Genomic DNA, 60,948 nt, shown 5'->3' with positions numbered 1-60,948 from the left:
TCTCTAGGGCCTCATGAGGTGAGGGCCTGAGGAGAGTGGGGCCCGGGCTCTTTTCAAGCCTCTGCCTGGGTCAGGCCCGGGGACATTGTGTGTGAATGAGTGCGTGGTGGTGGTGGGGGGGGGGGTGGATGGGAGCTAGGGGAACAGGGGGTTTCTCTCCCTCAGGAGGGAGAAGGAATATCTGGGGCATGATCCCAAACTAACAGATGAGGGGAAACAGATGACCCTGGCGTGGTCCGTAAGGAAGGACAAGGTTTGGGAGGGAGGAGTCAGGAAGGCCTCTTCTAAGGCGTAGCAGAGCACCGGCCAGGGGCTCGCGGTAGAGGCGTGGCCAACGCTCCCGCGCGCCGGGGGCGGGGGTCCGCTCCGGGAAAGCCGCGCCGCGGGGGCTGGGGCGGGGCTTAGGCGGCCCCGCCCCTTGCGCAGGTAGCCAATGGGCGCGGCGGTGCCGGGTGACGGAGGGAGCCGAAGTGCGAGTGCCGCGGCGGCAGCGGCGGCGGGCGGCCCTGCCCGAGCGTGAGGGTCTCGCCGGGGGGCGGGGGGCGCGAGGGCGCAGAGCCAGGGACCCTGGGACCCGGGAGGCGGTGCGGCCCGGGCCGCGGGAGGAGCGCGGGCGGCCCGGCGGCGGCGCGATGCCGCTCGCCCAGCTCAAGGAGCCCTGGCCGCTCATGGAGCTGGTGCCGCTGGACCCGGAGGTGAGTGAGCGGGGCGGAGGATGGGCGCCGGCGGGCGGCCGGCGAGCCTGGGTCCCCACAGGGGCGGGGCGGCTTGCGGAGCCGCTGCAGCCTGGCGGGCGCCCGCGAGGGCGCGAGTGCACTCCGATCACTTGCCTTCTCTTCGGCTCCACCCGCCCCCTCCATATCGCGCGCGTGTCTGCGTGTGTGTGTGTGTGTGTGTGTGTGTGTGTGTGTGTGTGTGTGTATGTGTGTGTGTGCGCGAGGGACAGTTCCTCCAAGCGCCCAAGACCCCTTTAGCCTGGAGAGAAGATCCCGCGGGGCCGTGAGATCTGCCCACCTCACCCCACACACCTAGGACCCGTACCGGGAACTGTCGGAGCTTCCACTATCAGAGCAGTTGGGCAGGGCTGAGGTGCCAGATGTCTGGGATTCTCCAAGAGAAGAGGGTCATGGGAACCCCACTTCTCCTTGACGTCTCCCAGTGCCCTACCCCAATAGCTCCCGCGTCTCCGCTGCTGACGCTAGCAGGATTACCCCTCTTGACCCTTGGCAGTTGTGGAATGTGGGGTGACACCACCCGTCCAGGGCTGAAACTTGGTTTTCTTTGCCCCGAGGCTAGGGCCAGAGGACACCTGTATCCCCTACCCCAGGCTGTGAAGAGAGTGGGGAAAAGCCCTTAGACCTTGTGAAGATTATTCCTGGAGTCAGGGAGGACCTCGGTGCCTGCCTCCTTTCTTGGGAGCCCTCGCTTAGGAAGGGCTGGGCCCCTGGGGCATTTGGCCTCTGTCACCTAACCTCTACCAGAAGCAGCTCCTGCCCTCCTCTGAGGATTCTGTGGTGCCAGGCCCTGGGATGCAGAAGGCCAGTGCTTCCTGTGCCCATTGACCCTCAGGGTCAAGGTCAAGACCCTGAACCAGCAGATTGAGAAAACTTTCCCCTCAGCCTCATGCTGGGAAGGAGGCAGGCGACACTCCTTTTCCAGAGGGGATGTGGGGGGGTATACTGAGAGGGTGTGAAGACCTCAGTGAGCCCAGGAGCCAAGGTGATTTTCTCCTGGCTTTGGTCCCTAGCCCCTGCCTAGCTCCACTCCTCTGCCTTCTCTTACCTGGGGCAACCACCAAGTACCCTGCCTCTCAGGGCCACAGGTTGTGATCAGACTGAGGACCCCAGGTCCCCAGCACCCCAGGTGTGCTACCCCTTTAAAGGGACGGTCATGGCTGACACTGGCTATTGGAGGGTGGGCGCGGCAGGATTAGGTAACCAACCTGAAGGTGCAATTTGGAGTAAATTGCTCTGGGATCCCTGCCATGGGGTTTTTACAGGCCCTGCACGACTCTCGGAGGTTCTCTCGCTGACTCACCCTCTGAGGTGAGGAACACTGCCCTCTGCAGTACCCCCCCCCCTGCAGCCCTGGGGTATAAGGGCCAGGTTGGGGGGGGGTCCTCCGAGGTGGATTCCTTTGCCCTGGCATGCCCCTGAGACTTAGGCCTCCCTAGAGGAAGGTAGGCCGGGAAGGACTTAACCCAAGGACTTACCTTGGGTTATACTAGTAGGAAGGCAGACACCCAGGAGCTTGATTCCCAGCGCAGGGCACTACTTCCTGCTTCCCTTTGGGGAATCCTGGGGCAGGGGCCAGCTTAACCAGGATTAAACAGGAAACTCAACTCAGTTTTGAGTACTACTGCACCTGAGCTCTGTGAGAGGCGAAGCCTGGTTTGCTTCCTAGGATTGGGGGGGGGGGGGGTCATGATTTCTCAGAGTTTCACCTTGGGAAGACTGTGTGACCCTCAGTCGGTCCTTAGCTTCTCTGCACCTCTGTTCCTCCAGTGGCCAGGGCTGGGTTCTAGCTTCATGCTTCCTGGGCCTGAGAGGTGCAGAGCCCTGGGCGCTGCTGCCTCTTCTCCCCCTCCCCCACTCCATGGAAGTGCCAGGCGACTGGGTGTTATTGTTTGGGTAATAGGAGCCATGGGGCAGCCAGGGCACTGGTTGGACTGTTCTCACTGGAGAACAGGGCCTCGCTGTTCTTAGCCAGGTGACATGTAAGCGATATAGTAGCCTGACCTACAGGTACAGACGCTGCCACCAGCTCCCGGCCAGGAATGAGGCAGGCAAGGGGCCGGTGGGGGCATTTGGCAGAGGCTTGGGATCTAGACTGCCCTGTCCTCCCCATGACGCTGCCGAAAATGGGCTGCTGGGAGGCAGGGCCTGGCCCAGGTGGAAGTGTGGGTGAGGATTCTGCCTGGGCCTTCCCTGGCCCTGCTGAAAGCAGTAACCTTGTGTTTAGGCCCAGCCCTGCTGTGCACAGAGCTTCCGTGTGTGCCACCTACCCTGCTTCACTTATGTCACCTCATTAAAATAAAATAATTCTTGAAACAACTTCTCAAAGTAGGGATTATTGCCGGGCCTGGCTGGCTCAGTCAGTAGAGCATGTGACTCTTGATCTCAGGGTTGTGAGTTCAAGCCTCGTGTTAGGTGAAGAGCCTCTTAAAAAAAAAAAAAAAAAAAGGGATTATTACCCCCGTTTTCATATGGAACAGCTGAACTCGGAGAAGAACTTGCCTGTGAATTAATGCAGAGACAGATTGGGAACCCAGATCTCTCACTGTCTTCCACCAAGTTTTTTTGGGTGGGGGTGGGGGTGGGGGTGGCAAAGTTGGGGGAGGGCTGGGATCACACTGGCCCAGGTGGAAGGTACTCCAGGAGAGGCTCCGGATGTTGGCAGACTCTCCATGTCCCGCAGGGCCTCTGTCCAGCCTTTTCGGAGGGCTGGTGGTGCCAGCCAGCCCTGGCACCTGGCCCCCAGCCTCCAGCAGCGTGCAAGGCTGCCAGTGCTGGGCTCTGAACCCAGCTCCTGGGGCTGCTTCCTGCCTGTGGGGCACGTGCTGTCTTTGTCCATCTGCTGCCCGGCCTCTCCAGACGCTGCCCTGGGCCCCTCTTCTCAAGGCAGAGCTGCTTGCGTGGGAAGGAAGGATGCCTTTTGGAATCCATCTCTGAGTTCTGGGGAGGGGGCACAGTGGTCTGGGGGCCTTAGAGCACTCCTATGAGCAGTGCTCTCTGAGGAAGAGCAGGGAGAGTGGGAGAGGTCAGAGAACCCTTCCTATACCAGATGTTTTAGACAAGGTCTTTCATTAGTATTCTGCAAGGTCAAGATCATTGTCCCCTTTCATTCATTTACTCATTCATTCAGCAAATATTTATTGAGTACTGTCACGTGACAAGTTCTATGCTAAGCAACAGTGCGGCTGTGAACAAGACAGACCTGGCTTCGTAATACAGATGAGAAAACTGAGGGTCAGAGAAGTGATATGACAGACCCAAGGTCAGAGTGTGTGGCTGGCAGAGCTGGGATTAGCAGTATGTCTTCGTTGCTGCAGAACTGTGTTCTCTCCACTGTCTGTGCAGTAGTAAGGCCAGAGAGACACTTGGACCCTGCCTTCTCAGGACCCTGGCTCTGGGGGGGATACTCACCTGTGGTCTCTTTGCACTCCCGGTCCTTTCTCCAGGGCTGCCTATCCCCTTCTAGAAGACTTGTGCATCAGCTGTTACAGACATGGGGTTCCATAAGGATGACACCCAGGCCAGAGACCCTGGGGGCTGGAGGCAGCCAAACAGGGCCTGTGGGGTTCCTTGAATCATGTAGGATACTGCTCAGTAAGCCCACACTTCTGGGTACATCCATGACCTCATCACACCCCTCATTGGGGATTTAGGCTTGCAGCCATGTGACTTTGGGTTATGGCCCCATGTCTGTCACATGCTAGCCAAGGGACCTCATGTAAGTCCCTTAACTCTCTGAGCTTCATCTGAAAAATAGGAGTAATAGACCCTGCTCTGGCCTTCTTGCTCTCTTTACTGAGGCGAGCTTTCATTTGACAAACCGTGCTCTGGACCCTGAGCTGGGTGCTAGGGAGGTAATGATGGATAAGCTATGCTTCTTCCTGAGTTAACCTATGGCTTGCTCGGTGCTGTGGGGCCCAGAGGAGGGAGGAAAGGACTTGAGGCTTTGTGAACAGAGAAGAGGACATTGGAAGTGAGTCCTGAAAGAAGACCAGGAATTTGCCAAAGGGACAAAGCAGGAAAGGTTTTCTTGATATTAGGAGCCACCATGAAGATGGCTTGGGGCTATGAAACAAGCTGGTCTTCTCAAGGTCCCAGGTCATTCAGTTAAGCTCAAGAAGAGGGCCCAGTAATAATAATGGCTATTGTTTGTGAACCAGTTATGTGTCAGGTGTAGATATTTACAGGCATTATTTTGTTTGCTTCTTATAGCCACCCAGTGAGATACATTACTTTTATCCCCATTCCACAGATGAAGAAACTGAAGCCCTGAGAAATGAAATAACCTCAGGGTCGTGCAGCAGTAGAAGCCAGAATTTGAACTCAGAAGGTCAGGTTCTAGAACCCACATACTAATCACCTGTGTTGGGCAGTTGGGATGATGGCCTTGGATGTCATGCCAAGAAGCTGGGTCTTTATTCTATAGACAGTGAGAAGTCATGGAAGGGTCTGGGGCCTGGTACAGAGAAGGTTCTCAATAAGGAGTGAATCACCAAGAGAGTTGATTGCTCAAGTGCAAGGGTCACAGTTGAGTTTTAGGAAGGATAGGGGTTTGGAATGGGGAAGGCAGGGGGCTGGTGTGCATGTAGGCTGTTGTGACCATCTGTGGATTCCACATTTCCATAACTGTGGAATTATGTCAAGAGTCTAGAATGCTGGGTGAAATGGAACTCAATATATAAATGCACCGTGCACCCCACCCCTCCTCCCTGGCCCTGATCAACCCAGCCCTCTCCCCAGGTCGCTGAGAGAGGACAGCATGTATATGTATGTGTGTGTGGAGGGGCCTGCAGAACAGTGGTCCCTGGGGAGGACTGGGGGCATTAAAGAGGCTCACGGGGGCAGGATGTCCTGGGAGCGGCAGGGAGGAGCTGCTCCAGGAGCAGGGAGATTATGTAATGGGCAGAGCACAGCTGTGCCTGCTTCTGCCAAGCAAAGCCACAGCTGCCCTGTGGACCCAGCCCCTGGCTCCAAAGTCCTGACCTGCCCTAGGCTGGGTCTTGCTACCGGTAGGAGCCTCTGTCTGCCTCACCACACTTTTGCTTGCCAAGAGGGGTGGGGACAGCTCCTTTCTGCTTCCCAAGGCCTGGTTACTCACCTCATATCACACAGGAAAGGGATGGGCTGGGTTTGGTGTACCCCTGAGGGCGAAGTCTAGGGGATGGAAAAAGCAGGACTACCTAGAAAGTGGCCCATTGCCTGCCTCTCTACAGGTAGTTCCCCCTCTGGGGTGTGGGCTCCTTTTCAGCAGACCTTTTTTTTTTTTTGAGCACCTCCTGGGTGTCAGAGACCAGATTTTGAATCCCCACTTACCAGTTATGTGACCTTAGGTGCCATCATACGCCCCTCTGAACCTCAGTTTCTTCTTCTGCCAAATGGGGCCGGGGCCTACCTCCCAGGTCATGAGGATTTAACGGTACCACAGGTGTGAGGCAGCGAGCCCAGGGCCTGGCATGTGGCAGGGGCTTAGAAGAGAGCAGCTGTTAGCACCAAGTCCTAATCTCTGTCCTCCCAGGACTCCCCGTTTATTAGAAAGGGCGAGCCTATGTGTAAATAGTCCCTGCAGCGTGGCACATGGTACAGTGAAGGAATGCAGGGGCACAGTGGGGCAGCAGCAATTCTGCCTGGCAAGGACAGGGAAGGGGTCCCAGAGTGGGGCAAGGACAGGGTAGCCACCATCTCCAGGCTGGACTTTCCCAGACTTTGTCCCCTTACATCCCTGCAGCAATTCTGGGAGGTGGGTGTGACTATCCCCATGTTACAGGTCAGGGGACTGAGGCCTCTTGCTGTTGATTATTTGGTACAGAATCACGCAGTTTGTCTCCGGCAGAGCTGGGAGCCACACACGTCCTTTCCTTCTCACTGGGGGGAGGTGACATTTAAGCTCAGTCTTCAGAGATGAGGGGTTTGCTAGGCAGAGAGCACAAGGGAGGGAGGATTGGGAAATGCTGGTGAGGGACTGTCCCAGGAGGGCACTTGATACCTGTGCCCTTACAGTGAAAATGGAGGTAGAGGGCCCCTGCCTACATGGCCTCCCTAGGTACTGGGGGCAGCCATGAGCATGGGTTCTGGCAGGGTCTGTTTTCGTTCTGTCCCACACTGGTAAGTCCTGGTAATGTTTCCCTGTCTGCCTTTTCTTTTCCAGAATGGACAGGCCTCGGGGGAAGAAGCTGGACTGCAGCCGTCCAAGGTGAGGACCAAGGCAGGCACCCTGAGCAAGGGACCATTTGCATGGCTTTGGAGGAGGAGGGAGGCCTGCCCAGCTCAGCCTTCCTCTCTGGTCCCACGGAAAACTCAAGGTGACCCTGTGCACAGAGATCACTTGTTCCAACCTTCCTATTTCTGTCTTTCTTTTTTTTAAAGACTTTATTTTTTTAAGTAATCTCATACCCACCGTGGGGCTTGAACTTACAATTTCAAGATTAAGAGTCACATGCTCTACCGACTGAGCCAGCCAGGTGCCCCTCAACCTTCCTATTTCTTAGGTGAGGGGACTGCGGCCCAGACAGGGTCAGGAGCAGAACCCAGGCTAGAACTCTGGCTTCTCATTACTCAGGCCACTTCCTTGGTTTATTCACTCACAGAAGTAAGGAAAGGGCTGAAGGGGTGATGGGAGAGGCTCAGATCAGCTGGGCTTTCATGAAGGCCTGGAATCATCTGGGTATATGGTGCTGGTACATGAAGGAAGGGAATCTGGTGGCCTCTCATGTCTAACCAGGGCCCAGTGCCTGGCCTGTGGCCCATTGGCCATTTCTCTGGGTTCCCATCTCCCAGCCCTAGGCTGGTTCCCTCACCCCTACTATCTTTGCTTCCCTGGGCACCTCCCTTTAGCCCTTCAACCCCTGTTCCTGGTTTTGTGTGTTGACAAAAGCACCAGGGGCTGGGTGACAGTTGTGTGACCTTGGGTGGGTCCTTTGTGCTTTCTGGACTGGGCTTTCTCATCTCTGTGCCCAGTTTTCAGGAGCTGTGAGGTTCCAGAACTACTGGCTGGGGTAGGGGTGCTTTGGAAGTTGCTTGGGCAGGACAGAGGATGGGTTCTGGCAGTAGAGCAGACCGTTCAAGTCCTGGTTCCACCCTCACCATTTGGCCAGAGGTCTTCTCCCTTCTGAGTCTCTGTTTCCTCATCTGTAAATTGGGGATAATGGTATCTACCTCACAAGAGTGATGGGAAGGACAGATGAGGTAGTAACTGCCTGGCACACTGATTTCAGCACCAGCAGTGTGAGCACTCAGCTTCAGTTCCCTCCAGTGGCCACACCCTCTCCATCTGGGTTGGCCTGGGCACTACACCTGCCGTAAGCTTGACCTTTGAAATAGACTCAGGGCTGGTCCTGATGTTTGTCTTATCTCATCCTCCTAAGATAAGGGAGCTGAGCTTCCCAGGATAGGGCAAGGTAAGATCAGTAGGCTCCTTCCCCCTCCTCTGATGGTTACTGTGGCCACCTTGGCCACCAGAAGTCAGACCAAGTGGTAGGGGACTGGGTCCCTTGGTTTGCCTTGGCCCCACGTCTGGAGAATCTCCTCCCACAAAGTAGCGCTTGCTAGTTGCTTAGTAACAAAGAAGAACCAGGATGTTCAGATCTTGGGGCTTAAGTTCTGGGGGTTGCAGAAGAGCTTGCAGCTTTGGGGGAGCAGGGGGTAAGTATAGCTTCTCACCTCAGGAGCTAGAGGGACTTGTTGGGAAAGAGTGGGAGCTTACCCTGCCAGGTAACCTACATTTGATCCCAAGCCTATGACCCTTGCTCTCTGGCAGAAGACCCCGGGATGGGAAGAGAGACAAGGCTGGAGATGGATAGGCAAGGAGAGCTTTGAATGCCACTTTAAGGGATAGAAAGAGCTTAACCCATACCAGGAGCTTTGCGTTTAGTTTTCACAACACCCCTGATACAGAAATTGTTACCGTCCCCATTTTACAGATGAGCAAATTGAGGCCCAAGGTCACATAGCTGGTGAGCAATGGAGTCAGGTCTTGCTTGACCACAGAGCTCACACTTCTCCCAGCTCAGAGAACGCTGAGTGCTGAAGAGGGGGCATATTGGATCCCTGTGATCTCAGGTTCCACCATTTCCAGGCATCTGCTTCATCTATCTTTTCTGTTGCCCCTAGAACCTCACAGTATCCCCATTGCCCACTTCTGGGCTCCACACACCAGGGGGCGCTCAGCCCGTGGTCAGGACCTCATCGCTTTGTGCAGTGGAATGAAGGGGCAGCAGGCCAGTTTATCCTTTGCTTCATCAGACTTTTGGTGCACCTTGCAGCGGCACTAGGGGACCCTAAAATGAGGTTAATACCCCCAGCCCCAGGGAGCTTGCAGACTTAGGGAGAGGATGGAGACAGGAAAGCTGTATGGTGGGCACTGTGATGGGGAAGAACATGATCGTAGGCACAGAGAATCTCCATTCTGTGCCAGGCCCCATTTTGGGCACTTTCCAGGTACCCACATTTCTCCCGGTGACATGGTAAGATGAGCACGTCCTGGGGAGCCCAGCCAGGGGCATCTGCGCTCAGGGCTGAGCATGGACCACATGGATGGTCACTGCTGTGTGTGGCAGAGGAAGGAGAGTTGTGGTGGGCTGTAGGGCACCAGGCCACCGTCCCTGCAGAACTGGCACTTGGCTGGGCCTCGAAAAGCAGGATTCGGCAGCGCCAGAGAGAATCGGGCCTTTCAGGCAGAGAGGAGACGAGAAGAGGCACTTGGGAGTCAGGTGTTCTGAAGTCAGAATCCTGCCCCTCTTTCTTGTTTGCTTCAGAACTTGGGCAAGTGATTTGCCCTTCTGAGGGTCAGGTGCTTTTCCTGTAAAAGAAGAATAGGGTCCACCCCTCAGGGCCACCTGGAGGAGGGAATGTGACATGGCATAAATTAATCCCACAAAGTTTGGTGTGATTGTTTTTTTCCTTAAAGATTTTATTTTTAAGTAATCTCTACACCCAATGTGGGGCTCTCACTCACAACCCCGAGATCAAGAGTTGCCCGCTGCACCAACTGAGCCAGCCAGGCCCCCCAAGTTTGGTGTAATGCGTGTTTATTTTATTTATTTTAGGCAGAAAGGGGGATTGGGGTTTTAGCAGCCATAGTATAGACAGCAGTCTAGGGCAAGAGCCCCCGGATCCCTTCCGCGCCCTTGCGCACCTGGTGCCCTCAGGCACACTGGGGCTCCACTCACCCTCCCTCCCTCCATGACAGTGGACCAGGCATCCCAGGCCCCCTCCCCCGGCTATCTCCGGAGCTGGACCCCTTTGAAGCGCCTGCAGGTCTATTTTGAGAGCTGAGCATTTCCCCCCTCCCCTCCTCTCTTCCTGTTTATGAAACCCTGATCCATCCCGGATCCCTCATGCTACCCTGGCCGGAGCACAAGCAGGATGTGACTGTGGACTTCGGGGAGCCTTGGAAGCCTCAGGTGTTGGGGGGGAACTTCCCTTGGACTGGCCAGGGTAGGCTAGCCCACCCTCCCAGGTCCTGGAACCACGTGGCCGGGCTGTGTCCCTTCGGACTGCCCAAGGGAACTCTGCAGCAGGAAGACTGCCCATCTTATCAAGGGAGAAGTCCTGTTTACAACATCCCTTTGTCTCTGTGGCCCGCTTTATTTGCAACAGCCTTCCGAGGGTTGAACATTTAGTTTTAACCTCTGCTTTACAGAGGGGGAGACTGAGGCTCAGACAGGGAAGTGAATTTGCCTGGTAGCACTCAGCTAATGAGTGGACAGTTCTTAACTTCCTACCCTGTGCTCCTGGCCTCAGCCTCTTCATGCTGGTCCCTCTCTACATGGAGTGTCTTTTTTTCCTCTTTTCTGCCTGGCCAACTCCTATTCATTCTCAGGGTTTAGCTGGACCGCCCTCTCTGTGGAAGGTACTTTGGGACCTCACCCTAGGCAGATAGTTACTGCCTCTGGGCACCTACAGCACCTCCACTGCAGCCTGAGAGTTGTGTTTTGTTATATATTTTCAGGAGCTGCCTGAGAACAAGGCTTGAGTCTGTGCCCCTCCTCTGATTGGCTTCCTGGCTTGGGGACCGAGCAGGAGCCCAGTATCTGTGAGCGATGCCCAAAGGGGAAATAGGCTCGCAGGGAGGGTGATAATGAAACGCTTGAGTGTAGGCTTCAGTCCCCCTTTCTAGCTATGTGGCCTTGGGCAAGTCACTTTCTGAGTCCAGTTTTCGCGTCTCTGGAATGGGGTGACAGTATCTCCCTCGGAGCTAAGGCACAGGGCCTGGCAGAACCCATACCGGTAGAGGCTGAAGGAAAGGATGACCCTGGTGCAGTATTTGCTCAGTTTGTAAGGAGCACAGTTCTCGTCGTCACTCATGCCAGGCCTGGCCCAGTGCAGCAAGGCCACCTGGGAACTGTGGCCCCCTCCTCACCTCCCCAGAGGCCTGCTAGGAGACATAGCCAGAGCTATCTGTCCTCTCAGAGGGGGCGGGCCTGGGAGGCCCTGCCTATACTGCCAGCCGGGGAAGGGGCTGTGGGTGTCCGTTACAGCCAGAATTGGCAGCTGGGCTCCAGCTGGTGGAGGGAGGCCTGGGGTGGGGACCCTAGGGACCAGGGATCAGGCCAGGGGGCTCTGGGCTTCTCTCCCAGCTGCCCTGTGGGAGGAAGTAGATAAGAGGAAGTATCTATAGGGGGGAATGGGGCAGGGACCAAGGGATGTGGTCTGGTGCCTGTCCTCCCCCACTCCTGCCACCAGAGGCCTCACAGCCCCAGCACATACCCTTCAGCGAAGGCAGCTCTGAGACTGTTTCCTTCCTGTTGCCCCTTCCTGTACCCTGCTGGCCACAGAGTCTTCCTTTGCTTCTGAGGGATTTGAGGGTTGGTGGGGGGCCCAGCTGGCTCTGGCCCAGAGCACTTTGGGGCTCCCAGGGCCGTCCCATCCTCCAGACCCCTGCCTGCAGAAGCTGGGTGCAGCGAGCTGTCTGTCTAAGGAGACGTCTTTCACAACCCGCGGCAGGCCGTCATCAGGCTGTCGTTGGAGCCCCTTTGAGGACTGGAAGGGGAAGTCCGTGTGTACGTGGGAGCGTGTGTTTCCACATGTCTGTGGAAATGGTTTCCGATCATCAGCCTGTTTATATTTGTGGGCGTGCCAGTTCCTGTGGGTGTACTGGTGGGACTGGTGCGGCCAGGCCACGTGGAAGGGGGCTGGGCCTGGTCAACCCCTGCCCTACTGCTACCTGCTCCTTCTCTCAGACTTCTGTGAGGTCCTTGCTAGGCCCTTTTGCACCCCCGCTATCCTTCCCCCCCCCCCCACCCATCCCAGGACCCTGGACTGGCGGGCTTCTGCAAGGCAGGGCGGGGGGCGGTGCTGCCTGTGCTGTGGGCTGCCATTTTGGGTGGGCCCAGCCATAGGAAGGTCACTATGGGGGGAAGAAGCTCCTGCACTCTGGGCTGGGGCATTCAGAGTCTGGCCTTGCTGACTTCTGCTCCACATTCTCTCAAGGGGATGTTTGCAGGTGCTGGGATGCCCAATGTGTCGCTGCCTCATTGCTTTGTGACTTTTATCTGTGTCCTAGTCTCCCCTCCTTAGGATCAGAGGAGTCGAGGAAGGATTTATCCCTGGGCCCCCCCGGAGTCATGGGCTTGGGGTCTACAATGTCCCCTCCTCAGCAGGGGAGCCTGACCCATCTTCTGTCCCTCCTCCCTGCAGAGGGGGAAGTGAGAAGGAGGGGGTCAGGGACCCTGCCTTCTGGGCCGGGAAGGCTGAAAAAGCAGAAGTAGACGAGTAACAGGGCCCTCTGGCCACCGGCTTGAGCCCCACCATGCAGACCCCGGCAGATTTCCCCAGGGTTGAGAGAGACTCACTCCCCTGTCCCAGAAAGGTGAGCAGAGGGTTGGCCTGCCTCCAGCAGCGTCTGTCACCATGACCCTGGGCAAGGAATGGGTTTGGGAGTGGCTTTGTCCCCTGGGGTTTCCGGGTGACTGCTTCTGTCCCGAGGGAGTGTTCTCAGAGGCAGACAGGCAAGTGGAGGCTCAAACCTCAGGGCGGGGTGGGCAAGGGTTGCTGTGTGGCTTTGGCTCACCTCAGCCCCTCTCTGAGCCAGGCTTTCTGCCTGTCCCACACAGGGGCCTGATTAGCATGCAGCTTCTTAGAGCTGCAGCTTTTGTGACTGTTCAAGGTCCCCTGAAGATGGGGCTGTGTCTGTCAGGGTCTAGACCTAGAATGGGAAGTCCCTGGACCGACCCCAGTACTGAGGGAGGGGGTGGGCTTGGATGGGCAGGGCATGGCTCTGACTGACTTACCTGCCCACCCTTTCCTGGCACTTGAGGCCCGCTGACCCCAGGCCAGGCAGTAACTGGAGGAAGGATTTGAGTTTAAGCCTGCTCTGCCACTGGTTCACTTTCGGCCTGGGTGAGTCACTGTCCTCTGGGCCTCGGTTTCCTGTTTCTGAAATGGGGATAACAGCTTTTGGGAAATTGGGATCAGAGTCAAAGCCATCAGATTGCATTCAGGAGATGTTCCTCTCAGTCCACTGTCTTAGTCCAGGGCCCTGGCATAGGAAGAGACCTCAGAGGTGTGTCTGCCACAAATGTTGGACTGTCCCCCCCAGCGCTGGGTGTTTGCAGGTGATGTCTCTGCACCTCTTTTCCCACCCCCTGGCAGACCAGCAAGAACCCAGAGCTCTGCCATTGAGTCCAGGGTCTGACTTTCTGCATGTCTTTCCTGCCTGTGTGTATGGCTTGGGTATCTGTCAGTCTACTTGGGCCTCACTGTCTCTTTCTGCCACCCACCTGCTTCTGTTCCTGTTTCTGTCTCCGTTTGATGAGTGCCTATCTTCACCTGTTGGGTACATCTCACATGTCGGGTGCCTGTTGGGTTGTGTCCCCTTCTGTCTCTGCCTGTTGAGTACGTGTCCCATCTGTCTCCACCTGTTGGATGCAAGCCCCCATCTGCCTCTGCCTGTTGGGTCCCCATCTGTCTCTGCCTGTTGAGTTTGTATCCCCTTCTGTCTCTGCCTGTTGGATATGTGTCCCCATGCACCTCTGCTTGTTAAATATGAGTTCCCTCCTGCCTCTGCTTGTTGGGTACTTGTTGGATATGTATTCTTCCTACCTCCCCTTGCTGGGCATGTGTCCCTATCCATCCCTGCTTTGTGGGCATGCGTCTCTGCCTGTTAGATGCCCACCTTCATCTGTCTTTACCTATTGATGCCTGCCTCTGCCTGTTGGGTGACCCTCTTTATCTGCCTCTACATGTTGGGTGTCTGTCTTTGCCTGTTGGGTACCCGTCTACCCCTCAGCAGCTGGGTTGGCCTGGGGCTTTCCCTTTGGGACCCACAAGGAGGGTTGGGGGGAAGGGCCTGAGGGCAGCCCTCAGGCAGTGGGGAGGGGGGAAAAGAGAGGAAGGGAACGTGGTGAGATTGTAGGCCTGGAGCTGGGAAACCACAGGCCCTGAGTGATTGGCGGCCCTGAGCAGGGCCCAGCCCCCGCCCTCACCCTGCACATCCGCCTTGGGCCTGGCCACCTCCGAGGCAGCCCCTGACGCTGCCTGCTCCTGCCATGGTGCCTCGGCCCTGCCGGGCGAATGGAGCAGGATCCCAAGCCGCCCCGCTTGCGGCTCTGGGCCCTGCTCCCCTGGCTGCCCAGGAAGCAGCGGCCCAGGATCAGCCAAACCTCTCTGCCTGCCCCTGGCCCTGGCTCTGGCCCCAGGCAGGACTCGGTGAGTGTGCCCAGATGTCTGGTCTTGGCCTGGCTATGGCCCTTGGAGCAGGTGCCTGGGCAGCCAGTTTGGCCCCAGTTGGCTGTGGACTCTCCAAGCCCAGGCCTGGCCCTGCTGGATGACTGGACCCTGCCCAGGTTTGCTTCCTAGGGAAGTGAGGAGGCACTTCGGGGCTCTAGGGCAATACCAGCAGATTGGAGGGAGGGCAGAAGGGTCCTAGAACAGCTAAGACCGGGCAAGGGGTTTTCAGTAGACTTCCGTGAAGGAAGTTTCTATGGGTGGATCGTGGAGTCTCTGGGCTCTGCTCCTTTCTACCCCAGACTGGCACTTGGGTTGGCCGGGGGAGCCTCTGGTGACTTTTGGGTCCCTGTGCATCTCAGCCCTGTCCCTCTGGCCAGAAGGGTCCTGTCATCCATTCTGACCAGGAACAAAAGCCCAGCTCTACCTCTCCAGTCTGAGCACAAACTCTACTTCCTATTGTGGCAGAACCAAAACCTTTGCAGCAGGGGAGGGGAACCCCACAGGGAGGGCCTGCGCAGAGCTTTGGGCCTCAGCCAGAGCCTGGGGTTGGCTCCACCTGGCTGTGCCTGGGCATCCCTTTGGGCCTCTCCAGGCCAGCACAGCTGGAGCAAGAGGAGCAGTGCCTCACCTGCCTCAGCACCTTGGTAGTTTGACCCTCCCCGGCCCTTGAGGCCCTTTTGGTATTGATGAGCCAGGAGGCTGGCCCCTTCAGCATAGCTGTCTGGTGCTGCTGGCAGGGCCCTGTCTGCTGAGGTCTAGTGGGAGCGGGCTTGGATGGGGACCATTCCCCCGGCCGGCCCGGATGAAACCCACCATGCCCACCAGCTCTATCCCTCTATCAGGATGAGGGCATCCTCAAGGAGATCTCCATCACGCATCACGTCAAGGCTGGCTCTGAGAAGGCCGACCCATCCCATTTTGAGCTGCTCAAGGTTCTGGGCCAGGGATCCTTTGGCAAAGTGAGTTCTGAGCCCACAACTGGGAGGGCAGCACTGGTCATGTCAGAGGTGGGGATGAGGGGTCACCCCGGGGCTCAGGATCTGAGGGCAAGGGTTGGTGGGTCTGAGGGGAGGACAGGAGGTCACCTTGGTACCCAGGGAGGGCAAAAGGTCAACCTGGGACTCGGGGACGTCAGAGGTCAGCCTGTGCCCTGGAGGATGGAAGCTGATGGGCTCGGCCCCCCTCCCCAGCTTCTCCTCTGCTTTTTCCCCACTGCTTTCTCAGGTCTTCCTGGTGCGGAAGATCACCCGACCTGACAGTGGGCACCTGTATGCCATGAAGGTACTAAAGAAGGCAACGCTGAAAGGTGAGTGGAGGTCCCCTCCCCATGCAGAGCCCAGACTGGGCCCAAGATTGTGGGAGACAGCCCAGCTCTCAAGGTGTTGGGTCTGACGGAGAAGGCAGTTCTATCTCCAAGAGTACCTGGTCTGAAGGTAGAGAAACAGGCCTGTCCTCAGCCACCCCTTACTCCCTATCCCACCCCATTGCAAAGACAGGGTCCCTTTCGAAGAAAAGACTTCTGGGGAATAACCGCATCCTTCCCCTCCCCCACCCCCAAGCCAACCACCAATTACCATAGCTGAAGGTGAATGTCTGGAAGGAGGCAGGGGGTGAGTGCAGTATGTTTGTGGCAGGGGCCTTCACACCCCTGGTACTCAGGTTACTTGGGCAGAGTTGCTTCATGAGGGAGACCTCTCAGGGTGGAGAAAGGTGTTGGGGAAGAGGCAGGGAGTCCAGGCAAGCAGCTAGGGCAGGCAGGAGAGAGTGAGTTGAGGCAGGGCCACAGAGATGGACAGCAGGGAGGTTCAGAAGGGAGCCCAAGGCCAGGTCTAGAATTCCACGGCTCACAAAGTCTATTGCTCTGGTTGGTAGTGGACTCTGGGCTGGCAGTGACCCTGACCAGGTGGAGTAGGCCCTGGCTGAGGGGAGGGAGGGAGGATCAGAAGTGTTGGCCTTAGGGACTTTAGGGGTCATGTGGCCCATAAAGTGCTGTCTGTGGGGTACTGTGGTTTTGGTGCCCTAAGGCCAGGCTGGTAGGGGTAGAAGTCATTTCCCCGCAGGGGTGATGGGAGCCGTGAGGGAAAAGGATGAAGGACTTGGTCGCTGCTGTGAAGGTCCCCAGGCTGGGGCGGGAGTGGCTGTGTTGACCCTGCAGCGTGGTGCACTTGGTGCTGTGAGTGAGAAGCCCAGGGGAGAGTGGGTTGCAGCCTCACCGAAGGAGTAGCCATTTGAGCTGTGCCTTGAAGGATCAGTGAGGAGTTCTCCAGAATGAAAATAGTAGAGGGAGGGTTCCCCAGGAAGGAGGAGCTGTTGGCCCGAGCAAAAGTGTAAAAAATGTAAGGTATATTTGGCCAACAGAGGCAGGAATAGTTAACTCCAGCAGGGTCCATGCCACACCTGGCAAGGGAAACGAAAAAATTAAAATAGAAGGCAAAAAGTGCTCTGAAGGGGCAAGCACAAGCCCTGCAGGAGAGAGGGCCCTAATTTAGCTTGGCAGTTTAAGGAAGACTTCCTGGAGGAGACGAGGCCTAAGCTGAGTCAAAGAAGAACCTGCTGGTGATCAGAATGCCTAGGGACTTTCATTCGTTAAAAAAAAAAAAAAAAAAAAAGGTATGTGGGGGTGTCTGCTCAGACACACGAGTCTGAATTTTAGGCCCAATGACTCTGCCTAACTAGCTCCCAAGTGACTGTTCTCTCCATCCCCCCAGACTGGAACTAGGGATTTTTGTGCCAGGTGAGGAAGGTTCTGGTACAGGCATCCCAGGGGGAGCCTCAGGGGCAGAGGCTAAGGGCACACAGGACAAAACAGGTTGCTGAGATTGGCTGGATTAGATGGCCTTTGATGGGGGCTGGGGGGAGAGAGAGGGCGAGAGGGATGGGCAGGGGGCTAAGGGTCCAGCCCTGAGTACTGCCATGTAATGTGAGGAACTCGTGGAAAAGAAGAGCCCTTCTTAGACAGGGCTTGGGGCTGACTCTTTAGGGGGAGGGGCTAGACTCTTAGTGACTGTCTTTCTCTTCTGGCCAGTGCGTGACCGTGTTCGGACCAAGATGGAGAGAGACATCCTAGCTGATGTAAACCACCCGTTTGTGGTGAAGCTCCACTATGGTGAGACCGCAGTCCACTTGAGTTCGCAGCCTACTTGAGTTCGCACCCTGCCTGCCAGCCTTTGCCTTTGCCTGTGGGCCACTGCCTTCCCCGTATGTTGCCCCCACCCCCAGGAGGCCAAGGGAGCTTAGAGTAAAGGGGCAGGGCCCAGGACCCAGCTGGCTCCACCATCGCCTTTTCCCCTCTCCCCAGCCTTCCAGACTGAGGGAAAGCTCTATCTTATTCTGGACTTCCTGCGAGGCGGGGACCTCTTCACACGGCTCTCTAAAGAGGTGAGCTAACACCCCACTGCCCCAGGGCCCCGAGATGGAGCTGGAGGGACAACGAGGCATCCCATCCCAGAGCCCTGTGAACAACCTGTCTGGTGTGGCTTGGACCTGGGACCACCCAGGCCTGCCTAGCAGTCCCTGGCCCAGGAACTGATACCCAGTGTCACCCTGGGACAGAGCGTACAGCTTGGCAAAGCCTTCGTTTCTCCCAAGATGGGTGAGGAGGATCAGGCCCTGGGTCTCCTTGATTCCCAGGAGCTAAGGGATCTTTCATCTCTCTGCCTCCATTCTTCCAAGGCTGCCCTGGGCAGGGCTGTGAAGATGGGCAGAAGCTTAAATCCACCCAGAAAGCTAAATATTTTAACATTATGTCCCATGTGTTAACCAAAAGGATTTTAACTGACATAAAAGAATTCGAGCCAGATATAAAAATGGGACCATTAATACAAGACAAATTTTAGAAGAGAAACAAACTTTAAAAGAAAAAAATTTTTTCAAATTTTTTTTAATGTTTATTTATTTTTGAGAGAGAGAGACAGAGAGACAGAGTGCAAGCGGGAAGGGACAGAGAGAGATGGAGACACAGACTCTGAAGCAGGCTCCAGGCTCTGAGCTGTCAGCACAGAGCCCGACGAGGGGCTCGAACTCACGGACCGCGAGATCATGACCTGAGCCAAAGTCAGACGCTCAACCCACTGAGCAACCCAGGCACCCCTAAAAATTTTTTAAATGTTATTTTAATGTTTGAATAGGCAATACACTCACATGATTGAAAAGTAAAATGTCAGGCGCCTGGCTGGCTCAGTCGGTTGAGCGTCCGACTTCAGCTCAGGTCATGATCTCGCGGTCCGTGAGTTCGAGCCCCGCGTCGGGCTCTGTGCTGACAGCTCAGAGCCTGGAGCCTGTTTCGGATTCTGTGTCTCCCTCTTTCTCTGACCCTCCCCTGTTCATGCTCTCTCTCTCTCTCTGTCTCAAAAATAAATAAAATGTTAAAAAAAAAAAATTTAAATAAAAAAAAAAAGAAAAGAAAAATGTCATTGAGAAATCTTCCTCCCACCCCAGTCCCTCTACCCGCCATAGGTAAACACTTTTACTGATTTCTTGTTTAAGCGCCCATGTTTCTTTGGTAATACAACCCATTCTGATACATGTTCTGAATTCCAACCCCCATTTCCTTACATAAAAAGTACTAATCTATGTATTTGTTCTATATCTTTTTTTTTTTTTTTAATTTTTTTTTTTCAACGTTTATTTATTTTTGGGACAGAGAGAGACAGAGCATGAACGGGCGAGGGGCAGAGAGAGAGGGAGACACAGAATCAGAAACAGGCTCCAGGCTCTGAGCCATCAGCCCAGAGCCTGACGCAGGGCTCGAACTCACAGACCGCGAGATCGTGACCTGGCTGAAGTCGGACGCTCAACCGACTGCGCCACCCAGGCGCCCCAGTATTTGTTCTATATCTTGCCTTATTCAAGATAGCAGATCATGGAGATGGATCCATATCAGAACGTGGAAGTTTCCTTGTTCTAGTTTATGGCTGCATAGCACTCCATTACACATGGGAGAGATGGTTTATCCCAGTCTTCTGCCCAACCCTTTTGCTATTTCCAAACAACGCCACAATGAATGACTCATATGTTAATCATGTCATACCTCAAACCCCTTTACATATTGTTTTAATTTTTATTTATTTTTTCATTGTTTTAACGTTTATTTTTAAAGAGAGACAGTACGAGTGGGGGAGGGACAGAGAGAGAGAGGGAGACCCAGAATCTGAAGCAGGCTCCAGGCTCCGAGCTGTCAGCACAGAGCCTGACACAGGGCTTGAACCCATGAACCGCGAGACCATGACCTGAACTGAAGTCGGGCACTTAACCGACTGAGCCACCCAGGTGCCCCTCGTACCCCTTTATACAGAGCATGGTGTGTGGCCCTGGGGTGTCTAAGGGTCCTCCCCGAGGTGGACCCTCGAGACCAGGAAGCTGCTGACTGCAGTACCTGAGCTCCCGAGGAAGAGGCAATCGCAGCTGGCGTCCCCTCCCGCCTGTCGTAGGTTATGTTCACAGAGGAGGATGTGAAGTTTTACCTGGCTGAGCTAGCTTTGGGCCTGGACCACCTGCACAGCCTGGGCATCATTTACAGAGACCTCAAACCTGAAAAGTGAGTGAAGCCCCAGCTCCGCCCCAGCCTCCCTAGCCAGGGCAGAGGCAGGCCTTGGGGTCTCTCCTGACAGGGGTGAGTGTAACTCTCCCCAACAAAGTCTCCCTGTGTGTGGCCGCCCCGTGGATAGGTGGGTGGGACGGGTGGTGGTGGCAGCAGGGCCCTCTTAGGGGTCTGCCTAATTACCAGTGTCCGTTAAAAGGGCTGGGCACCTCCTTGCAGGTACGTTGCCTACATTTTTTTTTTTTTTTTTGCTTATCCAGTGCGATATCTGAGATGCCACCACTAAAGGTCATTCTTTGTTTGACACGGTCCTCTCTAGAATTTTCCTGAATATCTAAACATCCTCAAATGGTAACTTGACAGCCAGGGGCAGGTGCTGGGCTGAAATGAGATCTGACTTTAGAGTTAGGCAGACCTGAATTCAAATCTTGTCTCCGTCACCTTTTAGCTCTGTGACCGTGGGGTGTTGCTTGACTTCCCTGAGCTTTAGTTTCCTCGTTGTTAAAATAGGGCCATAATAGCACCTACCTCATCCAGTTGTTCCGAGGATTAGCAAAGAACACAGGCCACACATCTGCATGGCACCACCACCACCCTGCTCCACCTGCCATTCACCGGATAGATCTGGGTGGATCGCCTTCTCTGGGCTGGGCCCAACCCCCACGGCCCCCTTGGTGTCACCAGAACCCAAGGGGCCACAGCTGAGGGGCCCCAACTCCCATCTCTCCATTACAGCATCCTTCTGGATGAGGAGGGCCACATCAAACTCACCGGTGAGTAGAAGGCACCTGCCCCCTCAATTCCCAGGGGAGGTCAGGATGGGCTCTTGACGGGCCTGGGCTGAGCGCTAGGGGATCCATTCTTCCCGAGAGGCTGTGCCAGGCACTCGGAAGTGGTCAAAAGCCCAGACCCTAGACTTGGGATGGCCTGGGTGTGAACCCCAGCCCCATGGGAGTGATGCCCTCAGGCCTGTGGGCAGGGGGCTTTGGGTGTGCAGGGGTTGGCAGCGAGGAAGGCAAGGCGGGGGGGGGGGGGGTTCCTAAAGATGTGTCCTCTTGCCCTCCTTGCCACAGACTTTGGCCTGAGCAAGGAGGCCATTGACCATGAGAAGAAAGCCTATTCCTTCTGCGGGACAGTGGAGTACATGGCCCCCGAGGTCGTCAACCGCCAGGGCCACACCCACAGTGCAGACTGGTGGTCCTATGGGGTGTTGATGGTGAGTGGCCAGACAGGGGAAAAGCATTCAGCCCATGCCTCAGGCCTCAGTTTTCTCATCTGAACAGTGAGGGGGTTGATAGTCTCTAAGACTTCCTCCTGTCTTCTCCCAGCCAAGCTGCCTCAACGTCCACCCAGCTGCAGTTTCCTTCCTTAGGAAGATTCCAGGCTTGACCCCACCTGGGCTGCCCCCGCCCCAGGACTGGGCCTCTCCTCAGCCTCAGGCCCCTAGTGCTGCTTTCGGTGTTCTGATTGACAAAGGAACCAGAGACAGTCACAATTCTCCATCCAGGTGGTCCTGCCACAGGCCAGCAGGAATCCTGGGAGTGAAGCTGAGTGGTTTGGGTGGGAGGAGGTGGGGGACATGGGAGATGGAGACCAGAGCCTAACAGACCCTTGTCTTTTACAGTTTGAGATGTTGACGGGCTCCCTGCCCTTCCAGGGGAAGGACCGGAAAGAGACCATGACACTGATTCTAAAGTAAGCACCAGCCCTGCCCTGACACCTCAGGGTCTCCCTTGATGTCTGGCCCCGGTTTGGGGGCCAGAATAATATCCTGTACCTGCCTCAGATTTCCCCATCAATGAGACCCTCCTCTGGGCTAAGCATTATGCTTTCTGGGGCCCCCTTTTCATCCATCACGGCCTGTGGGTGGGGAATCCCTGAAGTCTTTGGGAGGTGAGTTAGTGGATGGTTTGTCTGGATTGAGCTGGAAATTAGACCTGGACAGAGCGGGGAGGGGAGATGGGCCTCTGGGGCGGGCTCAGCCCTGATGAGACCTGGGGGCTGTTTTAGGGCGAAGCTAGGCATGCCCCAGTTTCTGAGCACGGAAGCCCAGAGCCTCCTGCGGGCCCTGTTCAAGCGGAATCCTGCCAACCGTCTCGGTAAGCAGCTCCAGCTTGGGAGGGGAGCGGGGTACAGCTGCAGCCTAGGCCACAGCGTCACATCTGGGGCTGAAAGGGGCCGTTGTCCTTTGTGTGGGCAGACAATGCCGCCGGCCACCCTGCTTTCTGGCTCCATGTGTGGTGTTTGGGGCGGGGAGGTGACCTGTGTATAGGGGGAAGGCAGGAACTGAGTCATCCCTACTCCCCCTGGGGACAAGGACAGAGGCCCCCACACAGGTCCGCCAAGGCTGCTGGCACAAGAGAAGGCATGAGCTCAGGAGTCAGAAGGCTCAGGTCCCAATCCTGTCCCCATGGCAGGTCCTCACCGCCCTGCACACAGTGGTTCCTCCATAAATATTTGTTGAGTGAGTGCCATTTATGAGCTAAGTGACCCAAGGCAGTTGACTTCACCTCCCGGAGCTCTGGGTCCTCGTCTCCACGGGAGATGATGATCCAGATCCCTCTTGACTGAATGCAGTTGCATGAACATGCCTGGCATGTAGTAGCTTTTCAGTATGTCTTGGCCCCTTGGATCCTGGGTTCATCTGGACCATGACCAGCTTTGTAAGGTCCCAGTTCAGGTCCCTGGGGTCGAAGGGAGTGAGAGTCTGCCTGGTGGCTGAGAAGGGCAATGGGATGGATAAAAGCGATAGAGATGAGGCCTGGGTTGAGAGGGAGATGGGAGTCCCCTGCAGATGTCAGAATAAGTCTGATTTCTGTTCTCTGTGGCCTTGGACAAGTTGCCTGACCTCTCTGGGCCTTTCTTCTTCCATGAGTACATTTGGAGCTTGATCATAACGGTCTCCAGAAAGTGGAAAACGCTGAGTGGGCAATAGGCCTCTGGGGTGACGGCTGGGTGGATTTGGGGCGGGGAGAGCCTATCGTCCCCCCTGCTCCCAGTAGACAGCTGCAGCCGCTGGTCCCAGACCACGGTGAGGTCACTCAGCAGACAGGGTGGGTGTCTGGGGGTTGGACCATCCAGGGGCAGACCCCTCGTCTGGGCTCTTTCAGGCTCCGGCCCTGATGGGGCAGAGGAAATCAAGCGGCATGTCTTCTACTCTACCATTGACTGGAATGTGAGTGTGTCTGTCCACCCCACAGCCTCAGTCAGGGCTTCACCGGTGGTGGGAGGGGGCTTCCTCCGATGTGGAGCAGAGGGTGACAGCATGGCCTTGGAAGCAAGGGCTGGCCTCCCCCCGGGCAAGCAATTATGCCTCCCGTCTGTATAGCCTGCATAGGCAGGGCTAGTTACCTTCTCCTGCCTGAGGCTCCTGGTGGGTTGTTGGAGGTGGGCCGTGGTGACCGGAGCGGCCACCTCACCTTGCAGAAGCTGTACCGTCGCGAGATCAAGCCACCCTTCAAGCCAGCCGTGGCACAACCTGATGACACCTTCTACTTTGACACTGAATTCACGTCCCGCACACCCAAGGGTATGTTGGTTGTCTGGCTTGTCCTGGGCTGGCACAGGAGGGAAGCAGGGAGCCAGGGGCCCCTTGGGATGTAGGGTGGTCAGGGACTCTGGCAGGCCCAGGTGTGTGGGCAGACTGAAGGGTGGGTCTCTGACTCTTTGTCCCCATCTCATTCTGCCTGACTCTCCCACTCCAGGGCTCTATGGGCCTCTTTGTATGTGAGTGAGGGGGTGGGGGGAGTGGGTGGTTAAGGCCACAGTAGAAAAGTCAGGCCCCCTGCCCCGGGCATCTTCCAGCCCACTGGGAAGACCAAACACATCAGGCTCACACTCACGTCAGGGCTAAAGAATCTGACCCAGCAAAAACATGAGGTGGAGACAGTCTGTCAGAGCAGAGGTGACAGCGCCCACAGGTCAGGGGCAAGTGTGGGAAATGCCTTTGGCTGCTCTGATCACTGGACCTCAGTGTGTTCATCTAGAACATGGGCTCGGTCACAGACCCACTCAGTCCCTGGGGTTATTGCAAGAAGCCAAGGAGGGGGCTTCTGGGAGGGAGTTTGGTAAATCCCAATATTCTGGTCAGATATCGGGGGTTAGTGTTAGTTCTGGAAGGCTTCCCGGACGGATGGGTTTTAGCAGAGGGGCTGCTCTTCTCACTGCGGGTTGCACAGCTCTGATGACAGGGAGCTTAGCACTTCGCAAGCAGTTGGTCTCATCTTTATTCGCTTACCTGATCAGTACATACCAGCTTCCTACTGTGTGCCCCTGATCAGCCATGAGGGGATTGCCCCGCCTCCTATGGCCTAGACTGTGGTCGGGGGAGAGGTGTGAAAACTCTACTGGGCGGTGTGGCAAGTGCAGCATCATAGGGGTGAGGAGTTGGAGGAGCAGGCTCAGGCAAGGCTTCTCAGAGGAGGGTGTGCCAGCTGAACCGTGAAGGACAGACAAACAGTAGAGTATCTGGTCAGAGGGAACGGCATGTGCGGTGGCTCAGGGTCTCCTTTAAGGATCTGGGAAGTCTGGTGTGGCCGAGCTGTAGAGTGGGAAGAGAGGAGGCTAAGATCATAAGGACCTCAGTCACCAGGCTGAGAAGTTGGGCTTTTGGGCTTTCTTCTGGGGCAGAGAGGAGCACTTGAAGGGTTCTGGCAGGGGATAGATTTGCAGCTGGGACCATCCCTCCTGCTGCCTGGGCAGAAGATGGACCTGAAGGGGCAGACCCGAGGCAGTGAAGCAAGGGGGAGGCTTCCAGAAAGGGATGAAGTGTCTTGGCCTGGGCCGAATGCCCATCGTGGGGTGTCTTTTATGTTTCTTGTGTGTCAGGGCTGGGCTGGTCTAAACGCACACGAACAGATGGCCTAATTGAGGTCTGGCACGAGAGGCCTGCCCAAGCCCTCTCCACAGCCCTGGTCTCCCTTTTCTGGGCTGCCTCGGGGTCAAGGGCACCTTCTCAGGGTCACATCCTCCTCCCACCCCTGCAGACTCCCCAGGCATCCCTCCCAGCGCTGGCGCCCATCAGCTGTTCCGTGGCTTCAGCTTCGTGGCCACTGGCCTGATGGAGGATGATGGCAAGCCTCGGCCCACGCAGGCACCCCTGCACTCCGTGGTACAGGTGAGGGGGCAGGAGACTGCTGGTCCGTTGTCTTTTCTACCCAGAAGCCACAAAGGCAGAGAACACAGACTCTAGAGTTCAAACTCTGATTGCCACCGTGTAGCCCATTGGACCTCCAAACCTCCTTGGGCCCCACTTTTTCTGTTTGTAAAACAGGGACGGCAACATGGATATAACAGATTTCCTAGCACAGAGCCAGGGACATTGTGGAGCCTGGATAAATAAATGCAAGGCGGTGCCCAGGGTGGTGGTGCTGTGGGGTGGCTGTCAGGTCCCTGACGGGGACGGGTGGCAGAGGGCTTGTGTGTCCTCACACTTGTCCCCCATTAGTACACTTTCCGTGGGAGATTTAGAATTCAGAGGCATGAGGCTAGACTCTGGAGCCCATTGTCCAAGGTAAGGGACTTTGGGCGAGACACTTACCTTCCCAGTGCCTCAGTTTCTTCATCTGTAAATGGGGGTGATGATAGAACTTTTCTCCATAGGTTGTTGCATGTGTAAAATTAAGGTGACTGTGTAATTTATTCTACAACTGGGACATCTTTGTCTGGGACAAATATTAAACCAGACCGGATACAAGGACAACAGGCGTAAACCAGGGCCGTCATATGGCGTGTGGTCACCTGCCGTAAAGTGCTGAGAGCAGTGCCTGCCGCACATAAGCACCACAGAAGCATTTGCTGTTGTTAATGTCTCAGAACTTTTAGACACGTCATGACGTGGGCTGTGACGCCCCAGAAGGGGGGAGGCAACTCGTCTAAGTTCACAGGATGTGACAGAGCCGGGACCCAGCTCAGGGCTCCCGTGTCTCTCAGGCCTACCCAGCTTTCTCAGAGCCACAGACCCCTCGGTGCGTGTGTTGCGTTTCTGTTGACCACAGTGCGGGAGCCAATGAGTGTGCCCGTATAGAGTAGAAAATTGAGGCCCAGAAGCCAAGGCCTTGGGTACTGGGGGACGAGCCCTGCATTCTAGAGCAGAGGGCCAGCCCCACCTGTTGGTCTTCTGCAGCAACTCCATGGGAAGAACCTGGTTTTTAGCGATGGCTACGTGGTAAAGGAGACGATCGGTGTGGGGTCCTACTCCGTGTGCAAGCGCTGTGTCCATAAGGCCACCAACATGGAGTATGCTGTCAAGGTGGGCCTCTCGACCACGTCTCGGCCTAGGCTGCTGGGCCAGGGGGAGGCCACTGTAGCCTCAGTCCTTCGGTGGGAGTCGGGGGATGGGTTGGTGCCCTAGGCTCTGTGGGTGGGTGGAAGGCATGTGGCTAAGACCCCCAAGCCCTGCAGTGTGGGCTCCGTGGCAGGGAGGGACTCTGGAGACTGTCCCCCTGATATCTCCCATGTACCCCCTTTCCTCAGGTCATCGACAAGAGCAAGCGGGATCCCTCAGAAGAGATTGAGATTCTTCTGCGGTATGGGCAGCACCCCAACATCATCACTCTGAAAGATGTGAGTGGGGGTCCTTGAGACTGAGATGGGGGCTGGGAACTTGACTCCGGGATCTGTCTCAGGACTGTCATTCCTTTGATTTCTGATTTTCCTCTGCTCCTGGGAGCGAAGGATCTCTGTGCCTCGGGTCTGGCGATGCCCCAAGGCCGTCCACTTCAGACTCAGGCATCCTCTGACAGCTTCCCCGACCCTCGGGGGACCAGTGCCAATCTCCTCCCGTCTAGGGGGAGGACAGAGGCCCAGATAGGTGAAGGCCCTGCCGGGACCACGGAAGCACAGAGCAGAACCCACGTCCAAGGCTCATGTTATTCTTTCCTGGCCCAGTGAACCGGTAACTGAGGGGCCCCGGCCTGGCACGGAGGGGAGGGACCTGACGGTGAGGTCTCTGGCAGGTGTACGATGATGGCAAACATGTGTACCTGGTGACAGAGCTGATGCGGGGCGGGGAGCTACTGGACAAGATCCTGCGGCAGAAATTCTTCTCAGAGCGGGAGGCCAGCTTTGTCCTACACACCATCAGCAAGACCGTGGAGTACCTGCACTCCCAGGGGGTAAGTCTGGGGTAGGGGGCGCCCGGTGGGGATGGCGGGCCGCCAGGGGTCATACCAGCAGTAGAGTGCACGAACCGTGGGCTGGCCCAGGCAGTAGTGGTCTTCAACCAGCCAGACCATCCCTAGGGAGACTAGGGATGGTGGGTGGGTGAGCAGACGGATACGAGGAAGGGAAACAGCGAGAGATGAGGCCAGATTGTGACAAGGAGTGTCTACACCGTGCTTACTGTATGCCCTGCACCGTGCCAACTTGTTTCCTTACGTTACCTCAATTGATTTTCACAACAACCCTATGAGGTAGGTGCTGTTATGGGCCCCCCCCCCTTACAGGCAGGAAGACCAAGGCTCAGAGATGTGAGGTCACTTGCCCAAGGTCACACTGAGGGATGTGGTTGGGGAGCTGCAGACAGGGAGTGGGTTTTTGAGCTGGGAAGCAGCAGGGTCAGCAGGGAGGTGAATCTGGTTGTGGGTTCAGCTGCCAGGACAGAGGGAGTGAATGCAGGAGTAAATGTTGCTGGAGACACAGCAGGTGCTACAGAAGAGGTATTTGTCCAAATGAGAGGAATTGGCCTTTATCATTGCCTAGGATGGAGATGAAAAATTTCCTGATGGTGTATAGAAGCTGGAAACAGAATTAGCATGAGTTTCTCTCTGGACGAGATGATGTTTTGGGGCGCTTCCAGTCAGACGGTTGTGGGGGTTAAGAATCCAGGCTCTGGAAATCCGACTGGCTGTGTCCAAGTTCTGTGTATATGGTTGGGAAGGGCTCTCACCTCTGAGCTGTTTCCTCGTCTGCACACTCAGGATCGAGGGAGCTGCTACCTCGCAGGGTGGATTGGGTTGAAGCAAGGCGCCGCTCCGGGAGGGCACTGTGGGCCGGGGCAGCCCCATGGGAAATGCTGCACAAACTTCAAGGGAAATAGGGCCAGATCATTGCTGTGCCTTTTTTTTTTTTTTTTAATGCTTATTTATTTTTGAGAGAGAGAGAGAGAGAGCATGAGCAGGGGAGGGGCAGAGAGGGAGAGAGAGGGAGACACAGAATCCAAAGCCGGCTCCAGGCTCTGAGCTGTCAGCACAGAGCCCGACGAGGGGTTCGAACCTACGAACCGTGAGATCATGACCTGAGCCAAAGTCGGAAGCTTACCCAACTGAGCCACCCAGGTGCCCCAGGTGTGCCTTTTTTTTTAAATTAACTTTTTATCAAAAATGTTAAACATATGCAAAGCTATGAGAAAAGTATAATGAACCTTCAGACACCCATCTCCCAGATTAAAGAACTGTTGAGATTTTTATCTCCCTTCTTCCTTCTCTTTCTTTCCTTCTCTTTTCCTTTTCTTCCCCTGTTTCCTTCCTTCCTTCTTTCTTCTGTCCCCTCTCTCCCTCTCTTTCTTTTTTTTTTTTTTGTTGTTGCTGAAGTATCTCTCCCAACTTTTTACTGAGGAAGACATTCAAATCTATAGAAAAGTTAAAAGAATATTACAATGAAAATGATTTCCCTTCCAAACTCACCAAATCTTAGCAGTTTGCCACATTTGCTTTCTCTCTCTCTGTCTTTGCCTCTATCTCTATACCCTTATCTACATATAAATACATATTTTTTATGGGTGCAACTGAGAAGCGTTGCAGACATTATGACCCTTGACCCATAAATGCCTCTAATTAAAGGGTTTTATAGAGAGAGAGAAAGAGTGAGAGCAAGAATGAGCACGAGCGGGGGAGGGGCAGAGGGAGAGAGAATCCCAGGCAGGCTTCACGCTCAGTGTGGAGCCTGAGGTGGGTCCCCATCTCACAACCCCTAAAGCATCTTACAGCGTATCTCAGACCTCACATAATCTTAGCTGTGTATCTGTAACTCTATAAAAGACATTCTTTCGTAACAACTAACAGAATTAACAATTACTTGTGTTCACATAGTATCCAATCAACAGACACATTTCCCTGTTGCCCTTTCAAAAAAATCTTTTTGCCGTCAGTGTATTGGAATCCCAGTCTCTGCAGGATTTACTCCTTTCAGTCACTTGTTAAATCCCTCAAGTCTCTTTTCAAAAACTGAGATAAGGGGCGCCTGGGTGGCTCAGTCGGCTGAGCTTCGAACTCTTGATTTCGGCTCAGATCGTGATCCCAGAGTTGTTGGATCGAGCCCCACATCGGGTCTGCACTGAGCGTGGAACTTGCTTAAGATCCTCTCCCCCTCTCAGGGGCATGTGGCTCAGTTGGCTGAGCATCTAGATGATCTTGATTTGAGCTCAGGTCATGGTCTCATGGTTCGTGAATTCGAGCCCTGTGCCCGGCTCTGCACTGAGTGCAGAACTTGCTTGGGATTCTCTCTCTCCCCCTCTCTCTGCCCCTCCCCCACTCATGCTTGCCCTCTCTCTCTCAAAATAAGTAAATAAACTTTAAAAAAAAAAAGATTCTCACCCTCTCTCTGCCCCCTTTCCTCCAGCTCGCTCGTGTGCATACTCTCACCCTCTCAAAAAAAAAAAAAATACTGATAAAAAATTTGCATACAGTAGATCTTTTTGTTACATGTGTACATCTACATAACCTCCATAGTAAAACCTTCCTTTTCTTTTTTCTTTTTTCTTTTTTTGTTAAATGTTCTATTTATGTATTTTGAGAGAGAGAACAGGGAAGGGGCAGAGAGAGAGAGAGGAGAGAGAATCCCAAGCAGGTTCTGTGCTGTCAGCATAGAGCCCAATGTGGGATTCGAACTCACAAACAGTGAGATCCTGACCTGAGCCAAAACCAAGAGCAGAACACTTAATCGACTGAGCCACCCAGGCACCCCAGCTTCCCTTTTCTGTGCCACTGGAATGCCCCACATTCGGAATGTGTCTGCTTTCTTGGGGCATCATTTTAGTTGTTTCTCTGGTGCCTGTATTTCTAAAGTCTTAATTATATTCTGCTTCAACTTATTTTTGGGAGCGGGGAGTTAGAAAAGACTTCGTGGGGCGGGGGCACCCGATTCAGTCGGTTAAGCACCTGACTCTTGATCTCGGCTCAGGTCATGATCTCAGGGTTCATGAGATCAAGCCCTGTGGCGGGCTCTGCACTGAGACCACGGAGCCTGCGTGGGATTCTCTCTCTCCCTCTCAGTCTGCCCCTCCCCAGCGCCCCCCACCGTGCTCAAAATTAAATAAATAGACATTTTTTAAAAACAACAAAAAACCACTTCATGGGAGGTGCAGTGTACTTCATATGACATCACATCCCCAGGCACAGTGTCCCTGTGCCCCCCTTAGTCATTAGTCCTCTCAGGCGGTAAGAGTCTAGGGATGGGGAATAACTTCATCCTTTCAGGATCTTTGCCTGAATCAATCGTTTCATTAGGTTTTGCAAAAATGGCAATGTCTGATTCTGTCTAATCAGACATTAGGGAGGATTTATTAGGGAGGATTCTTTTGTAAAAAAGAACCAGAGCCTCAATTTGATTACCACATGTACCGTTTTTAATGGTCATATTTGAAGTGGTTTTGGTTTTTGAAATGGCCAGTGCAAATAGACTAATATTTAAATATGTCAGGCCAGATAGTAAATGTTTCCTTTTCCTGCTTTGTTCTCAAGTGAGTGCTTGTTAAAGTTACCCTCCAAGAAGGTTTAGAAGACAGAGCCAAAGCAGTGAGTTTCCAGTGGGTCACCTAAAGCTCAGAGCGAGGAAGGACTTTCTAGAGTAAGAACTGCCCCCTCTACTAGGGACAAAGAAGTTCCAAATACAGACAGCCACTTGGTGGTACTGTGATGGGAGAAAGTTGTCTCTTCCCCAAAACCATGAGTCCATGGGTCTGTAAAGTTTCTGACCCTTTTAAGGGCGCCTCAGTGCCTCGGTGGCTCAGTTGGTTAAGCATCTGACTCCAGCTCAGGTCTGATCTCACGGTTTGTGGCTTCCAGCCCTGCGTCGGGCTCTGTGCCAACAGCTCAGAGCCTGGGGCCTGCTTTGGATTTTGTGTCTCCCTCTCTCTCTCTGCCCCTCCCCCTCTCACGCTCTGTCTCCAGCTCTCAAAAATGAATAAATGTTAAAAAAAAAAATTTTTTTTTTTTAAATAAAGTTTCTGACCCTTTCCAAATACCAGGGGAGATGATGAGGAAATGGGAAACTCTCACTGAGGTATTTGGAGGGAGATTCTTTGGGCTAATTATGAATTGCAGTTTCTGTGGTCTAGAAGCTGGGAATCTCATAGAGGGACGGGAAGGGGGTGACCAGGAGCAGGGTCCACTGGGACCTCCTGTTTGTTTTAATGTTGCCTTTTTAGTGAAGTATTATATAAACACAAATCATAATGTACAAGTCAGTAAATTTTCAGAAAGTGGATATAGCCAGGTGATCAGCACCCAGACCAAGAATCCCTTCTACTCCCTGCCCCCTCCCAAGCATAACCATTCTAAGCTAACTGCTAATAGCTTAGATTGGTTTTGCCTGTCTCTGAATCATATATCAATATACTCTGTTATACGTGGCCTCTGCCATGCCACAGGCTCTCCGGGGTTCATCCACGGCGTTGTGTGGCTACAGTCCGTGCATCCTCATTGCTGTGTAATTTCTGCTGTATGAACAGGCAATACTTTAATTGTCTATTCTACTGCTAATGGATGTTGGGTTGTTACCAGTTTTTGACTCTGACAAATAATGCTGCTGTGGCATGTGACCACACATGTGGGTTTTAACACTGTGTGCGCCCCTGGCAGTGGACCCGCCAGGTTGCTGTGTGTGTGTGTGTGTGTGTGTGTGTGTGTGTGTGTGTTCGTCTTTAGTGGGTGATGCCAAACAGTTCTCCAAAGCTGTTCTGCCAGCTTACACCCCTCCAGAGCATGGGCTTTTGTGTCGTTTTAATCTAGCCATTCTGATAGATGTGGCGTTTTTTCTCATAATGGTTTTATTTTTAAAATTTTTTTAATGTTTGTTTATTTTTGAAGGAGAGAGACAGAGAGTGAGCAGGGGAGTGGGAGAGGGAGAGGAAGACACAGAATCCGAAGCAGGCTCCAGGCGCTGAGCTGTCAGCACAGAGCCCGACGTGAGGCTTGAACCCATGAGCCGTGAGGTCATGACCTGGGCCGAAGTCGGACGCTTAACCGACTGAGCCACCCAGGCGCCCCACGGTGGCTTTAAATTGCCTTTCCCTGAGGGCCGTGAAGTGGAGCACCTCTTCGCGTGGCTCTTGCCATTTGGGCAGCTTCTTCTGTGACATGCCTGTTCGAGTCTTATGTTTATTTTTAAAAATCGGGTTGTCTGCCTTTTTCATCTTATTTGGCCAGCGTTCTTTGTTTCACACACGGAGCCCTTTTAAGCCTAGCTTCCCTCGTGTTGTCACCCTTTTGAGAACTCAGTAGGGAGTCACACTTTGGCTTCTGTGTTTAACCAGATGATTTACACAGAAAAGCTTTTTTTTTTTTTTTTTTTTTTTTTTTTGTGGCTGGTCAGAGGCACCGAAATGCACATCCTCCAATGATGGTGATGAAAACAAAAGGGGCTGCTGCTCTGGTAGCCAGCACCACACAGCACTTCCCACAGGCCAGACACGTCCAAGCCCTTTATAGGTCAACTCACTTAGCTGTTCCGACAGTTGGAAGTGGGTATTGTTGCTATGCCCACTCTACAAGTGAGGGAACTGAGTCCGGAAGTAAGTAAAAGTCTCACAGCTAACCTGGCTTCCCTATCCTGTTATTGACGTCCTCTGATCTGTAAGTGCTTCTTCTTTTTTTTTTTTTTTAATTTTTAAAAAATGTTTACATATTATTATTTTTTTTTTAATTTTTTTTTTAACATTTATTTATTTTTGAGACAGAGAGAGACAGAATATGAATGGGGGAGGGACAGAGAGAGAGGGAGACACAGAATGGGAAGCAGGCTCCAGGCTCTGAGCCATCAGCCCAGAGCCCGACGCGGGGCTCGAACTCAGGGACCGCGAGATCGTGACCTGAGCTGAAGTCGGACGCTTAACTGACTGAGCCACCCAGGCGCCCCTGTAAGTGCTTCTCAACAAGCACTCACTGCATCTTAATGTCCGGCATGCTGGTGGGTTCAGCCCAGCGAGTGCTGGAGTTACTATGACAGCAGCTGTCATCTCCCAGGCCCTGCGCTAAGTATCCCTGGTACGTAACTCATGTGCTCCTTCCTGCCTCAGCACTGTCACCAACCCCATCTCTGAACCCCAGGTGAGAAAACCGAAGGCTCGAGAGGTTAAGTGACATGCCCAAAGTCACATAGCTACTGCCGGTAGAGCCAGGATTCACACTCCGGAGTGACTGAAATCACAACTCTGCCACAGGCCACAGCCTGTTACTCAGGGGCTGCATCTGACCTGAATACATGTTTTGTTTGGCCTGCAAGATGTCGGGTGGTTTTTTGTTTGGGGTTTGGTTGAGTTGGGTAGTTTGGCCGCTTTTGAAACCTGGGCCTGAGTTGCTACGTGGGTGACTGTCAGCTGGAGTAAGGAGCAGGTGCCCCTTTAGACTGGTTGGCATGGCTCCGTCTCAGCCTGGCTTCGCTCATTGCTTGCCCAGCCTGTTGTGCTCTTCAGTGCAGAGAGATGCGAGCATCTGCTACCCTTTCCGCTGCACAAACGCCTAGGGGACAGGTGTCAGAGTCACCGGTGGGGCTACCTGCCATAGTGAGCCACGGTCACCTGAAGGAGTTTGTTGTTTCTCTGTGTTGTGTTAGAGCGGGATAAAGATTGAAAACTTCCCTATCCCTGTTTCCCAAAAGTGTCATCTGTGTCACACTAAACTGAAAAGGCTGTGGAATGAAGGTCAGAACCGGGTTCAAGTCTCACCTCTGCTTCTTATGTACATGAGCAAGTCAAGTTTCTTCTCATAGCCCCAGTTTCCTTCTCTGTAAAACAGAAGCCAGCAGTCCCTGCCCTGCCCACTTACGTAGGTGTAACCAGCAGCCCCCGTGAGATCATGGTCAGGAAAGTGCTTTGTGAACCAGGAAGATCACTTGTACAGGATAGTCCGTGTCCTCAGCCAAGCTGAGCCTCCCTGACCTCTGGGAAGCTTGGCTGGGCCCTCCACAGGGAAGAGAGTCTACATCCTTGAGGCTGGGCCCTGTCTTTGGGGTCACAGACTTGTACTAGGAAGGAGAGCCCTAGGAGCTAGTCAGGCACTGCCCAGGAAGGGGCTTCCCATGGGTTTGGATACACTTTGCAGCACGTAGCTGGGACCACCCTACCAGCACAGCGCTCTCCTCCTCATCTGGTGCTGTTCCCTCTGGGGAAGTGGACTATCCTGGGCCATGTCTACCCTCCAACCTACCCGCCCCACAGGCACCTGCTAGAGGGCTTGGGACTCAAGTGGGACTACGGAAGCATCGTCTCATAAAGCCAACTAATCTGTGAGAGTCAACTAATGTAACCTGCGAGATCTCTGTGTGTTTCAGAGGTGTGATTTGTTTATTCATTGCACAAAGTTCACTTAACACTCGCTCCGTGCTGGGTGCTGGAGGTGAGCAGGGGTTCCATAGATAGATGCAGTTATTTGTGGTTGAAGGATCCTCTGCTGGCCTGAGCTCAGAACACTTGAGGAGATGTCGTGGACGATGAGGCTGAAAGGGATAGCTGAGCCTCCCACACCAGGAAGGGGACACCAGGTCGTAGGGAGCCATTGAAGGTTTTTGACAATGCCCTGTTAGCTTATGGGAGGAGGAGCACGAGAGTAAGACCAAGTTTAGTCTGGGATGTGTTGGGTTTGAAGGTCTGTGGAACATTCAGTGGTTTCTATCTGATAAGCAGTTATATGAGCCTGGACTCAGGAAAGTTCTGGGCTAGGGTCAGTGATCTGAGAGAGTGGCTATACATAGAACCATACCGAGGGAGGGGGGAGGATGAAAAGTGGAGTGTGGTTCAGCCCCCTCAGATTACAGAAGAGCAGGTGGGAGCCAGAGGTCTCATTTGCTTCAGGTCTCAGAAGTAAGTGTCATTCAGGGCGCCTGGGTGGCTCAGTCGGTTGAGCGTCTGACTTCAGCTCAGGTCATGATCTCGTGGTTTGTGGGTTCAAGCCCCATGTCGGGCTCTGTGCTGACAGCTCAGAGCCTGGACCCTGCTTCAGGTTCTGTGTCTCCCTCTCTCTACTCCTCCCCTGCTCATGCTCTTTCTCTCTCTCTCTCTCTCTCAAAAATAAATAAACATTTAAAAAAAAGTAAAAAAAAAAAAGTGTCATTCATCCACTCAACAGATACTCATTGAATACCAACTGTGTGCTAGGAACTATTCTAAATGTTGAGATATAGCAGTGAGCAAAAACACTTATGGAATTTATATTCCAGAGGGTAGATTCAGAAAAACAATTAAATAAATATGTCAAATGGTGGTAAATGCTATTTATAAAAAGAAAGTAGGGTGAGGAGACTTAGGAGTACTGGTTGGTGATTCCTATTTTATATGGAATGGTCCAAGGAAGGCCTCACTGATAAGGTGACATTTGAGCTGAGACCTGAAAGAAACAAGAGAATAAGCGAGGCAGATGCCTGAGGAAAGAATGTTCCTAAAAGCTGGAACAGTACGTGCAAGGGCCCTGAGACAGGAGTGTGCTTGGCATGTTGAAGGATGTGCAAAGAGGCTGGTGTGGCTGAAGCTGATTGAGCAAGGAGGAGGGTGCTTAGAGGACAACAGAGTGCAAGAGACGTGGGTGAGGGGCACGGGAGATCAGGTGGGGCCACTTAGGCCATTGTAAGGACTTTGCCTCTTAAGACGATAAACCTTGGAGGGGTTGCAGCCAGAATGACGTGATATGACTTATATTCAACAGGCTCACTGTGGCTGCTGTATTTAGAACAGACTGTAGGAGGCAGGACAGAAGCAGGGAGATCAGTGAGGAGGTGTTTGCTGTCATACAAGGGAGGGACGATAGGGTCCCTGGTTGGGATCACTGCTGCCAGTAGAGGGGTTGAGAAGTGGTTCAGCTCTGGATATATCTTAATGGTAGAGACAGCAGAATTTGCTGATGCCTTGATTGAGGAATATAAGAAAAAAAGAGGAATTGGGAATGACTCTTAGGATTTCGACCCAAGCAATGGGAAGTATCAATGGAGCTGTCTCTAGGATAAACTGTGATGAGCGGATCTGAAGGGAGAAATAAGGAGAGTTCCGGGGGTGGACAGGTGAAATGAGGGCTGCCTCGCGGACACTGACGTGAAATTCAAGTCGGCAGTACCAGCAGCACTAAGGGCCCCATTCCAGCCCCTTCCTTCCAGATTCTGGGTCCTTCTATCCCTTTCTGGGCCCGTCTTCGTAACTCTCAACTCTCTCACCTCTGGCGGTTGACCTGGGCCCCTGGCAGCCTGCCCACATGGAGAACTGACCGGACCCTCTGCCCCTAGGTTGTTCATAGGGACCTCAAGCCCAGCAACATCCTGTACGTGGACGAGTCTGGGAACCCCGAGTGCCTGCGCATCTGTGACTTTGGCTTTGCCAAGCAGCTGCGGGCTGAGAACGGACTCCTCATGACACCTTGCTACACTGCCAACTTCGTGGCACCCGAGGTGAGCGCTCCAGCCTCCTCACCTGCGAGAGTGAGGGGCCCTGGCACAGGAAGCCTCGTGCCCTTTACAGAGGCCCCACGCTATCCAGGATTCTAGTCTGTATGGTCTTGGCTTAGGTACCAAGAGAGGATCCAGCCTTGGGGCGCCTGGGTGGCTTAGTTGGTTAAGAGTCCGACTCTTGGTTTCAGCTCAGGTCATGATATCGAGGCGTGTGAGTTCGAGCCCCGCATCGGGCTCCGTGCTGACAGTGCAGAGCCTGCTAGGGATTCCCTCTCTGTCCCTCTCTCTCTGCCCGTCCCACATTCACTCTCTCTGTCTCTCAAAAATAAATAAATAAAACTTTAAAAAAAAAAGAGAGAGAGAGAGAGAGAGAGAGGATCCAGCCCATGGCTGGGATCCTTGTCTTACCCTCTGTGGGGACCACGCAAGTGTTCGGGGCCACTTGGTGCTGCACGTCTGACTAACCACCCTCCCCTACCTTCCTGCCAGGTGCTGAAACGCCAGGGCTACGATGAAGGCTGTGACATCTGGAGCCTGGGCATTCTGCTGTACACCATGCTGGCAGGGTGAGTGTCCCCTTCCCCCCAGCCCATTCCTCCAGCCCTAGTGCACAGGCTGGGGTGGTCTGATGGGAGAGACTCAGCTCTGCTCAGGAAGGTCTGAAGATACAGATGTAGCCCTGCCTTCGGGAGCCTCACCTGGAGGGGGAAGATACCGCCCTGGGGAATACTCAGCTTGGGGGGGAGACACAGCCCCCCCATCCACCCTTAGCCCCAGGATGGGGGCCAGAGGCTAGACCCAAACTGGGTGGACCTTTCTCCAGATACACTCCATTTGCCAATGGACCCAGTGACACACCAGAGGAAATCCTGTCCCGGATCGGCAGTGGGAGGTTCACCCTGAGTGGGGGAAACTGGAACACAGTTTCAGAGACAGCCAAGGTAAGTCTGTGAGGCCCAGCTCATCTGGGATGGGGAGGCAGGGTCCCATCCTAGGGTGTTTTAGCAGTTCATGAACAGATGGCCTGCAGCCTGGTTTTTCCAAGTGGAATGTTCCATAAATCCCTGTTGCTATATTTCTCCAAGTGGAAGACTCCCAGGAGGACTGCCCTCCTGCCTTGTTTGGACACCTCGGTGATCATCACTGGCCCTTCCCATGTTCTGAGCCCTGTGGGGGACAGAAGGCTGCATAATCGCAGCCCCTGCCTCGTGGGACCCTGGTGTGCGGAGAGATACGGGCTTGCACACAAGGAGCAGAGATGTCTGGCAGCAGAGAAAGGCAGGCCCTCCTCCAGGGGTGCAGGCATTAAAGGCATGGAGCAGAGTTACTGACCATGTGAAGCACAGAGGCCTTCTCAGAGGAGGGAACATTTGAGCTCTCAGTATTAGCAAGTTTCCAGTTCAGGGAGCCTCTGTGCCAGGCAATGGGTTAAGCCCTTACTCAGTGGTACCTCACATCAAACTTATGAGGCAGATATTTGTTATCCCTCTTTCTCAGAGGGGAAACTGAGGCTCGGAGGGTTGAAGTAATTTGCCCAGGATACTCAGTTGATCAGCAGAAGAATCAAGTTTTGAACCTGAGCCTGCCTGATCCCAGTCTTAGGTTCTCCCCACCTTCCTGCGTGGCTTCTAGAAGGTGAAAGAGAAAGGAAAGGATGTTCCAGGAAGTCCCAAAGAAGGGCATGTGCTTGGGGAGGCCTTGGAATGATCTGGAACATGGATCGCAGGGGCTCCTGCAAGGGTTCAGGCAGGAGATGGTGGGAGATGGCCGCCTTGTCCATTTCTCACCAGTGGGACACAGCCTGGGCTCCCCTGCCAGCTCCTCCCTCCAGCCCTCTTGTTTGCTGTGACCCCCCAGGACCTGGTGTCCAAGATGCTGCATGTGGACCCCCACCAGCGCCTCACAGCTAAGCAGGTGCTGCAGCACCCATGGATCACCCAGAAAGACAAGCTCCCCCAGAGCCAGCTGTCCCACCAAGACCTGCAGCTCGTGAAGGTATGGCCACTCCGGGCTGCTGGGCATCTGGTGGTCCAGGCCAGGGTTCCATGGGTAAGAACTTGGGTGGCACAGCCAGGAGGTGTCATATCTGTCTGTCCTCAGGGAGCCCCAGTCTAACATGCAAGAGTGTCAACTGTCCTCTGGGGGACATAGGCTCTGACTCTGAAGCCTCCAGTGTGGTGGAGGAGACAGGACTAATGACCATGAAGGGACGCCAAGGCTGAATTAAGAGATGGCTGGGCGGGTGTGGAACACAGAGAGGCTGGGGAACACACGTCCCCCCTCCCGCCTATACCTCCCACCGTTGTGATCTGACCTCCCACCCTCTCTCCCAGGGAGCCATGGCAGCTACGTACTCTGCTCTCAACAGCAACAAGCCCACCCCCCAGCTGAAGCCCATCGAGTCCTCTATTCTGGCCCAGCGGCGGGTGAGGAAGCTTCCGTCCACCACCCTGTGAGAGGCCAGGGCGTCCAGGCCGCAGGGCGGTGCTAGCTCGATGGAGGCAGCGTACTTCCCAGAGGGAGCAGGCCTGAGTCACGGGGCCAGAGGAAGCGGAGCCCCCGAGGGACCCAGGAAGCAGCCAGCCCGGATCACCCCCAATGAGGGTGTGAGAAGTGCCTTCTCCTTCCCCGGGATGGACTCTTCTCGGCTCATGCTCTGCTGGTTGAAATCAATTCACTGTACAGACTCTTACCTTTTTTTTAAGGGAAAAATGGCATCAAACTGCCATGGATTTTTACAAGATCCATTTGCCTTTCTGGGAGCAGAAATAGCCAGTGAGGCCCCAGGAGGGGCACTGAGTCATACTAGGGCTCTCTGTGGCTGAGACTCCTTAGAGCTTTGGCATCCTCCCCCGGGGAACCCCACGATTGGCCATCTGTAGCCATCTGCACATACCTCCAAGGCAGTCCAGCACCACCTTCCAAAGCCCTTGGCTGTTTAGCAGAATTTGCTCTATCCGCAGTCAGCTCCTTTTCCGTTCTGTTCTGCTGGGGCAGGGGAAGGGTCTAAACCTCTTCCTGCTAGAAGAGAGGACCAAGACTCCGTGGCTCCCAGCTCCAGGCACCAGCATCTACACCGGCCCTGCCAGTGGGTTCCCTGCAGTGAGATTGGGCAGCCCCAGGAGGAGGATCGAGAAAGCACTTTTTGGCTGACTTGTGTTGGAGTCTGCTACAGGACAGAGTTCGCAGGAGGCCTGTGGGGCTGGCCAAGAGAGGCAGGGGCTCTTTTTCATTTCTTCCTCAGCTGGTATCTCAGGGTTCACCTGTCCATGGCCTTTCTAATAAACTTTCAGTTGAGTTGAAGCACACTGGCCTCTCTTCTCATCCCTGAATTTGCCCTCTCTGCTGTTGGGTGTTGAGGACTTTGCAGCCACAATGGGCCAGGGCCAGCGAGCCCAGCTGCTTAGAGCTCAGGTCACTTGGGGAGCAGGTGGGACTCCCACCGGGGGTTCCCATTATGGTATTGGCGATAGTGACGGTGTTATTAGCCACCAGTGACCAAGTGTCAGGCACTGTGCCTGGGTCTCACGTGTATATTTCATTTGATCTTAATGTTGTGAGGTAAATTCTCTTCTTTCATTATCTCCATTTATAGATGGGGAGACGGGCCGAGAGAGGAGAATGACATTTTCTCCACAATAAGTATTTTCTGAGCACCTGCCCTGGCCCTGCTCCAGACACTGGCGAACCAGGTAGAAAATAAGGTCATTCGTTGTTTTCACGGGTCTTCTCTCCTAACAGGGGAAATGGGCAAACTGAGGTCAGCTATGGATAAGACGTATGCAGAATTAAATTGGGATGCGAGGTGGCATGATCAGGAAGACCTCCCTGGGGTCTTCTGAGGTGACCCAGAAGCTGAGATTGAATGATAAGGGGCTGTCCAAGACCGGGAGACAGGGTAGTCGGGACAAACGCCCCAAGGGGAAAACAGCCCGAGCATGTTCAGGGAAGGACCAAAGAAAAGGCGATATGGCTGTGCTATCAGGGCCGGAGGTTTGCATGAGTTGAGGCTGGAAAGGAAGGTGGGGCCGGTCATGCTGGGCTTTGTGGCCCAGGGTAAGGAGTTAGGGTTTAGTTCCAAGAGGAAGCAGGTTATAGGCTACTACAGTGGCTCCGATAAGAGATGAGGTGGCCTGGACTAGGACAGTGAGAGAGGCGATGGGGAGGAGGTGGGCAGGTAGAATATGCTTTGTAGGTAAAGTAGACAGCATTTGCTGGCAGTTTGGGTAGAGAGGCTAAAAGAAAACGGAGATTCGTGAGATCTTCCAGATTTCTGACTGGAGCAGTTGAATACTGAGGGGAAAGTTGTGGAGGAATAGGCTTGAGACGCCTGTGGGAGATATCTTTAAAATCTCCAAATAGAAATGTCACCTAAGAGTCGTAACCAGAAGTCGGAGTTCTGGAGAGAGGTCTGGATTGGAATTATAAATCTGGGAGTCATTAGCTTGGAAGAAATTTGTAGAGCCAAGAGGCCGGGCTTTTCCAAGAGTGGCTCACGGACCAGCAGCGGCGGCGTCTGGGAACTTGTTAGAAAGACAGGATCCCAGGCCCATCCCCACACCTACTGAGTCAGATTGTACATTTTAACGAGATCCGCATATGGTTTGTGTGCACACCGAAGTTTGAGAAGTGCTGTTCTGGGGACTGAGAGCAGAGAAGAAAAGGGACCGCCACTGAGCCCTGGAGCATGCTAGCACTTCGGGGCGGCACAGAGAAGGGAGAGCCAGCAGAGGAGACAGCCAGCGAGCGAGACCTGCCAGTCTGGCAAGATTCGAAGCCTTATGAACCAGGGCTTTTGCTCCTGTTATGTCTCAGCCTTCCCACTCTGCAGGTTAGAACACCAGGGCCATAGAAGTGAATAAATCCTGTTAGGATAGAAGGAGTTTCTGACCCTAGCAGCCCAGCTTCAGAATTGGCCTAAGCATGCGGATTCTGAGCTAGCCACCTCCCCATAGGAGCAGGGAAGGCAGTAGTGGAGTCCCAGGGGCTGAGGAACCCTCCTGAGCACCCACTGACGCACACAGTGCTGAGCCCCTGACCTGGGTACGTTCCACTCCCCTAAGACTCAGTTTCCCCAACTGTGCAGTGAAACCAACATTCCCTGTCCTGCCCACCACCCAGGGTTGTTCACCCTGGACCCCCTCGCCCCACCTGGAATCCTGGGCATCATCCCTGACTCCTTCCCCCACTTCCCATCCAATCTGCATCCTGACCCCATCAATTCTGTCTCCTAAATATTGGGGGGGATTTATCTCCCCCTCTCCACCCTCCCCGTCCTCATATTTTTGTTCTTTGCCACAACCTGCTAATTCCCTCCAGTCTTTTGTGTCCCCAACACCCTCCATTTAGAATTACAAATCTGGGGGCACCTGGGTGGCTCAGTCGGTTAACCATCCAACTTTGGCTCAAGTCGTGATCTCCTGGTTTGTGGGTTTGAGCACCGCGGCACAGAGCCTGCTTCAGATCCTCTGTCTCCCTCTCTCTCTCTGCCCCCCCCCCTGCTCATTCTCTCTCTCTCAAAAATAAACAAACATTTAAAAAATAACAATTAGAATGACAAATCTGACCCAGCAAGATGGAGCTCAGGCTGACAGTGTCCTGTGGGATCTGGCCCCTGCTGAGCATCAGCTCTCAGAACCTGCCCTTCGGCTGCTCACAGAACCTGAACTTGCCATGCTCCTGCCTCCCCTGGATTCCGCTGCGACATGTTCTGGTTGACTCCTACTCATTCTTTAGGAAAATTTGAATGACACTTCCAAGAACCCCACAGACTCCGGTAATCCTCCTTTGGGATCCCCAGACACGCTCATCATGCTCCATTTCTTTGTACATCACACTGTTTGGAAAAAGCTGATGACGTCTTCCCCCCGCCAGACACACACATCAGACCGTGAACTTGAGGATGTGGACGTGTTTTGTTCATTTCTGTACCCCAAGCACCAAGCATCAGGGCTGGCCCACAATATTTTGGTCCTTAGCTAGCATTTGTTGAATGGGTGAGCACAAGACAAAACAGGAATAGGGACTTGATGGTGGGACTGGGGGAAGCATAGAACCTATGTCCTTGGGGCACCTGAGTGGTGCGGCCGGTTGGTTAAATGCCTGACTCTTGGTTTCAGCTCAGGTCATGATCTCACACTTCATGGGTTAGAGCCCCATGTCGGGCTCCGTGCTGTTGGTGCAGAGCCTGCTTGGGATTTTCTCTCTCTCTCTCTCCCTCTTTGCCCCTCCCCTGCTCGCTCTCTCTCTCCAAATAAACAAACAAACTTAAAAAAAAAAAAAAGAAAGAAAGAAACTATGCCCTCAGAGTTGCAGGAGACTAGAACTGCATCTGGGGAGGAGGAAGAGAAGCTGGTGCTCTGAGGCCCAAAACAGTCCGTATTGGCCCCAGGCACCAAAGGGAAGAATCAAGAACCAGGAATTGGTGATGGGTGGGATGGGAGCCCATAGGTGTTTACTTAGCAGCTAAACTCTAAAGCACAAAATAACTCGCCTCTCTGAGCCTCAGTTTCCCCACTTGCTAAATGGGATATAATTCATGTCCATCTCACCGTGTCACCTGAAGATCAATGAGCAAAAGAATATGCATACGTTTAGGAAATAAAAAGTGTAGCTTGTACCATTAAGCTTGTTCTAATGTTCCCAAAGTCAAGACAGCTCCCCAGGACCTCAGTGGATTCCAGAAACACAGTTCCCCACCAGCAGCATCTCAGCCAGGAATTTCCTTCTCTGAGGTGCTGACTCCCTGGGCAAAGCCCACTGATAGAAATAACCTGGCTTGGGGGGAACAAACTGTGAATCCATATGTCCCTAAATTCCAAAGTCACTCTTCCCTCCTCATGTGAAAGAGATATGATCAGTTCTGATTCATACACGGGAAAATCGGGGCTTGGAGGTTAAGTAGTTTGCGCAAGGACACGGGTGAGTGGCAGAGCAGAACTCAAATCGGAGTCTGTGTGATTCTGAAACTCTCTCAACAGAGTGTGCTGTCCCACCTCTGTGCTTCTGAGAATGTTCAAAGTCTAAATGTTCCACAGATCTGCCGGGTCATCACTCTTCCCCTCAGCCAGCCATGTGATCATAAACGTTCCTATGATATGGGGTCGGCTCTCAATTAGAGGATGTAGTTGTTAGTTCCAGTTCCCAGCTGGCAAAACAACGGAGAACACGCTGGGAAATGTAGGGAGTTTCCTACAGATGGTCTCAGAAGGTAGTGAGTTCCCCATTGCCTGGGCTTCACACAGAGAACTAATGAGATTTGTCAGGGTCTTACAGGAGATTTTTGTTCCCAGCCGGGGACTGTTTAGATAGCCTATGTGTCTCCTCTTGAGTCAGGGACCCACATTCTCAACTGTTGGCACAGACATCAAAGTCCCTGGGCGTTTCTTGCATTTTACCCCCTTTATGTACCATGTTCTCCATGATTGTTTCTAAGACAGGCAGCCTCAGAAAAAAGGGTGGTTTCCTACATATGTTAGGTATCCAAACATTTGGTACTTTGGTTAACGCTTGGATTTCTCTGACCCAGCCCTCATAAAAGATTGCCAAAGGACCTGCCAATCTGTGATTTGGCCGTTCATTTAATGGCCGTAATAGTAGGAACGATTTATTGAGTTCCTTCTTTACACGGAGCACGACATACACAGGCAGCTACCCCCATTTTTCAAAAGAGGATTTTCACCGATTCGAAAAAGGCGGAAAGTGAAAATAAATAGTACTGAGTGTTTGTTTGCAGTGAGCTCTTATAGAGGCAGTGCTCACCCCAAAGCAGCCCCACCAAACTCCTCCCAGGGGAGCTACACTCAACATCAACCCACAATAGGTTTGTTTTTTCTTTTTTTTTACATAAGCTCTACACCCAGCTGGGCCTTGAACTCAGGACTCCAAGATCAAGATTGCGTGCTCTACCAACTGAGCTAGCCAGGCTCCCACAAGCTACCATAGCTTTGAACTGGGTCTGTGAACATCTGTGCTTGATTTCGGTTTGTTCTGTGTATCCGTTAGCAAGATGGGTCCTACAGTATCAGAGAAGCCTAAGAGGTTATTTTTGGGGTCTGGGAAAGCTAAAAAAAAAAAAAAATTCCATATACATTAACGTTAATTGTTTCTTCACTTTACATGTCACTTTGGCTTACAGAAGCTTTCATAGAAACATTCGTACTTTCGGATAGTGGAGGAAACCTGTACTCAAAGCAATCTCATGAGGTAGGTATTGAAATTTCCGTCTTATGAGGCTAAGAGAGAAAACTTGCCCACAGTCCCCCAGCAAGGAGATGACTGAGTTAGGTTTTGAACCCAGGTCTATTTGGCCCCAGATCTCATAGTATACCACCCTGATGCACAGGCTGAACTTCATCCCACAGTGACTCACAGAATCTCACAGTCAAAAGGGCTCTCGAAGACCTAGACCCAAGCTCTGCCCACTACAGGAATCTCCCATAGATGGTTATCCTGTTCTGCTCAAATACCCCCAGTGACGGAGACCCCACCACATCACCAGGCAGTCCCCGCGCAGTTGGAAAGTTCTTCCACTTTGACTGAGGTCTTCTGAGTAGCTTCTACGTCTTGAGGGGGTTCCCACTACCTCCAAGGGACTCAGGGGAGAAATGACTCAACAGTAATAGGAGAGAAGTCTAAATGAGCACCCCTGCTCACCCCCAGGGCAGGTAGCTACAGAAGCAGGCAAAAGGTTGGCGCTAAGGCTGTGTCTCCGTGAGAGAAAGACCCTGTGAGGTGAGCAAGAGGGCCTCGTGGACCATCCCTCCACCCCCAGCCCCCAGGCCCATGCAGTGGGTCCCCACCTGTTCCCTCCTGCCTTGACTCCTGCCCAACTCATCTGTGAAAGCAACAGCGAGTTAGTAGTGGGAACAGCACTGGATGTGGAGCCAGACCTGTAGTCATACTCTAGCCCCAACACCGACCTGCCGTGTGACCTTGGGCAAGTCACTGCACTGCTCTGAGGTTCCCTCAACTGTCAACTGTCCAAGGGCTATTGTGAGCATTAAAAGATGGTGTGTAAAGTGTCTTCCCAGTTACAAGCTTCTCAGTTACAAGCAAACAGCAACCAAAACGTCTAGAGTTCTGGTTAAGTGCAGACTCTGGGGTTAGGCTATCCTGGTTTTTGTTGTTCAACTGTTTGCTTGACATACAGGCAGTACTGGGTTAGAATCCAATTTTGACCGCTCATCTGTGTGACTTTGGGCAAGTCCTTTAACTTCTCTGCCTTGATTTTTCTCATCTTTAGAGTGGGGATCGACAGTGGTGTCTTCTCCTTGGTGAAGGTAAAATGAGGTAATGCATCGGAAGCATATAGCCCAGGGCCTGACACATACGAATTACTTAAAGTACTTAACGCTTATTGACTACTGTCCATTCCCTCCTCCCAGAGCCCCTCAGTTGTCTCTCTTTCTCCCTGTCCCCACCACCTTTTTAAGTAGAGGGAGCCACGCCCAAAGCCTGGAGAGAGGTCCATCCATCCAAGCATCTTTGCCCCCCAGGGAGAGGATAGAGCCCTCTCTTTTTTCCCCTCCCACCCCAGCGCCTCTCTCTGAGTTATACTTCATGTGTGTGACTCAGTCTGAAACTTCTTATTCTAAATAATTTCCTGTTTCTCTTTCCTTCTTCTGCTCCACACCCACTGCCCAGGCTGTGGGCCAAATTGAGAAATTGAGGGGCAGATGACACATACTTGAACTGGGCCTGAGGGCTGTACTTGTGATGGGCCTGGAGTCACTCATTCCTACCATCACGGCCAGCTTTACAGTAATCAGACTATTTCCATGGGCTTCAGAGAGCCCTCGAAGGGGATTAAATTCTCACCTGGAGGCATGAGTAGAGGGTTGGAATCAGAAGGCACGAGACTGAAGTAAAAACCTAACACCAGCCATGACTAGCTCTGTGGTCTTGGGCAAGTCATTTGGCCACTGAGTCTCATTTTCCTCATCTGCAAACCATCCTCAAAGGGTTATATGAATCGAGGCTCTGACAGAGATTAGGTGTAGAGCAAAGGGTAGCCAACTTGCAAGAATGCTTGATAGAACCTGCAGAGCTAGGTGAGACCCTCCAGAACCAGAGGATCTTAACTCGGGGTCCATAAAGCTTCCCAGGAATATGGAAATTATATGCATATGTAAAACAGCATATATATTGGTATTTTTCTGGAAGGAGAGGGTACAGGGTTTTCAGCAGATTTTGAAAGGTGTTTGTGACCCCCTAAAATGTTAACAACTATTGCCTCCAGGAGAGCACATAACTAGCACTTTTACTTTACAAGTACTCAGGACAGACTTTCTGTCCCAGCACTGGGCATGAGTTCATGCAAAAGACATGAATGTTCTGGGCACTGACGATACAAAGATAAATCCTCCTTGCCTTTCTGGAGCACTGCGCGTCAAAGAGGTTAAGTCGGTTAGCCAAGGTCACCCACTTCTGAAGGAAGCCCACTGTCAGGATTGGACCCCGCTGTTAGGATTGGAACCCCAAATCTCTGACTGCAAAGCCAGCCCCTGTGTGTCTCCGTAGAGGGCCCTCCATGTCTGTTGCGTGCCAGAGTTCCCTCTGGTCCTGAGACCAGCAGGAAAAGCCCTGGAGACACCAGGAAGGAGCCAGATTGAGGCTAGGGGCACACCTGGGTGGGGGTGGGGGTGGGGGGTTGCTCAGGAGCTGCCTGTGGGTGGCAGGTCATTGACTGTAAACAGCCCTATTGTGAGCTGTCTGGGGGGGGGGGGGGTGGTTCCCTTCCTAAACACCGCAGGCTGACAGACCAAGAGGAAATTCCACATGTGTATTTATATCAACCATACTGAGGTTTGATTTACAGTAAAAGGCACACACTTTGGACAGTTGAATGACTTTTGACAAACACACTGGTGAAGTCCATAACACTCTCGAGATCTAGAACATTTGCATAACCCAGAGAATTCCCTCGTGTTCCTTTTCTCAATCTCCCTCAATGTCAGAGACAGCCACTATTCTGATTTTTGTCACCGCGAAGTAGTGTCGCCTGTACTGGAACTTGTACACATGGAATCGGAATGGCCGGTGCTCTTTTGTGTCTGACTTCTTTTTGTGCAGCATCATGTCTGTGCAGATCCACCCATGCTGTTGCGTGTTATCAGTGGTTCATTCCCTCTTGCTGCAGAGTAAGTACTCCATTGAGTGAATATATCACAATTGATTTAATCCATTCATGTGTTGATGGGCACTCTTCTACCCAGTCTTGGGCTAAGAGGAATATTCATGTAGGATCTTTGTGTGGAAAAATTTTTGTCTTGGGTTAATATATAGAAGTGGCATTGCTGTGTCACAGAGTGGGTGTATGTTTAACTGCATAAAAAAAAATTTTTTTTCCAGGGGTGCCCAGGTGGCTCAGTCGGTTAACCATCTGACTCTTGACTTAGGCTCAGGTCATGATCGCACGGTTTGTGGGTTCAAGCCCTGCAGCAGGCTCTAGACGAGAGCCTGCTTGTGTTTTCTCTCCCTCTCTCAAAGAACAAAACAAAACAGAACCTTTAATTAAAACAAAAAATTACTGCTTCTCAAAATACATTTTACACTATGACCAGCAATGTATGAAAGTTCCAGGTATCTTAGGTATTATTAGTCTTTTTGGCTTTAGTCATTCTAGTGAGTGGGAAGAGGTTTCCTTTTGTGGTTTTAATTTGCATTTCTCTAATGACTAGTGATGCTGAATATCTTTTCACGGGCTTCGCAGTTATTCTGATATTTTCTTTCATCTGTTCAAATCTTCTGCCCTATTTTAAAAATTAAGTTGTCGATTGTAAAGGATTTGTTGTATATTCTGGTACAAGACCTTTGTCAGATACACGTATTGGGACTATTCCAATCTGAGACTTGACATTTTATTTGAAGAGCAGAAGTTTTTAATTTTGGTGAAATTACAATTCATTTCTCAAATTTTAATTTTGTTTCATGTTTTCCTATCCAAAAAGTTTTGTTGTTGTTGTTTTACCTGTCTAGTGGTCACAAAGTTGTCTTTTAAGGGAGACCCATAATTTTTTTTAAGTTTTTTTTTTAATGTTTTATTTATTTTTGAGAGAGAGAGACAGAGTGCGAGCAGGGCAGGGACAGAGAGAGAGAGACACACACACACAGAATCTGAAACAGGCTCCAGGCTGTGAGCTGTCAGCACAGAGCCCGATGTGGGGCTTGAACCCATGAACCATGAGATCATGACCTAAGCCGAAGACGGACGCTTAACCGCCTGAGCCACCCAGATACCCCAGGGAAACCCATAATTTTAATGAAAATTGTACCTAGGGGCGCCTGGGTGGCGCAGTCGGTTAAGCGTCCGACTTCAGCCAGGTCACGATCTCGCGGTCCGGGAGTTCGAGCCCCGCGTCAGGCTCTGGGCTGATGGCTCAGAGCCTGGAGCCTGTTTCCGATTCTGTGTCTCCCTCTCTCTCTGCCCCTCCCCCGTTCATGCTCTGTCTCTCTCTGTCCCAAAAATAAATAAACGTTGAAAAAAAAAAAAATTGTACCTAACAACATGAGAAAACCTAAACAGTGAGAAATTAAATAATTTACTCAAGGGCCCACAGTTAGGAAGAGACAGAGTTAGGATTCAATTCAGGTCCATCTATCTTGGAATTCTCTGCTCCTAACATTTACTACTTTATGACTTCCATAATTTCAAACCCAGGTGATGGTTATTCTGGAAATTTTAAAGATCTGTCAGGTTTTTATTGAGATTGCATTAGATCTATAACTTAATTTGAGGAGCATTAATATTTTAACAATATTGATATTTCCAATTCATGAACACAGTGTATCTTCACCGGTTGAGGTTTTATTTAATTCTGTAGACATCAGTGTTGCATATCTTTTGTTGACTTCATCCTTAAGAATTTAATATTTTGAATAATGTTGTCAATGGCATTGTTTCTTAAATTTCAATGACCAATTGTGTGTTGCTTTTTTTTAAGAATACAATTGATTTTTATATATTGACCATGTACTCTGCTATTTTGCTTAATTTACTTACTAGTTCTAATAGCTGTTTTTGTAGATTCCTTAGAATTTTCCACATAGACAATCTTGTCCTCTGCAAATAAAGATAGGTTTATCTATTCCTTTCTGATCTGTATGTGTCTCATTTGTTTTTCTTGCTTATTGCATTGGCTAGAATCTCTGGAACAATATTAAATTTTAAAACATTTTTGCCTTATTCTCAATCTTAGGGGGAAGCATTCAATTTTTCCTCATTATATATGATGTTATCTGTGGGATTTTCCTAGATGTCCTTTATCAGGCTAAAGTCCCTTCTCTTCCTAGTTTGCTGAGAGTTTTGATCATGAATGTATTTTGGATTTTGTCAAATGCCTTTTCTGTAGCTATTGAGATGATCATATGTTTTTTGTTGTTTTTGTTGTTTTGGTCTTTTGATGTAGTGATTGATGTTAAACCAACATTGCATTACTGAGATACACAGCTATTCCGGTTATCTATTTCTTCTTGAATGAACTTTGGTCGTTTGTGTCTTTCAAGGAATTTGTCTGTTTCATCTAGGTTGTTGGCATCTAATTTACTGGCATAAAGTTGTTCATACTATACCCTTATTATTTTTTAAAGTTTATTTATGTATTTTGAGAGAGAGAACGAGTGGGGAAAGAGCAGAGTGAGGGAGAGAAAACCCCAAGCAGGCTTCACACTGTCAGTGCAGAGCCCAATGCAGGGTTCAAACTCAGGAACCGCGAGATCATGACCTAAGAGTCTGACGCTTAACCACTTAACCGCTTGACTGAGCCACCCAGGCGCCCCTCCCTTATTGTTACTTTAATGCCTGTGGTATCTAGAGTCAAGTCCCTGAAATGTCTCAGTCCAGATATTAGTAATTTATGTCTTTTCTCTCTTTTTTTTTTTTTCCTGATCAGTCTGGCTAGAGATTTATCAATTTTGCCGATACTCTCGAAGTAGGTTTTGGCTTAATCAACGATTTATATTGTTTTTCTATTGTCTGTTTCATTGATTTCTGCTCTTAAAATCTGCACTTCCACTGGAAGCTGACTAAAACACCAACTCTGCTTCATTCTCATAAGTTGCCAGTAGAAATGCCTCACCTTTCTGGAGGGCAATAAGGTAATAACAAAATGTTTAAAATGTGTATGAAATGCGCACATTCTTTGCTTCTGAAATACTACTTTGAGGAATTTATACACTAGGATACTGGAAAATAACAACTGACAAGGGCAGGGAGAGCAGCCCTTGATTTGTAGCCTTTACTGATTTTGTGATATAAATGTTCCCACAATGGCCAATTTGAAGCTACTAGCATAAATGTGTAGTTGTGAAGCAATGCCCACAGCTGGCTCTCAGGAGCCAGTACAAATAGGCTCCAGAATATCACTGAACTTATGTTAAAGAGAAAATTAGGAATAAGAATAAGAAATTATGTACAACTATACCCCACAGCATTATTTTATTGGTGGGAAATTGGTCAAACTTAAATATACACCGGTGATGCAAAAAATGCAATATGGGGGCGCCTGGGTAGCCCAGTCAGTTATGCATCAGACTTCGGCTCAGGTCATGATCTCGAGGTTCCTGGGTTCCAGCCCCACGTCAGGCTCTGTGCTGACAGCTCAGAGCCTGGAGCCTCCTTCAGATTCTCTGTCTCCCTCTCTGCCCATCCCCCACTTGTGTTCTCTCTCTCTCTCTCTCTCTCTCTCTCTCTCCCTCTCTCTCTCTCTCAAAAATAAAATAAAACATTAAAAAAATTTTAATGCATTATGGTATAGCTAGCTGTATGATGATATATTATACAGACACAAAATTTTGTTTGGGAAAACTATTAAGAACATGGGGAAATATTTATGATATAATGTCTTAAGCAAGTGTAATACAGTATAAGATTAATTTATTTTTACAATTTTATACATATAGGGAAAAAACCCCCAAATGATAGACAACAAAATATTAACAGTGATTCTTTGTATTTTTTAAATATTTGACAAACTTTCTAAAATGAAGCTACGAATCTAGAAAAAAAAAAAAGCCACAAACTCCTAAGTAAAAAAAATTGTGTGTGCCCTAAGTACGTGTCCTAAGAATTGAAGAGGTAGGGAGACTCAGAAGTAGCTGACTGTTCCTATGACCACAGTCATAGAGCCACTTTCCTTCTTTCAGGATCTCAAAGGAGAGTCTTGACTAATCCCCACAGCCTTTGTAGGGACACTATGGCAAAAAGAAAATGATTTACCGATCCCCCACTAAGAAGCTAGAAAGCCTGACTAGGGACAGGCAAGTGTTCTGATTGCCTAAAAAGCAACGTGTTTTAGAAAAATGAAATTTAAAAAAACGAAAAATGAAATTTATTATGCTGTACATTACAGTGATGTTGGCATCTGCTCATTTGTCAGTCAACAAATGGGCACCTACACAACAGCGAATTTTTTGGAGGAAAAAAATATGACTTTAGTTTGGTATTTCTTAAAAGGCAATCTCTGTTCCTTCCTCCCATTTACCACACGCTAAGCACTTTACTAGAGGCTTTAAAGGCTTTAACTCATTTAATTATTAAAAACAACACACACACACAAATGAGGGACGCCTGGCTGGCTCAATCAGCAGAGGAGGTGACTCTTTTTTTTCTTTTTCTTTTCTTTTTCTTTTTTTTTTGAGAGTGAGAGTACAGCAGGGAAGGGGCAGGGGAAGAGGAACAGAGGATTTGAACTGGGCTCTGCATTGACAGGCTGAGGACAACAAGCCCGATATAGGGCTCAAGCTCATGGGCCACAAGACCATCACCTGAGCCAAAGTCGGGTACTCAACCGACTGAGCCATCTAGGTGCTCGAGTATGTGACTCTGGACCTCCAGGTTGTAAGTTTGAGCCCCACATTGGGTGTAGAGATTACTTAAAAATTAAAAAAACAAAAACAAAAACAGCAAAGGCGGGGCCCCTGGGTGACTCACTTGGTTAAGCGTCCAACTCTTGATTTCAGCTCAGGTCATGACGTCACAGTGCATGAGAGGGAGCCCCAAGTGAGGCTCTGTGCTGGCAGCACGGACCCTGCTTGAGATTCTCTCTCTCCCTTGCTCTCTGCCCCACCCCCACGTGCACGTGTTCTCTCTCTCTCTCTCTCTCTCTCTCCCTCTGTCTCCGTCTCTCTCTCTCTCAAAAATAAACTTTAAAGGGGTGCCTGGGTGGCTCAGTCGCTTAAGCGTCCGACTTCGGCTCAGGTCATGATCTTGCGGTCTGTGAGTTCAAGCCCCGCATCGGGCTCTGTGCTGACAGCTCAGAGCCTGGAGCCTGTTTCAGATTCTGTGTCTCCCTCTCTCTGGCCCTCCCCCGTTCATGCTCTGTCTCTCTCTGTCTCAAAAATAAATAAACGTTAAAAAAAATTAAAAATAAATAAACTTTAAAAAAACAGCAAAGGAGATATTATTTCCATTTACATATGAAAAAAACACTGGCATGTCAGAGAACTTTAATCAAATGGTATAAAAGAACTTATATCCCCTAATCAATAGTTCACGTTTACTGAGTGCCAATCACTGCACCAAATGCTTTATTAGTATTTAATGCCTTTACTTACTTACCTATGGAGAGAAGGCTTTGATTATACTCATTTTACTTATGAGTATTAGGTTAAATTATCTGTGGGTTAAATTACCTACTGAAGATCATCCTGTTGGAAAATGATAATTCTGGTACCAGAACTGGTCTTAGCATTTGAAGACCTGGGTTCAAATCTTGTTTCTATTTTTTTTTATTTTTTATTTTAAAATAATTATTCTTCCCCCCCCCCCCCCCCGGTTTATTTATTTTAAGAGAGAGAGCACGAGTGCTGCTCGAGCAGGGGCGGGGCAGAGAGAGGGAGAATCCCAAGCTGACAGCACAGAGCCTGATGCAGAGCTCAAACTCATGAACTGACTCGGGGCTCGAACTCATGAACTGTGAGATCATGACCTGAGACGAAACCAAGAGTCTAACTCTTAATCAACTGAGCCACCCAAGCACTCCAAATCTTGTTTTTACAATGTGATTTTGGGCAAGCCGCCCAAAAGCTCTGAGATTTAGTTTAGCTTAGTTTTGTTTTGTTTTATGTTGTTTTGTTTTGCTTTGCTTTAAGGTTTTTTTTTGAAGTTTATTTATTTTGAGAGAGAGAAAGAGAGAGTGACTGAGCTACCCAGGCACCCCTATCATCCCCTCTATATTACACCTACTTTGCAGAGGTGTTTCAGAGGACCAAGTTAATTAAATAAAGTGCCCAGCACCATGTTTGGCGTAAAGCAGTTGTTCAATCAATGGTAATTATTTTATTTGTTAGGTGCTGTAGGCAATGTTCCCTCTGCCTGTGTCCCACCTGAGTCTATTTCCTCCTCTTCCTGAACAAGCAGGCAGCCAGACTACATTTCCCATGTTCCCTAGCTGTTAGGTGTGGCCATGTGACAGAGTTCTAGCCAATGGGATGTGAACAGACATACTCTGTCTGCCAAATCATCCTCTCCATGCCCTTTCTTCTTCCTGTGGTTTGAAGAGCCTGGGCACTTTGGGAGCCATGCAGTGAAGATGGGCAGAGCCATGAGGTGGACGGAGCCTGGGTTATTGAATCACTGCTAAAAAGAAGGTCACATGTCAATCAGGGACACTTGTTTTGGATTTTATGTTAGCAAGAAAGAAACTTGTTTTGTGGGTTGGTTTGTTTTAGCACTAAGTACTACTGTAAGGGTGTAATGAAGGGTCCGTTCTCATTGTTGGCAATCCCCAGGCTCCAAGCATCACAGGTCCTGTCTTTGTGGTCCTGAGAAGTCCACACACAGGGGCTGGCCAGGGTAGTACTGCTCACCCCAGACCTCTTCATGCCCTGCATCACCACTAAGTAGACACCAGTTATCAAATGATAGAAGAGCCAAGGACTGAACTCTGCATTCTCCTGGAGACATGATCTCCACCTAAAAAATTAAGGCTCTGATGATAACATTTTGACGTTGGCAGGTTTCCAAAGGAAAAAACTCTGAATGGGATGATGGGGTGCCTCCCAAGCCATATTCCTGTGAAGTCCACCTGCTCCCTGGTAACTAAACTCTCTTGCTCACAAACCTCCTATGGCTGTGTTTCCAGGTTTCCATCAAAGGCTTTCCTCCAGAAAGCCTTTCTTAACCATTTGAGTCCAATTGCTTGCTCTTATCGCCTCTTATTTTTGTTGTTTGCAACACTCCTTTCACTATTGCTTTTCCATCTTTTTTCTTATTCTTCTTTGCTATTCCTTAACTCTGTGAGCTACTTTTCTTAACTCTTTGAGACAGAGAAAAATGAAGGAGTGAAGTAGAAGAAACGGTGTCCCATGGAGAAATCATCAGAACACAGAAGCAGAGTTATTATCCCAGTCTGTTATTTACCAGCTATGTGACACTGGGCAAATCACTGTCCAGAGAAATGAGGGATTAAAACCCAACCAATGGGGGCGCCTGGGTGGCTCAGTCGGTTAAGTGTCCAGCTTCGGCTCAGGTCATGATCTTGCGGTTTGTGAGTTCAAGCCCCGCGTTGGCTCTGTGCTGACAGCTCAGAGCCTGGAGCTTGCTTCTGCTTCCGTGTCTCCCTCTCTCTCTGCCCCTCCCCTGTTCACGCTCTGTCTCTTAATAATAAATAAACGTTAAAAAATATATTTAAAAAAAATAAAACCCAACCAATGGTTCTGTTTGTTTGAAAACCACTAAAGCCCCCTTCGGGTTGTTTTTTCCTTTTCAAACCCTGTGAACTACAATCAAACCACATTTGCTGATGGGAGCAGTGGAAGAGAGTGGAAGGAGTGGACGAGATTTGAAGTCAGTTAGATCTAGGTTGGGATCTCAAATCCACAGTTCATTAGCTGTATGACCTTAAGTAAATCGCTTTCCCTTTCTGAGCCTGAGTGATGCTGCTTCTCCCTTTCCTCTTTCCTCTTCCCTTATACCCTTTTATTCCTTTTGTTCCCTTTCTATCCTTCTATTTTTGAAATCAAATGTACTGTTTTAATTTTCATATAATAAAACACACCCATTTAAAGTATACAGTTGGGGGTGTTGTTGGGCTCGTGCTGAGCATGGAGCCTGCTTAAGATTCTCTTTCTCTTTGCTCCTTCCCCCCACTGGGGCTCTTTAAAATAAAGAAAAGAAAAGAAGAGAAGAGGGGGGAAAAAGGAAGAGAAAGGAAAAGAAGAGAGAATAAAATAAAATAAAATAAAATAAAATAAAATAAAACAAAACAAAATAAACACCCCAACCAAGATATGGAACAATTATATTAGTCCCCAAATTCTCTCATTCTCCTTTATTGTTAATCTCTCCACTCCCAGAAAATCACTGATATGCTTGATGTTACATAGGGTTGCCTGTTCTAAAATTTCATGTAAAGGGAATAATATAGTATGTACTCATTTTTGTCTAGCTTCCCTCATTTGCATAATGTTTTTGAGAGTCATCCATATTACTGCAGAAATCAGTTTCGTTTGTTGCTGGGTAGTGTTTCGTTTTATTATACCACAATTCATTTGTCCATTTACCTGCTGATGGACATTTGGGTTATTTCCAATTTGGGTCTAGGTTTATGCTGTAAACATTCGTATACAAGACTTTTTATAGACATAATGCTTTTATTTATCTCAGGTAAACATCTAGGAGTGGAATTGCTGGGTCATAAGTTAAGCATATGGTTCATTTTATAAGAAACTATAGAGCTGTTTTCCAAAATAGTTGTAGGTACCACTTTACAATCCCACGTGGCATTTGAAGGTTTTAGTTGTTCGATTTCCTCACCAACACTTGGTATTATCGTTCTGTTTAAGTTATAGCTATCTGATGGATGTATACAGATGTCTCATTTTAATTTTTTAAAAGATTTTCTTTTTTTTAATTTTCTTTTTTATTTTTTTAAATTTACATCCAAGTTAGTTAGCATATAGTGCAACAGTGATTTCAGGAGTAGACTCCTTAATGCCCCTTCCCCATTTAGCCCATCCCCCCTCCCACAACCCCTCCGGTAACCCTCTGTTTGTTCTCCATCTTTAAGAGTCTCTTCTGTTTTGTCCCCCTCCCTGTTTTTATATTATTTTTGTTTCCCTTTCCTTGTGTTCATCTGTTTTGTCTCTTAAAGTCCTCATATGAGTGAAGTCATATGATTTTTGTCTTTCTCTGACTGACTAATTTCACTTAGCATAATACCCTCCAGTTCCATCCATGTAGCTGCAAATGGCAAGATTTCATTCTTTTTGACTGCCGAGTAATACTCCATTGTATATATATCCCACATCTTCTTTATCCATCCATCCATCGGTGGACATTCGGGCTCTTTCCATACTTTGGCTATTGTCGATAGCGCTGCTATAAACACGGGGGTGCATGTGTCCCTTCGAAACAGCACACCTGTATCCCGTGGATAAATGCCTAGTAGTGCAATTGCTGGGTCGTAGGGTAGTTCTATTTTTAGTTTTTTGAGGAACCTCCATACTGTTTTCCAGAGTGGCTGCACCAGCTTGCATTCCCACTTCTATTTTTTAAAGGTAAGTAATCTATATACCCAGGGTGGGGCTCAAATTTATAATCCTGAGATCAAGAGTTGAATGCTATATGGACAGAGCCACCCAGGCACCCTTCATTTTAATTTTTTTGATGTTTTATTTATTATTTATTTTTGACAGAGACAGAGCACAAGTCGGGGAGGGGCAGAGAGAGAGGGGGAGACACAGAATCCGAGCTGTCAGCACAGAGCCCGACATGGGGCTTGAACTCATGAAACGTGAGATCATGACCTGAACTGAAATTGGACTCTTAACCGACTGAACCACCCAGGCACCCCACCTCTCATTTTAATTTTGATTTGTATTTGGGGCGCCTGGGTGGCGCAGTCGGTTAAGTGTCCGACTTCAGCCAGGTCACGATCTCACGGTCCGTGAGTTCGAGCCCCACGTCAGGCTCTGGGCTGATGGCTCAGAGCCTGGAGCCTGCTTCCGATTCTGTGTCTCCCTCTCTCTCTGCCCCTCCCCCGTTCATGCTCTGTCTCTCTCTGTCCCAAAAATAAATAAACGTTAAAAAAAAAAAAAGTTTAATTTTGATTTGTATTTTCCTGATGCCTAATAAATGTTGAGCACCTTTTCATGTGCTTATTAGAAGTTCCTGTATCTTCTCTTGAAGAGTCTGTACAAATCTTTTGCCTATTTCTCATTGGGTTTTCTTATTATTGAGTTGATGAATTCTTTACATATTCTGGATACAGATCCCTTGTCAGAAATATATATTACAAGTATTGTCCCCTAGTTTGCAGCTTGCCTTCATTTTCTAAATGGTGTCTTTTGAGGCGCAGAAGATCTTAACGTTGATTAAGGTCTAATTTATCAAGTTTTTCTTCTATAGTTAATGTTCTTGTTTTGTTTTAAGAAAACTTTTTCCATCCAAGGTTTCAAAGAGTTTCTGTTTTCTTGCAAAAGTTTTAGCATTTGTGCATAGGTCTATGATCCATTTCAAATTATTATTTTTTGTATGGCATGAGATAAGGGTTAAATTTGTTTTTTCTCCTTATGTACATCAGTTGCTTCTACACCATTTTTTGAAACAGACCATCCTTTTTTTAGCACTTTTGCTGAAAACCAATTGGCTGTATGCGTGTGCCTCTGTTCCCAAACTCTATTCTGTTGGTCTATATGTCTTTATAATACCACACTGTTTAATTGCCATAGCTTTATAATCTTGATATCAGGTAGTTTAAGTCTGCTTCACCTGTACATTTTTTGTATTTTCTCTTCTTCGATTTTGTGCAGTTTCACTATGATGGGATTCTTCTCTTTTTAATATTGACCCAGGAATAGAATTACTGGGACCTAGACTATAGACAAAATGAATTTGACCGTGTAGTGACAGTTGCTCTCCAGAATGGCTGCACTAATTTAACATTCCCAGTAGAGCCCCTATATTCTTCCCATTTTGGCAAACACTTAGCATTACCTAGCTTTCTAATTTTTGCCAGTCTAATGTTCTAACCTAATATCTCCATGCTGTTTTTAAAAGCAGATTTATTGAGATAAAACTGATAAATAATGAACTGCACAGAGAACAATTTGTTGAGTTCTGACATTTGTATACACCTGTCAAACCATCTTCACAAACAGATAATGAATGCATTCTTTACCCCCCACCCCTGCCAAAAGCTTCCTTGTGCCCCTTTGAGTCTGAGCCTTTTCATTTGCAAAATGCAGCTCAGTTGTGAGGACATGTGGTGTGACCTTAGTTTGAGTTCTGGCACATAGAAGGTGCTGGGGAAATAGGGCTAGAATAAATGCAACCACACAGCAGGGTAGATACATGTAAGGCCCTGGAGCCAGACTGCCCGGATTCAAACCCATCTCTGCTATTTGTTACTTGGACAAGTTACTCCGTGAATCCTTTTCCTTATCTGTAAAAAGGGAATCCTAACGGGATACCTACTGACAGGATTGCTATGAGGATTAAAAGAGTTAAATTTTTTCCCACCGCAGGTAATTGAATGATTTTAGCTAGATTTTTTTTTTCTCGAAATTCTGAAAATATTCATTAGCACCTTCTCTGACAGGTAGGGGTTTGGGACTCCAGCTCCGTAGCCTCTGAGTTCAATGTGGTCTCTAGGAACTCTTACAAGTCTGGTCCTGTAAGGTCCAGGACTTAGGCGGCAGTGGTAATTCTAGGAATGGCCGCAAGGGGGAATAGGAATTTACTCTTGTGAACTGTGAGAACAAGTCAATATTTTTGATCTACCCACGTGGAAATAACAATATTGATATCTGAGCAGCGGCTCCTTCTTAGTATGTCGCATCCAGGGCTTATGTGAGTGGTTCATTGTTAGTGTTTTGCCCATCCTGAGTCTCTGTGGTTGAGCATTTTAATGCACATACGAACAGGAGGACTAATCAACAGCCTTTTGGAGAATAACCTGTTGAATAAGTAGCAGTTGTAGTAATAGTGTAACCTATCCTATAGGGTAGTTATTCTTATTTCTTTTTCTTTTTTCTTTCTTTCTTTTTCTTTTTCTTTTTTTTTCTTTTGAGAGAGAGAGAGAGAGAGAGAGAGAGAGAGAGAGAGAGCATGAGATGGGGAGGGGCATAAGGAGAGGGACAGAGAGAATCTTAAGCAGTCTCTATGCCCAGCACAGAGCCCACTATGGGGCTCGATCTCACTGTGAGATCATGACCTGAGCCCAAATCAAGAGTCAGATGCTTCCCACATTGAGCCACCCAGGTGCCCCAGACATACCTTTGGAGTAAAAGGGACTAGGTTCAACTCTGACTCTTCCAATTGCCGTGTGACTTTGGGTAAATTACCCAGCCTCTCTGAGTCTGTTATTCGGGTGTAAAAAAGTTAAATACATACACTTTATTCATAGTGAGTTTGTGAGGTACAAATAACCGAGCTTTTATACAACATCCAAGAGTTTCTAGCATATAGTAGGAACTGAGAACAGGCTTAGGTGGATGCCGGGGGAGCCTCAGAAGGAGACTGTGAGACAAGGATTCCTGGATAAGAGATTTATTAAAGAAATGTTCCAGGGTGCCTGGGTGGCTCAGTCGGTTGAGCGTCCGACTTCGGCTCAGGTCATGATCTCGCAGCTCGTGAGTTCGAGCCCCGCGTCGGGCTCTGTGCTGACAGTTTGGAGCCTGAAGCAATTGACAGATAAAAGGCTAGAGCCCTATAGAGCTGAAGGGAGTTGTGATGGTCAGGCAGGATTTGTGGGAGTTTTAAATGTTTTTTAGTAAAATGAGGAATGAATAAGAACCTTGGCATCTTTTAGGGGAAACGAGTTTTCCCTCCATTACACAAGCTAATATATACTTGTTAAAGACAATTTGGAAAAGACTAAAACCTAGGAAAACTAAAACCTGCTTTGGACTCTGTGTCTCCCTCTCTCTCTGCCCCTAACCCACTTGCATTCTGTCTCTGTCTCTCTCAAAAAATAAACATTAAAAAAAAATTTTTTTAAAGAAATATTCCAAGTCAGTAAGGGTGTAGGAAAAGTGGGACAGGGAAGAAGCAGCAGCAGCCAAGCAAACGAGATTTCAGGCAGTTGCAAAAAGCACAGCTTAATCCCTCAGGGATCTCAGGAGTATAAATTCTACTGGAGACAAGTAAACTGGGCTCTCATTCAAACTCTCACATCCAATTAGTCATTTGCTGAAGACGAGGGAAGGATCAAAGCCCTTCTGGTAGCCTGAGGACCATCCTCCTTAGAAGAGCCTCAGGTATTGGTTATTAGAAGCAAAAGCAAACAGCAACCAAAGGAGGGATGGGATGGACTGGTAAGAGATCTGAGAGGATCTGGGACGAGCAAGAATAATAATAATATCTACTACAGGGTTTGGGTTTTTTCCCTCCTTTTAGAAAAGCTGGGCTTGAGTCCTAGCTTTGCCACTTAGTACAAGATTTGTAATACCTAAGGAGCTTTTCGTCTAGTGAAGGAGTCA

At 50.6% G+C, this 60,948-nt stretch overlaps 1 protein-coding gene and 1 long non-coding RNA gene across 6 annotated transcripts; one reads left to right on the top strand and one right to left on the bottom strand.

Moving 5' to 3' along the window:
* The first annotated feature begins 617 nt into the window (after nucleotides 1-617).
* On the top strand, nucleotides 618-39,833 carry RPS6KA1 (ribosomal protein S6 kinase A1). 5 transcript variants are annotated; one of them, XM_047085882.1, is made up of 22 exons: nucleotides 618-695; nucleotides 6,880-6,924; nucleotides 15,242-15,358; nucleotides 15,624-15,705; nucleotides 17,425-17,505; nucleotides 17,698-17,777; nucleotides 19,829-19,935; nucleotides 20,674-20,711; nucleotides 21,012-21,154; nucleotides 21,563-21,633; nucleotides 21,949-22,037; nucleotides 23,049-23,113; nucleotides 23,365-23,467; nucleotides 24,924-25,054; nucleotides 26,063-26,188; nucleotides 26,413-26,502; nucleotides 26,895-27,053; nucleotides 36,364-36,525; nucleotides 37,015-37,091; nucleotides 37,349-37,466; nucleotides 38,383-38,520; nucleotides 38,859-39,833. In XM_047085882.1, the coding sequence occupies exons 1-22, from the start codon at nucleotides 633-635 to the stop codon at nucleotides 38,979-38,981; spliced, it is 2,208 nt and encodes a 735-aa protein (XP_046941838.1). In that variant the 5' UTR covers nucleotides 618-632; the 3' UTR covers nucleotides 38,982-39,833. The 5 variants fall into 5 exon arrangements, with proteins under 5 accessions (XP_046941838.1, XP_046941839.1, XP_046941840.1 ...); XM_047085884.1 differs by lacking the exons at nucleotides 618-695; nucleotides 6,880-6,924 and adding exons at nucleotides 12,339-12,540; nucleotides 12,988-13,070; XM_047085883.1 differs by lacking the exons at nucleotides 618-695; nucleotides 6,880-6,924 and adding an exon at nucleotides 12,334-12,540.
* On the bottom strand, nucleotides 8,581-11,785 carry LOC124516523 (uncharacterized). Its single transcript, XR_006963055.1, has 2 exons — nucleotides 11,439-11,785; nucleotides 8,581-9,565 (listed from the first exon to the last, which is right to left on the bottom strand). It is a non-coding gene; the product is annotated as an uncharacterized LOC124516523 (long non-coding RNA).
* Nucleotides 39,834-60,948: the final 21,115 nt, after the last annotated feature.

The sequence above is a fragment of the Lynx rufus genome, unplaced genomic scaffold (assembly GCF_022079265.1).
Source record: "Lynx rufus isolate CCGP_SWC_20201006 ecotype Redwood Valley unplaced genomic scaffold, mLynRuf1.p SCAF_2, whole genome shotgun sequence".
Lineage (NCBI taxonomy): Eukaryota > Metazoa > Chordata > Mammalia > Carnivora > Felidae > Lynx > Lynx rufus.
Note: the sequence above shows the minus strand (reverse complement) of the source record. Positions and strands in the feature narration are given on the sequence as shown.

What these genes read in the sequence shown, in the direction of transcription:
- RPS6KA1 (XM_047085879.1), top strand. Translation starts at nt 14,219, where the DNA reads ATGGTGCCTCGGCCCTGCCGGGCGAATGGAGCAGGATCCCAAGCCGCC. An exon ending in TGTGGTGAAGCTCCACTATG is followed by an intron (nt 17,506 to 17,697) that starts GTGAGACCGCAG and finishes CCCTCTCCCCAG; the next exon opens with CCTTCCAGACTGAGGGAAAG. An exon ending in GGGCCACATCAAACTCACCG is followed by an intron (nt 20,712 to 21,011) that starts GTGAGTAGAAGG and finishes TCCTTGCCACAG; the next exon opens with ACTTTGGCCTGAGCAAGGAG.